Raw genomic sequence first — 72,089 nt, 5'->3', positions numbered from 1 at the left:
GGTGGGCCAAGAAAACCATAACTGTTCTCTGCTCACTATCATAGCATCTGCATGTCATTTGCCTCTCAAGATTGCCCATTCCCATCATTTATCTGATGTCATCACACATCTATGACAAAAGATGTGGAGAATGGTACAACCTAACCTTAAGAAATCCTGGAATGCCCCACCTACCTTACCTTATAAATAATCTTCTTCACCAAAAACTGTCCGTAAGATGCTATTTGAGAACCTGAGCATCTGCACTTACTGCTTGAATCTGGACTTTGACTTCATAACTCTTCCAACTCAGTACTTTGTTTTGTCTCTGACCTATGTCTTTGACAGTGACAAGAATCTGGAAAAAAATGGTTAGAGGTCTCAATCTGCTCTATGTCTTAAACCTCCTAGTTTTCCCTCAGGGAACAAGGTCACAAGTTAGTGGAGTCAGGAACCCATACTGCACTAAGATGAAATAATAGTGTTTCAAATGAGAGTACTGCAAAATCACAACCCCTATGTACAAAGAGGTGACATATAATAAATGGATAGACTAAGGACTAGGTACTAGGTCCTTAGAAAGCAGTAAAACTAGAAGCACAAAGAAATAATGCAAATCATTAAGCAATAAGTATCACAGAATCTTTTACATAGGTCATATTTCCACCTTAATTTTATTTTTCAAAATCTAGAGAAGAGCGCCTTTATCACACCATCATTTGTCCTCAATCCCATATACCAATGCTGAAGAATGCATTCAGATGACAACATCAAGAAACCAACTGTTAGGTTTAGAGGACAGGAGAGAGGGTGAGCTCAAAAGAAATGTGCCAAGATAAATTAGGGTAAGAGATTCATTAACACCATGGGTAATGTACTGCAGACCTCTATAGCAAAAGAATTGATACCCAGCCAAAGTGGAATTCCCTTATGCATGGGAATAATATAACAAATCATATATTTATATACATATCATTTATATATGTATACATATATACACATATATTCCCCTTTTTAAGCATTTCTGAGGAAGAGGGAAGACCCCCACACTGCGGAGATAATAAGTAGTCCATAGTAGATGCTTGTAATCAGGTTGCCACTGATTCTCAGATCATTTGAATATACAAACAGTTAAATAACCAGCTCAGATTAAGTGAAGAAAGTAATAAATGAATCTATAGAACCAACTGAAATAAAAGATGCTGAGTGTAGGAAGTAGTTACCCTAAAATGAATATATATATATACGTATATATATACATATATATATATATTAACGCTACTGAGTCAAATTGACAACAATCTTCCAATCAGAACGTTTTTGATGACAGAGAGCAGCATGATTCCTTACTGTGGGACTGGAATTAAGATCAAAATACTAAAGGATGAGTTAGGGGAAAAATAGAGGAGAGCAGGATAAGAGGGAGCCATTACAGGTTTGGGAGAGATCTGGCACTAGCAAGATTTTCAGAGATATACAAGGATGACACCAACAGGCATTGAGGCTACCTTTAATTCCCTTCCCCGATAATGAGATTAATGACTACCTTATGTGCCATCCTAGAGCCTTCATCCAGTGACAGATAGAAGCAGAGGCAGATACCCACAGCTAAACACTGAACTGAACTCCTGGAATCCAGTTGCAAAGAGGGAGGAGTGATGAGCAAAGAGGTCAACACCGGGCTGGTGAAGCCTGCAGAGGCAGCTGACCTGAACAAGGAGGAACTCATAGACCCCAGACTGGTAACTGAGAGGTCAGCATGGAACTGATCCAGACCCCCTGAACGTGGGTGTCAGTGAGGAGGCCTCGGCAATCTATGGGGCCTAGGAAAGTAGATCAGTATTTATCCCTGGCATTCCACATGCAGGGATGCTCTCTCAGTCTAGACACATGGGGGAGGGCCTAGGCCCTGCCGGGAATGATATGACAGACTTTGGAGATCTCCCATGGAAGGCCCTACCCTCCCTGAGGATTAGAGGGGGGATGGGATAGAAGGTTGGGGGAGTTGGGGAGGGAACAGGAAGAGGAGAGGGAGAGGGTGCTGGGATTGACATGTGAAATTAGCTTATTTCTAATTTAAATTTTAAAAATTAAAAAAAAGAATACTAAAGAAGAAGGCATTTTTGCTGGAGCACGACAAACAGCTCTCTTTTCTCTATACACCAGCACCTATTTCTTCAGAACGGCTGCTGCTGTCAGGGATAGAATGCTTTCAGTGCCAGAAGCACCCAACATGAATTACAAGTTCTTTTTTTGAGTCTTGTAGTTTCAATCTGTAATAGAAAATATTCGATTGACTGAAATGTTATCACTTCTGTCTGGGTAGCATTAAAAGCAGATGACTAGATGCATAGATTGCCTTTGGAACCAGGACACAAACTTTGTCCCTTCCATGACATTACATAAGCCAAGAGTAAACAAGTTCTGTTTTGTTGTTTTTGTTATTTAGTGTGAAGCAGGCAGGAGGACAAAGGGGTGTGGAAAAGCATTTTAATCTAGGAATGGAAGTTGAATATGGAAAGCACAATAATTACAGTATTGCAAGCAAGTATTTATCAGAGCTAGGAAATATGCATTTGTGTTGCATGTATGTGTGTTCATATACATTCATGTGTGCAGTCTAGAGGTCAGTGCTGGGTATCTTCCTTGATCAATCTTCACCTTATTTTTTGAGACAGGGTCTCTCACTTAAAATGGAGTTTATCCACTGAATCGACAATCATGGGCAGTAGATATCTCACTGAGACAGATGTCTTCCTAGACTATATATAACTATTTTAAAGTCACTGCAAAGCTCTAAGTAGCTTCTTTACATGTGAAAACAGTAGTGGGAGAGGTGTGGTCCATCCCTTTACATGTGAAAACAGTAGTGGGAGAGGTGTGATCCATCCCTTTACATATGAAAACAGTAGTGGGAGAGGTGTGGTCCATCCCTTTACATGTGAAAACAGTAGTGGGAGAGGTGTGATCCATCCCTTTACATGTGAAAACAGTAGTGGGAGAGGTGTGGTCCATCCCTTTACATGTGAAAACAGTAGTGGGAGAGGTGTGATCCATCCCTTTACATGTGAAAACAGTAGTGGGAGAGGTGTGGTCCATCCCTTTACATGTGAAAACAGTAGTGGGAGAGGTGTGGTCCATCCCTTTACATGTGAAAACAGTAGTGGGAGAAGTGTGATCCATCCATTTGAACATAGGTACACTGATTTGCGTTCAGCCTCTTTTCGTTCAGGAGTGACTGTCATTGGCACACTAAACAAGCAGAAGCCTTGGAGTGTGATACTAAAAACAGCTTTATTTCATTCTCCCTTTGTCCATTTGAATTTGGCAGCTGCCCTTCCCCTGACCCTGACTGGAAGTGTATCACCCTGCATGGTCTAGATGGTTACTCTTAACAATAAAATTTTTATGATGCCCTAACAAATAATAAGAACTTCAATCCTGTGATGGTGTTAAAAGTTCCACAGCCTAGAGGACTATAGACATGAAGCTTTAACTTTGTCCCCTCACCTGATCCTTCTGTCCCTGACCTCAAGGGCACTAGCCTTTCTGAAATGGCACAAAATAAGAAAAGAAAACAGCTACAAAACAAGGCTTCATGATCTTCGCCTCTGCCCACTGAAGCTGACCATCCCCTATGTTCTCTTCCAAGTACCTCCACGGGGACTTTCCAAGCTCATTGTCACTGTCATGTGGATTCCACATCTGCAGGCAAGCACTCCTGACCTCCTCTTTAATCTACTTATCCTTCACTATATCCCAAGCCTCTTCCAAGAAACTTTTTAGACAGGATCATCTATTAAGCAGCTATTTCTCAGACATGTGTTTCCCAGTGGAGGGGGGGGGTGGTTCCCACTAAGACCCTAGAATTCTGGAAACAGTGAGCCAATTATCAATCAGTTCAGCGCCATTGCAGGTCTATGTAGTCCTCTCTTTAAATCGCGGGATCTAGCTAGCTTCTTGACTTTTAGCTTCCTCAAGCGTAAGTGAGCCTCAGTTACTGCATGTTACAATTCTAGGAACCGTAGAGGATGCTCTGAAAGGCCTGGCTGCAGTTGCGTTTCTACGGGGGAACACACCTCTCTCTTGTTTCCTCAGCAGTGGGCTTTAGAGTGAGAATTCCTACAAGCTTGTTCAGAGTATGCCTTCCTCACAGCGTCCTCCGCCTCACCGGGGAGGTAGGTCCAGAATGTTCTGGTCAGCTAGCCTAGAATTTCAAAAGAATATCTATGTCAAGGTTTGTTTCATATATGAAATCAATAATACTAATTGACATAAAATACTATTATATCTTGAGACCTCTGTCTTTTTAACATCCTACAAATTCAACTAATCAAATGGGAAAAGAAACAAAACATTATGATTCCTATTTATCTTTATTTATTCATTTTTATTGGTGCCACAATTTTAGAACAAAGCACAGCTCCTCCCCAACTTATGTAGCCTTGATGGTTCAGAAGAAATGCAGACAGTGGGGAATAGCAGCCTCTGACACCGACAGGAAATGGCCTCTAGACAGACATGGGCCCTGTAAAATGAGGGCATCTCCTCTTCGGTGTTATTTCCCCGTCTCCTGAATTGCAGTTTCCCCCACCCGAGCACACAACATCACCTTCAGCATGTTGTCTCAGAATTTAATTTTCCTCTGGACAAAATGTTACATTCTCATTCAGCCTTGAGCATGCTCTGTGCCCCTTTTTATTTTCTTAAATAAAAGTGGAGACAAAGACAAATGAACAGAAGCTGCGCTGAAGCACAGGGACCACTGAGTGGAAAAGGAAGAGGACAAAAATGTAGTTTTGTGAACTGCCTTGGCTTGGGCTGCCACAATAAAATACCACAGACTGCCAGGCTTAAACAGGGGGCATTTGTTTTCTCATGGCTCTGGAACCTGCATGTCCAAAATGAAGGTGTCAGCTGAGACAGTTTCTGGTAAACACAACTTTCCTGGCTTGCTACCTTTTCATAGTGGCTCCACAGGGGAGGGACAAGTCAAAGGGTAGCTACTGGGGATTGTGGCTTCAAGATACTTGACTCTGGACACTGGAGTCTATGACTATATGCAGGTATTATGAAAAAAAGACTTCCTGCATGTGGCTAATGATAAGGACCTTGATAAGAAAGCAGGCTGAGGTAGTCTACTGAAGATTTACAGTGTGAGCATCTGAAACACCATCTGGAAGACTCAGGGCTACAGAGATGGCCTGGTGAGTAAGAACACTTGCTCTATAAGCATAGCAAGTCAGACTTGTATATTCAGGACCCATGTACAAAGCTGGGCATGCCCACACGTGAACCTGTAAACCCAGTTGGGGGAGGAATACAGTTAGAAGGATGACCAAGGCTTTCTGACCACCAGACTAGTTCCAATATCAGTGAGAAGTTCATATCAAAGGAATAATGTGAGCGTGACAGAGGAAGACAGCTTCCTTCTCTAGCCTGAGTGTCCACAGACATGAGCACATAAACCTGCATGTATGTATGCACCACACTGACATACAACTGTCTGTTGTCTATCATCCATCTGTCTGTCTGTCTCCGTCTCTGTTTCTCTCTCACACACACACAAACACACCCACATACACATAAGCTGAAAAAAAGAACTATAATTAAAGAGGCATGGCCTCTATAAGATTTGGGAAATTATATAAAATTGATTATCTTCCAAAGTCTCTAGAAAAGAAAAAGTTGACATTGTCTTAGTACAATAACTCTGTACTGGCTTTCTATTCTACAGAACAGGAATAATAAATATGAGTTGCTTTAAACCACCAAGTTTTTTAAACATTTATTTGAGTACCAACATAAGACTAATACTCCAACCAGAGATTGTCATCCTCTTCTCAAAAATAGGGACCTAGCTTTTCCAGTCCAGATCCATAGTCCAAACCTTCCTTGCATAGAATGTGTCTTCCACTGTGACCACCAGCTGGACTTCTTTCAGTTCTGCTGATGGACGTACAATTCTATAAAAATTCCAAAGAAAAAGTTGCTAAAACTTTCAGTACTGTAGACTGAATTCAGGCCCTTGATTATGCCTAAACAAGCATGCACCTCCCCAACTATAGTTCTACTCGCCAAGAGATAATGGGAAGTTTGTTTGTTCCTGATGATAAATTCCCTAAACTAAGTTCCCAGGAGAGCAAAAAGCTAGATTTTGTTTGTAATCTCATCTTTAGAATTTAGATCTTTGGTTATTTGTTTTGTTTTTTTCATACACTAAGTGTCCTAGAAATGCCTTTTGGGGATTTGATAAAGAAATTGTCACTGGCTGTAATAGAAAGTTGACAGGACTGTCTTTTTCACTCTTGACTTTGTTTTATTGTAAGTTTTGCAGTGGCATTTTTCAGGAATTTTTTTTATTCTTCTGTTAGGGGCAAGCATAGAAACTATAAAACAAATGAGAGAAGTCTATACATAATTAAAGAGAATCAGCATGGTGCCAGCTTCAAGTCCTCCTTCAAGTTCTCACACTATAGCCTCGGGATTTTTTCTCCCTTGTTTAAAAATTCATTTCACAACTACAATTGAAAACTAAAACTATGGATTAATAAGCTAAATAATCATAATGATTACTTCCCATTCTGATCTCTTTCTGCTTCCCAACACAGTATCAATTATTCTCCCAGAGAAAACAATATTCAGATGTGCTCCCACCCACATACCTAAAAGATCTCTCCAAGGATCAACCTACAGAATAGGATCTGTCGTATCTTCTCTTGCAGATACTCACTCCCCACACTCAAAGTCAGAAGACAGGGAAAACTGATTAAGGTGGGTCATTATAACACAAATTTGAGTATTGAGTGGATGGAATTATGTGTTTGTCCCAAGCCTCTAGGCTTTAACAACAGTAGAAAACATATAAATATTATACAAATGTTCTATTCTCTGGTGTCTTGTCATGTAACCAGGTAATTGACTAAGCATTTAACAGAATATAACCAATGTATCTTTCTGAACCAAAAGTTGATGAGACTTTAGTCATTTCTTTGATTCCAGTATGAAAGTCTCTTCAGTGCTCAGGAGTTAAAACAGAGGTCAAAGCCCTTGAAAATTATAAGACTTTTTTGCTGAACAGCTGTGGTAATTCCTCAAACATGATATCAAATTTGATGCATCCGACATAAGCAGCATTACGTTGGTATTCAAGAATCTGCCAGTGGGATTTTTAAGAAGCAGAACTGACCAGGAAAATAGTATTTATCAAGAGAAAGATTAGTATAGACTGATGGTAAAGAAGATGGGACATGAAACTTGGTCCTGATTTGTTAGAAGATTATGATGAATGACTGAAGAAATACAGTAATGAGTAAATAACACTAAAAATCAAAATAGACTCGAATGCTAAGTGTGTAGAATAGATTAGATGATACAACTACATAATGAAGAATGCCTTCCTCTGAAATACTTTGTGTTCACTTTTTTTTGAAGTTCTTGGTGATTCTTCTCAAAGTCATTCATCTGAAGATGTGGACCAGCTCAAGAGCGGATATTAAGCAGCAACGTCTGAACTTAGCCACCCTGTTTTCCTTGATAACCCTGGAGGATGGAGCTTTCATGCTACTCACTTGGAACAGTGATGCCCAAAAAGGGAATAAAAGGTTCAGCAGATCCAAAGGGAAGAAGGAAATGCAGTGGTGAAATACATCTTGATGACTGGAATATTCAGACACTGACTCTAGCAAGCAATGGTTTCATTGTGTAAGCACTGCTGGGGTTTTGTTTGTTTGTTTGTTTGTTTGTTTGTTTGTTTGTGGATGAGGTGTATGTGTGATGGTGAGCCCATTTAAAAATTACATTTAGAAAGTTTTAGAATCATCTGTGACAGGACAGGCAAATGAGCCATTGAAATTTTTGTGGGAAAGATAATTAAATGTGACAAGATGTAATTTGTGAAGTAAGGCCAGATGTGCAAGCGAGGATGTCTCAGCTCCTACAGAGACCAAATCAAATGAGCTCAACAATGTTAAACTAATCCACATGGCTAATCCACTTTTAGGTGAAAACAGTGTTTAAAATCCAGTCTCTATATTGAACTTTCAAAATCTCTGGATATTTTCTTCTGCCTACTACAGCTTTCTAAGTGAATGTTTCATCTGTTTCAAAATGTCAAATTTAGTCTTCCATGATCTTTTAATTCACACTAACAATTGACTTTCATAATCTCTGCTTACAAAATCTCCAAGTAATCTGAAAAAACAAGAAGTTGAAGGTATATAACCAACATATAGACATACTAAACTAGAAGTGGTATAAATAGTTGTACTGTAATAGAAAAACTGATTTGATGTTTGACACAGAAACATCCATTAAATAATAATTAAAGATATCTATTCCATATGAAAAAACGGCAAATGGACATTTAACCCCATGAGCATATGGACTTAAAAAATAGCAGGTTCACAGTTATAAATATCCCCTCTTAAATTGCAAATAGGTATTGGATAGCTACAATATACTAGAAACTATAGTATGGACTGTAAGAGACACTGAGAAATATAAGAAAGATCTTACCTTCAGGGAATTTATAATCTAATAATGGAACTGGTGAAATGAAATAATTTCTGATATAGACAGAGAAATAAAGATTCATTTCTCCCTGCTCTTCCTTGCTAAACACAAATATAGAGTCAGGAACTAAGATGTAAGCCAAAGGGAAAACTTCTGAAGGATGGGAGAAAGAAAGTTAAGTCAGGGATCCTGGGACTAGAGTGATGTGATGCTTGCATAGATCTTAGAACCCAGGCTTGTGCTATGTACTTCAAGCACTAGCAGGTTCATTCTTCCCTGTGATCCAACAAAGCTCCCTCTGACATTGACCAAGTCCAATGCTACCACCACATTGACTGGGATCATTTCTTTTCTCATCAACAAAAAGTGAAGACATGGATTTTGGAGGAGAACCCACAATCACCACTTCATTAAACAGCATAATCCCTAACTACATCCTAAGTGTCCTCAAACCCACAGATAAATTTAATCCTCACCCTCATCCAGGAAACTTCTCTTTGCAACAGAGACCATTACAGAAAACCACAAACAATTAAAATTCAGAATTGTGGAGTCCAGTCCCAATTGATGCATCTACAACACAACTCATACACCTAATACTCAAAACTGACCATTCTATTGACTAATGAGATGGCTGAACAGGTAAAGGGGCTTGTTACCAAAACTGACAACCTGAATTTGATCCACAGAGCCCAAAGGACACTTCATCCTACCACAAGAACTCTTGCTTAACCATGTTCATAGCACCTCTAATCATAATAGCAACTGGAAACAACCTTGATTTCCCTCACCAAAAGAATGAATAAAGAGGGGTGGGGGTGTAGGAGTGAACCCCACAAAGCTATCCGCCCAACAGGGTGGGGTCAAGGTAGAGATAAAAGGAAGTGAAAGGAAAAGGGGCTTACCTTTTCTCCTGGAAGCCAGCCACGCTTCTAACTCCTGGTCTGTGCGACTCTCTCTCTCTCTCTGGTAAATAAATATATTGTTTTCCCTATATAGCTTCGAGTATCGTTATGGGGGGGGGAAGAATGAATAAAGAAAATGTGTCATATCTACACAATAAAATACTGTTAAACTGTTTAAAAGAATTAAATCATAAAATTTGGAGACAGAAAACTGGATGGAACTAGAAACATAGCACAGACCCAGAAAGATAAACATGGTATGTATTCACGTATTTGTGGATAATGTCTATTAAATAAATTATAACCATGCTACAATTTGAAGACCCATAGAGGTTTGGTATAGAGTAAGGGTCTGGGGAGGAGGCACACATAGATCTCCCTGGGGGAGGGAAATAGAATAGCCTTTATGGGTGAACTGTGGTTAGCTATGGACAGGAACCAGAGAATCAACTAAGAAAGAAGAGGAGATATGGGGTTAAGGGAGTGAATACAAAAAGAAACGGCTTGAATTGAGGGGCATATGCGAGGTGGTATGGAAACCCAGTTCAGTGGAAATTTTCTAAAATATATGAAGATGGTCCTAATGAAGTCTCCAAATAATGAGGGAGACAGAGTCTCAACTGGCCATCTCTTGTCACCAACAAAGCATCCACTACTAGGCCTGGGTTAAATCTATTGAGTTGTTTGCCAAAGGGGTCCCATGGAAATCCCAAAACAATCCAGTCTGTTGACAGGAGAATAGGTTGCTCTCAAAAAAACTGAAAATAACATCCACACAACTCATTGAACAAGCTGTTACCTACATAGAAACTTCACTCCTACGTTCTTTGGTGCATGAAGGTACTCTGAAGGCTACCAAAAGGGAAACATAAATACTAACCCAGTCACAAAACCCTTGATCTACAATCTTTTCTGACTTTGAAATATGCTAGGGCAATGGTGGCACTGGTTTATGGGAGAAACCAGTCAATGTCAAATTTGACTTAAGGCCCACTCCAGAAGATGGAAGCCATACCCAACACTGCATGAGTGACCAGGAACCAGAAACTAGACAGTCCACAGATCTAGGTAAAACCAAATATTACTGGTCTAAAAAGCACCTAATGGCAGTCAGGTATACTCTGATTCAGCCAACATTAGAGAAGCTTCCTCCTACAGCAAACGGGAACAAATATAGAGATCCGCAGCTAGACATTACACACAGCTAGAGGGAGACTTGGGGACACACAGTTCTAAATGAGATGTCCTATCAAATTCCCACTCCTCAGAACTGAGGGAATCTCATGGAAGAAGAAGTAGAAAAACACATAAGAACCAGAGGGGAACAAGGCCTTCTAGAAAAGTTCATATGAACTCACAGAGACTGAAGTAGCAGCCACGAGGAGTGCAATGGTTTGCACCAGGTCCTCTGCATATATGTTATAGTCATTAGCTTAGTACTTTCACGGGACTCTTGAGTGTGTGAGCAAGTGTGTCTCTGATTCTTTTCCTCCTGTTGAGCTGCCATGTCCAACTTTGATGTAATAGTTTTTGCTTCATCTTACCATAATTTTTTATGTTTTGTTATTAACCTCTTAGAAACCTGTTATTTTCTAATAAGAGGCAGACAAGGAGTGGATCTGAATGGGAGGAGACATGAGGAGGAACTGGGAGAAATAGAGTGAGGGGAAACCATAATCAGGATATATTCTGTGAGGAAAGAATTTTTTTTGGCTTTTTTGTGTAGCTTTGGATCCTATCCTGGCACTCGCTCTGTAGCCCAGGCTGGCCTCAAACTCACAGAGATCCACCTGCCTCTGCCTCCCAAGTGCAAGAAAATCTATCTTTAATGAAAGGAAAAAATAAAAACCAGCCAAATTAATAAAAAGCAAAAAAAGAAAAGAAAAATGTATAGATAAATTTATATATCAGCTATCATAACATTAAAAAGTTATCTCCTGAGAAGAAAATGTTAAAAGGAAGAGGAGATATGTATCAATAGAAAGCAAGTATCTGACAAAGAACTTATATCTAAACTATGTAAATGATGCTCAAATCTCAACAAAAAAATAATACAGACTGAGCATGTCCAGGGATGTTTAAATTCATTAGGTAGTGAGGATACGCATGCTGACACTAGAATGAGCTGTCATCATGTTTATAGGTATGCATCTACCAGAATGGCTAAAATAAAATGATGACAAAGCTAAGTGCTGGCAAGCATGTGGTGACTCATTCACACATTGTTAGTGGGAGTATAAAATGGTATAGATACTCTGACAAACTGTTGGGCAGTTCTTACAATAGTAAACATGCAATTAGCACATTGTACAACAGTTCCAATGGTGGGCCTCTATGCCAGGGAAATAAAAACTTATTTTTACATACAACCCTAAACACAAATGCTCAAAGCAGCTTTCATATAAGCCAGAAGATCTTCAACCAATGATTATAAAAATACTGGGAACATGGAGGGCAGACATACTACACAGTCCACCTATGCAAACTGAGTAGGTTGTGTGTGTGTGTGTGTGTGTGTGTGTGTGTGTGTGTGTGTGTGTGTAAAGGTCATGAATTTGAGGGAAAAAGAGCAAAAAAGTTACATGGGAGTGATGGAGGGGAGGAAAGAGAAAGGGGAAATGATATAACTATATTTTAATTTAAAAAATAAAATTTTAAAAGAAAAAACATTCATAAATCAACAACTTAGATAGTTTCTCAGTGATTTATACTAAATGAAAAGTAATCACTTTAACAGGTCATATACTATGTAAATATCATTTTGAGATGACAAGTTTTTTGAAATGGAAAATGCACTAGCTGGAAAGGTAAGAGTTGCAGAAGGGGCTTAGTCATTGCCATAAAAGCCAATAGGATAGCTCTTTGTGGCAGGTTTTTACTGTATCTTTTTTTTACCTGTATCTTTTTACCCTACAGTTTACCTATGGAAAAGTCTGTAGGGCATTTTCTTAACTGATGATTGATGTCTAGCCCACTGTGGGTAATGCCATGCCTGGGCATCTGCTTCTAGATGGGAGAAAAAAACAGGCTGAGCAAGTCATGGAAAGCAAGTAAGAAAGCATCACTCATCCACGGCTTGTCATCAGTTCTTACCTATGGGTTCCTGCCTTGGTTGTTTCTCTGACTTCTCTTCATGATGGCTTGCAATTGGGAGCTATAAACTAAAGTTTTCTTCTGGGCCATGGTATTTTACCACAGCAACAGAAACCTTAAGACAGAAATTGATACCACATTCATGGGATATTACTATGATAGACCTGACTGTTTTGAAGAAGAGTATCATGGCATTTGAACTTAGTCCTGAAAAGCCATTGAGTACTCTGAGCTCAAGTGGGTCATTCTTTGGGAACATGGAAACTAAGAGTGTTGAGAGAAATGTAGATGATGGAGGCCTGCCTTGTGATGTTAGAGGGGAGAGTTTGAGAGTCTCTTAAAGATGCTATGTTTAATAATTTGACACCAGCACTACTAAAGTGAAACTTTTGTTTCATTGGTAGAATCAATGCTAGTTAGCTGGAGCTGAGAAATCACTGGTGGTTAATAAGAGCAGCATTACTAAAATGAAGTCTCCTGGGAAGCATTTCCTTAAGAGCAACACAGAAACTGTAGACAAGAGGTAGGCTTAAGACTTTCCCAGTTGGCACAAGTTTTGAAGGCATGAAGGGGTCATGAAGAGCAACTAAGGCTTGGCACTGTGAGAAGCCAGAAGAGGGCATTGGTAAAGGCACAGCCTCTGCCATAGTAGAAGTCCCAGGAGTGAAGGGGTCGTAGAGAGAAAGTGAGACTTGCACCATGTGACAGGGTCAAAGCTCTTGAAGAGAGCCTAGGAGAGAACACTGGTAAAGGTGCAGCCCATTGCAGTGGAGACCCCAGCATTTTAGAAATGTCAATGCCATGAAAAGCAGCCTCTGTCAGGAGGAGCCTTTCTGAGCCCATGGCACATGCTATGTGTGTTGTGGTGAACCCTTGAGGGCGTAGCACTGGTCCCAGAGTCTGCACTAAACTTTCCTCTCTTGGACTTCAGGTTCTTTGGTCTGGTTGTGACTATGCCCTGGTTCTTCTCTCTTGATGTAAGGAAGCATATAACTTACTTTTTTATTTTACAGGAGGCCACATTTAAGAGACCTTGGATATTTTAGGGAGATTTTGAATATTTTTGAGAGTCTTTGAGTATTTTAGAGCAGCTTAGACTTTAAAGAACTTAGAACTTTGGATGTTTTAAAGAGAACTTTCAAATGTTTGCATTTTTAAAGACTATGGGACTTAAAGTGTGGACTGTGCTTTATAGTGAGACCTTGATATTAATATGAGATAGGGAGGTGAGCAAGAAAATAAAGATTATACTTGAATAGTGATGTGTTTTTGTGTTGACAAGAATCAATTTTGCTGGCTAGTTTCATGTCAGCTTGATATAAGCTAGTATCATGAAGGAATAAGGAATCAGTTATTTTTTGTATGTGTAAACTTCATGGGGTTTTTCATTATTTTTATTACATTTTTTTTAGAAAAGAGCTTGCTTCACATGTCAATCCCAGTTCCCTCTCCCTCCCCTCCTCCCACACACCCTCACCATCCCCCATAGCCTCCCACCCTATCCCCACTTCCTTCCACATGGGGGATATCCAGAATCTGTCATTTTGCTCAGGGCAGAGTCCAGGCCCTCCCCCCAAGAGTCCAGGCTGAAAGAGCATCCCTCTTTGTGTTATAGACACATGAAATCCATTTTATGCCAGGGATAAATACTGATCTACTACCCAGGGCCCCATAGGTTGCCCAGGCCTCCTCACTGACTCTCAAACTCAGGGGGTCTGGATCAGTCCCATGCTGGCCACCCAGCTGTCAGTCTGGGGTCTAAGAGCTCCTACTTGTTCAGGGCAGTTGTCTCTGCTGGTTTTGCCAGCCCATTCTTTGCCCATTTGCTCATCACTCCTCTCTCTGTGTCACTGAGTTCCAGGGGTTAAGTTCAGTGTGTAGCTGTGGGTGTTTGCCTCTGCTTCCATCAGTCACTGGATGAAGGTTCTAGGATGGCATATAAGGTAGTCGCCAAGTTCATTATCAGGAATGGACATTTAAGATAGTCTCTCCACTATTGCTTAGCTTGCCAGTTGGTGTCATCCTGGTAGATTGCTAGAGGTCTCACTGGTGCCAGATCTGTCTTCACACCTATGACTCCCTCTATTATGGTATTTCTCATCCTGCTCTCCCCCTACCCACAACTCAACCTTCCTGTTCCCCCCATGACCTACTCTCGCCTCCACTTCTCCCCCTCTCTTCTTCCTAGCTCCTACTCCCCACCCCTACCCCCACCCCTCACTGTGTTCCCAATCTGTTCAGGAGATCTTGCCTCATTCCTCTTCTCTGGGGTACCATGCATATCTCTCTTAGGTTCTTTCCTGTTTCCCAGACTCTCTGTCAGTAGAATTGCAGATTGGCACTCCCCTGATCCATGTCTAAAATCCATATATGAATGAGTACATACCATATTTGTCTTTTTGAGGTTGGGTTACCTCGCTCAGGATGGGTTCTTCTAGTGCCATCCATTTGCCTGCAAATTTCAAGATTCCATTGTTTTTTTTTCCACTGAGTAGTACTCCATTTTCTCTATCCACTCTTCAGTTGAGGGGCATCTAGGTTACTTCCAGGTTCTGGCTATTACAAATAATGCTGATATGAATATAGTGGAACAGATGTCCTTATATGAATTTGCATCTTTTGGATATATGCCTAAGAGTGGAATTGCTGGGTCTTGTGGTAGATTGGTTCCCATTTTCCTGAGGAATCTCCATACTCATTTCCAAAGTGGGTGTATGAGTCTGCACTCCTACCAGCAGTGGAGGAGTTTCTCCCCTCTCTCCACATCCTCTCCAGCATAAACTGTCATTGGTGTTTTTGATTTTAGCCATTCTGATGAGAGTGAGATGGTATCTCAGAGTTGTTTTGATTTGCATTTCCTGGATGGCTAGTGATGTTGAGCACTTTCTCAAGTGTCTCTCAGCCATTTTAGACTCCATTATTGAGAATTCTCTATTTAGTTCTGTACCCCACTTTTTAATTGGATCCTTTGGTGTTTTAGAGACTGGCTTCTTGAGTTCTTTGTAAATTTTGGAGATTGGCCCTCTGTCAGATATGGGGTTAGTAAATATCTTTTCCGATTCTGCCTTTTTGTCTTGTTGACTGTGTCCTTTGCCTTACAGAAGTTTCTCAGTTTCAGGAGGTCCCATTTGTTAATTGTCGATCTCAGTGTCTGTGCTACTGGTGTTATGTTCAGGAAGAGGTCTCCCGTACCAATTCATTCTCTTCTAAGAGGTTCAGTGTGGCTGGATTTATGTTGAGGTCTTTGATCCATTTGGACTTAAGTTTTGTGCATAGTGATAGACATGGATCTGTCTTCAGTCTTCTGCATGCCAATATCCAGTTATGCCAGCACCATTTGTTGAAGATGCTTTCTTTTTTCCATTGTATAAGTTTAGCTTCTTTGTCAAAAATCAAGGGTTCATAGGTGTGTGGGTTAAAATCAGGGTTTTCAATTCTAATCCATTGGTCTACCTGTCTATTTTTGTGCCAATACCAAGACACAAAGGAAAAAACACATGATCATCTCACTAGATGCTGAAAAAGCCTTTGACAAAATTCAACACCCCTTCATGATAGAGGTCCTAGAGAGATCAATGATAACAGGGACATACCTGAATATAATAAAAGCAATATACAGTAAACCAACAGCTAACATCAAACTAAATGGAGAGAAACACAACGCAATTCCTCTAAAATCAGGAACAAGACAAGGCTGTCTACTCTCTCCATATCTCTTCAATATTGTACTTGAAGTTCTAGCTAGAGCAATAAGACAACAAAAGGAGATCAAGGGAATACAAATAGGAAAAGAAGTTAAACTTTCACTATTTGCAGATGATATGATAATTTACATAAGTGACCCGAAAAACTCCACAAGGGAACTCCTAGAGCTGATTAAACACCTTTAACAAAGTGGCAGGATACAAGATTAACTCAAAAAAATCAGTAGCCCTATTATATACAGATGATAAAATGGCTGAGAAAGAAATCAGAGAAATATCACCCTTTACAATAGCCATAAACAGCATCAAATATCTGGGGATAACATTAACCAAAGAAGTGAAATACCTGTATATCAAGAACTTTGAGTCTCTAAAGAAAGAAATCAAAGAGGATACCAGATTATGGAAAGATCTCCCATGCTCTTGGATTGGTTGGATCACATAATAAAAATGTCAATCTTGCCAAAAGCAATCTACAGATTACATGCACTCCCTATCAAAATATTGGCATCATTCTTCACAGACCTTGAAAGAACAATAATCAACTTTATATGGAAAAACAAAAGACCGAGGAAACCCAAAACAATCCCATAAAAGAACTTCAGGAGGCATCACCATCCCTGACTTCAAGCTCTATTACAGAGCTATAGTCCTGAAAACAGCTTGGTATTGGCATAAAAATAAACATGGAATAAGGAGTCTTAATTTAGAAAAAGCCTCCATAAGATTAGCCTGTAGGAAAGCCTGTGTTTTCTGAAATAGTGATAAATGTGGGAGGGCCTAGATTATTAGTGTGGTACCACCCCTGGGTACATGGTTCTCGGGTATATAAGATAAAAGGCTGAGCAAGCAAGCAATACTCCTTCATGGTCTCTGCTTCAGTTCCTACTTCAAGGTTCCTACCTTGAGTTCTTTCCCTGATTTACTTCATGGTGGACTACAGTTGAAACAGGAGAGCTTAAATTAACCCTTTTGTCACCAAGATGCTTTTGGAAACACAGTATTTTATCATCTCAACAGAATCCCCGACTAAGACAATTCTGCTACATCATTTCACATACCTGCATGTCCATCTATAATTATCTTAATAAAAATTTCTCCAAAAAACATCACTAATAAATATATACTACTAAAAACAATAAAAAGCACATACATAGAAAGATCATCAATTCTTGTTACAAATTATGTGTTTTCTTTGAGGCAAATGTTTCTCAATGCGCTTGAGAAGAATCTACTTATAGACTTGAAAGATACTTTCAATATCATCTATTGACCATATTAACTTTTATCAGCAATTGGGTTTCCCAGCTCTGAACTTAGGCTTGGCCATAAGACTAGCTTTGGTTATAGACATCAGGAAGTGGTACGTGTCATTCTGAAGAGAGGCTTCAAAACCTAACTCACATGTCCAGCCCTGCCTCACCATCACAGCCATCTGGTACTGGCTGTCAAGCAGGGACTTTTCAATCAGCTTAGGTCCCAGAATGGAGTTCCTTCCACTCTGAAGGAAGTGAACAGAGACCTTGGCTACCCAATAATGGTTGTATGATAAATGATATATAATTTGGGATTACTTCAAGCTGTGAAAGACAGGAGCTCTACAAGGCTATACTATAACTGAGCCTGCTGGTCAACATGTACAGTCCAACAAGTCCAAATGCCCCAGGTTACATCCCACACTACTTAGGAAGTTAATGACAGAGGCATCATGACCTGGATACCTAGATAGCAAGAGTCCCAGATCACTGCCTTCCGCTGAGGCACACACTATTAGTGTGCTTGAGCCTATTTTGTTAAGAAGAATAAAATTAAAACACAAATAAACAATTTGCACCAGATTTAATTGTGAAATTAATTTGTAGCTTAAAAAGTCAAAAATAAAAGGACAGATTTTTCTAAAGTAGGGTGAATGAAAAATATTGGCATTTCTAATTTTATCATTCAGTTCTGAATCAGCAACCCTCACTGAAGGGGGACTGTGCAGGCACTTGACTTAGATGAATCACTTTGGAGAAATCCTTGATATTTTGAAAATTCAAATGTCAACAAGCCACATAATCTGAGAAATGAGAGGCACAAGCTCCATTCCTTTAACATTTCTGCAAAATGAATCAAAATCAAACAGAACTCCAAAGATTTATGAATCTACAGTGAGGTGGTCTGGTGGTTCTGCAAAAAATGTGCCTCCCTGCCAATCATAAACGTTTGTAGAATTAAAATGGAGTTCGCACAAGTAAATAGCACATTTTCTTCTAAAAAACCAGTTGTTTTCTACAGTATAGTAGGTTTTGTGAATATTCTAGGAGCCAGAAAGATTTCCATAGCACGTGTTAAAATTCCAAATTTGATCTAAAGAAGAGTTAAAAGTTAAACCTATCCCAGAATAGTTTAAGAAAACAGCCTTCAATCCTCATTTGGTATGTGTCACACCAGGAGAGAGACAGAATCTTTTAAAATCTGCCAGTCACCCAGGAAGGCAAGCATTTACATTTTATTGCAGATACTCTACCAGGGACAGTTCAAGAGCATGTAAGGGGGTGATATATTCAAATTTCTCATAGAAAACCCTGTTTTCAATCAATTCTTTTTATTTACTTACTACTTATGGAAATCAGGAATTTTTCCTCTTTATTTTGTTGTTGATGATGGTGATGTCCTGGCTAGCCTCAAGCTTGCAGGCCTTCTGTCTGTCTCCTGAGGCCAGGATGTTAAGCCTGCACCACAATTACAGAGAAGGAGGAGAAAGCTAGAGTTAAGCCAGAACGGGTAGTGTAGACCTGTGATCCCAGTGTGATAGCTGGAAAGAAAATGCCCCCCAAAGGGACTGGCACTATTGGCACTATTAAAAACTATAGCTTTGTTGCAGTGGGTGTGGCCTTGTTGAAAGAAATGTGTCACTGTGAGGGTGGACTTTAAGGCCTCCTGTGCTCAAGCTACACCCGTAAGACAGACCAATTCCTGTTGCTGAGAGATAAGACGTAGGACACTAGGCTACTTCTCCAGCACCATGTCTGCCTGCATGCCACCATGTGGCACCATGATGATAACGGACTAAACCTCTGAAAATGTAAGCCACCCCAATTGTCTGTTTTTTTAAATAAGAATAGCATGGTGTCTCTTCACAGCAACAGAAACTCTAACTAAGACACCCAGCAAGTGAGAAAATATCAGACTATGTATAAGCTGAGTTGTGCCATCCAAAACTCGTGTTTAAACCATAGTCCCTCATACCTCAAAATATGACTATATTTGGAGACAAGCATTTTAAAGAAATAATTAACCTAAAACTAATTTATACAGGTGGGTTCTAACTCATTCTGATTGATGTTTGCATGACAATAAGAAATTCAGACACAAAGAAGTACCATGATATATCACTTACTTTTTTGTTGCTATGATAAAACACTGGGACCAAAAGAAATTTACAAAAATAAATGAATAAAATGATTTTTTAAGATTTTATTTTGGTTCCAGAAGGAGAGTCCATTATAGTAGGGCAGGCATGGCAACAGATGGCCACAGGAGGAAGCTGAGAGAATGCATTTCCAAATGCACACAAGATGCAGAAGATAGGGAACTGGAAGTGAGACAAAGTTATGAACTCCCAAAGCTCACCTTCAGCAGTGTTCTTCCTCCAACAAGGTTGCACTTCCTAAAAGTTTCATAACATCCCCCAAGCATCATTTTGGACACCAGGGGTTCGAATACTTAAGCCTATGGGAGGCATTTCTCATTTAAACCACCACACATGGGCCCATAGGAAAAAGAGTGGGAGGATATTCATCCACAAACCAAGGAACCAATGTCCAACCATCAAACCCACTAATAACTTGACCTTGCATTTCTGGCCTCCATCGTGCTCAGAAGGTAAACTTCTGCACTGTGAGCTACACGGAGGTTTGCTACAGCAGTCAAGGAAGGTCATTTTCTATGTCAGTGAGAGACTTGTACAGTGAGCAATCATCTTGACAGTCAAGAAGTAGGCTATTTACATGGAGATTTGGCACAAATTATCAAATGTCTCTATAAGTTGAAGACCACATGCTATTAAGTGCAAACAAGCAAATATAAATGTCTTGAAGGCAAAGACCTTAAACTATTTTACTGACTGCTATAGTACTCTTAAAAGTGTATTGTAGTAATACTTTCTCATCGGGACCATCAGCCTGCTTGTTTCCACCTAGCTCTCATAACTTAATTAACCCATGATTTTTAATCTATGTTCTGTCATGTGGCTTATTACTTCATCCCCGTATTACCCATCCTGTTTCCCCTGCTTCTTCCTGGCCAATCTGCCTTTCTTCTTCCCAGAAGTTCTGTCTATACTCTCCTGCCTAGCTATTGGCTGTTCAGCTTTTTATTAAACCAACCACAATAACACATCTTCACACAGTGTAAACAAATATTCCACAAAAGTGTATAATTCGATAAACCTTGAAAAATATGTAGTTTTGTAAAATAATAATTATGATATAAACATCTTCAAGACTGTAAAGTTCTCACATGTTCCCATGCAGTCAAATACCTGCTCTAGTCCTTGTCCTGAATAATCATTGATCTGTTTGCTATAGTTATGTTTATCTTTTGTAGAATACTGTGTGAATGGGGTTGTATAAAGTATACTCTTCTTTTTTTTGTTTGTTTTGTTTTTTGTTTTTGTTTTACGAGACAGGGTTTCTCTGTATTGTTTTGGAGGCTGTCGGTCCAGCCCGGCCTCGAACTCACAGAGATCCGCCTGCCTCTGCCTCCCAAGTGCTGGGATTAAGGGCGTGTGCCACCACCACCCGGCAAGTAAACTCTTCTTACTTAGCTTCTTTTCAGAGAACTTTTGATATTCCTTGTGCAAATCCATTGTAAGAATTCATGTCCCTAGCAGGGTGATGATGGCATATGCCTTTAATCCCAGAAATTGGGAGGCACAGGCAGGTAGATCTCTGTGAGTCAGAGGCCAGCCTGGTCTACAGAGAGAGTTCCAAGGTAGCCGAGGCTACATATCTATGGTTGAGTACTATTCCAATATCAGGTATCACAATTTGTTTATCATTTTACCAGCTGAACAATTGGATTCCAGTTCTGAATGTTCTAAGCAATGATACTATTAACATTTTTGTATAGTCTTTGTGTGAACTTTGATTTGTTTTAGATAAATGCCTAAATGACTAGGGGTTGCTTTTGGTTGGTTGGTTGGTTGGCTGGCTGGTTGGTTGGTTGGCTGGCTGGTTGGTTGATTGTTTTTTGTTTTGGTTTTGGAAGGCAGAGTTTCTCTGTGTAACGGCCCTGGCTGTGTCTCACTTCGTAGACCAGGCTGACCTCGAACTCTTCATCCATGGGAACCTGCACTAATGTGTGCATATTGCCCACACACACACATCCATACACATAATTATAATAAAAAGAAATCTTAAAAAATAAAAGAAATCCAGAGTACAGAGAGTACACGTCTTACTAAGGAAGCGACTACTGGAGAGTGTGAGAGGAGACACATGTGTAACAGATGCAACAGTGCTGACTCCCAGCTGATGCTTGTGGAGGCTGAGTGACAACTGCCTAAATGGTTGCATTAACCTCACACTGTATACTCTCACTTATTTTATAATGAAGTTTAAGATAACATTGACAACATGAGCTGAGGAATGTAACTAAGGATATTTATGTTTTAAATTTGCTCCTGGTGAGTCAGGCTTCGAATGAGTCATTTGATAAGAAAGAAGGGGAAAGGAATCCAAACACACCCAATGCATCATGAGTTCATAATCTTAAAATAAAGTCCAAATGTATTATTTACTAGGCCTCCTAAACCTATACAATTACATTCTTTGCCACTTGGTTGAAAAGAAATTTGCAGTTATGGAGTCTTAGTTTTGAAAACTAAAATTAAAACCTTGTAGTGAGTATCTGCACACAGAGATGAGATCCCTTTCTCCACTCCCTCACCATACAAACACCTCACTAGCTAGTAGGGCATGTTTCCCATTTGGAAACTTCTTTGGATAGAATTTCACACCACAGTGCTCTGATGGATCATTTCAGATGAGTAGAAAATGGGTCAAAACAGTCCCCTTTTCGAGAAAACGGAACTCTTTTAATTTGATGATTTCATTCATTACACTGTATTTGCATCATCCCCATCCCTTTCCCCTCCAACTCCTCCTGTGTCTTCCTCAACCCAACCCATCCCCTCTTGAATCCAGGACCTCTCTATATTTATTTTGTTATATAAATACACATAAACACATGTATGTACACACACACACACCTACAACCTTCTGAGTACAATTATGTTACCCCTATTATATGTGTTTAGAGGTAACCACTTAGAATTGGGTCTCCTCACCCACAGCCAAACATTGGGCAGAGCTCAGAGAACTCCACAGAAGAGGTGGAAGGAAGAATTGTAGGAGCCAGAGAGGTCAAGGAGACCAGGAGAATATGGCCCACAGGATCAACTAAGCAGGGCTCGTAGGGGCTCACAGAGACTGAAGTAGCAAGCATGGGGCCTGCAGAGGTTTCACCAGATCCTCTGCTTATATGTTATGGTTGTTAGCTGGGTATTTTGGGGACTCCTAACAGTGGGGCCTTTTTCCTTCTACTGGGTTGCTTCATCCAACCTTGATATGAGGGTGCCGAGTCTTCCTGCATCTTGCTATGCCAAGTTCGGTTGGTATCACTGGGAGGCCTGCTCCTCTCTGAAGGGAAATGGAGGAGGAGTGGATCTGAGGGAGAGGGGAGGTGGTCAGGGCCTGAGAGGGGAGGATGGAGGAGAGACTGGGCTTGAGATGTATTGTTTGAGACAAGAATAAAAATAAGATAAATTTTACCCCATGTTGTATATATTAAACACATTCATCTTTCTACCTGCCAATCATAACTTCAATAGAAAGGTTTAAAAATGGAAAAAAAAGAATTGGGTCTCCTCCTTGAAAAAAAATAATATCAAAAACTTTTCCTTCAGTTGACAGTCATTGACTGCCTGGAGCTTTTCATCTAGGGATGAGTCCTTGTGAGATTTCTTCCATTCATTTTGGGATGTCAGTTAGTGTGGTCTCTGCAGGTCTTGTGCAAGCAGCCATACTGTGAGTTCCTAGGAGCAGCAGCCCTGCCTTTTCCAGGACAGACTATCACTCACCAATCTTCCTGGTTCTCGGACTCTTACAGTCTCTCTGCCTCTTCTCATGAAATGTTCCCTGAGCCTTAGATGGCCTTGTTGTGTTAGAGATGCACCCTGTTTGGTGATGTGAAGAACATTTGCCCAGTAACTACCATGTTCCATAAACGACTGTAAAAGCCCCAGGCTGGTAGTTATATAACACTCCTAGTAATAGGCTTACTAGCTGGCGGAACCACAATGTAAGTGGGTCAGGTGTGGAGCATACAGTCCAAATCACTGTATTAAATACCTGAATGATAGAATGGCCCCTTCTATTTTCCATAAGCTTTATTGGGACATGATTTACATAAAATGCACCCATTTACTAGTTTGCAAAAGTTCAAAGTTGTTCACAATGTTGCCTTAGTATTCTTTGAAAATTCCAATTTTAGTTATTGGTAATTTATATTGACTTTCTTACCTCTGATCATCCTAACTAGATGTTTATAAATTTTGTTGTTCATTACTGCCTGTCTCCCCACAACAAGCCTTCACTAACTGGTTTTTCTCTGGTTACTTTGTCATTAATAATTTTACTGCTTTCTGTTCATAGTTTAGTTATTTGCATCTGTCTGCTTACCTTGTATTTAATTTGTTCTTTCTCCAACTTTTTCTTACAACTAAATTCCTATGATAGATAGATTATTAATTTAAACATTTTGTCTTTTCTAATTTAAGCCATTAGAGATAGCTAAAAATTTCCCAGTAAAACTATTCTAGATGCAGCTAATTTTATTGTGTTTTCAGTAATGTTCTATACATAACATTTTAAATTGTCCTTATAATTTTATGGGTGTTTTGTTTTTTCTTACCTCTCTCATCACTCTTGAATCCTGGTTTGGCCTTTAAGTAGTGTAGGCAATGGTTCTATCAAGCAGTGAATCTATTTATAGGTAATTTTGATCTTTTAAAAGCTTCTTTTTCGGTCTTGTTATAGAAGTTCTAGAGTGGCTGCCTTTGAGGGCTTGTTAGCCATTTCTGGGTGCTGGAGAGAATGTCAGGGATGCTGCAGACGAGCTCTATCCAGCTTGCCAGAATATTCACATCTCCCGACTGTGTGTGAGCTTGTGGGGTTCTTACTGTGTGATTTCCTATCGTTATTGCTCTGTGTAGTTCTCCTTTACTCTGTCCTACAAATTCCTGCTGCTTCATCTCTTCTACACAATTAACCACTGTCTTTTTGTTGTTGTTGTTGTTTTTTTTTTTTTCGAGACAGGGTTTCTCTGTATTGTTTTGAAGGCTGTCCTGGAACTGGATCTGTAGACCAGGCTGGCCTTGAACTCACAGAGATCTGCTGCCTCTGCCTCCCAAGTGCTGGGATTAAAGGCGTGTGCCACCAACGCCCTGCTTAACCTTTGTCTTAGAGATTCTACTGCTATAATAAAACACCATGACTAAAAGCAATGTGAAAAGGGTATGTTTCCATTTGCCTGTCTCAATCACAGTTTCCTATGAAAGAATTCCAGGAAGAAACTCAAGGAAGGAGGCTGGAGGCAGGAATTGAAGGAGAGATCACAGTAATGCTGCTTACTGGCTTACTTGTTCCTCATGACTTTCTCAGCCTCGTTTCTTACAGATACCACGACCATCTGCCCAGCAGTGGCACCACCCAAACCAGGTTGGGCCCTCCTGTACCAATCACTAATAAAGAAAATGCCCTGGGACTGGAGAGATGGCTCAGAGGTTTAAAAGAAAATGCCCCACAGGCCTTCCTACAGACCAATCTTATGGGAGCATTTTCTCAATGGTTGTTCCCTCTCTTCAGAAATATCTGTCTGTATCAAGTTGACAAAAACTAAGCAGCACAACTGACCTTGGCAACTTGACATGAACATGTCACTATTCAACTACAAACTTTCCTTTCTCATTTGTTCCCAAAATAGCACTTTAATATTAATATAACAACACAAAACATTTATGCTTCTCTTAAACATTAAAATCCTGTAACATTTATCACACAGTTAAACCTTAGTAATAATCCAACAGAGCCCTGCTGATGGACATTCAAATATCAAAAATCAGGACCATATGACTACCGTCCTTCACATGCACCCAAATACCCAAGCCAGCAAACTGACCTTGTCAACCTGACACACAAACATATCGCTAGTCAAATACCAAAGAGAATAGGCTTAGGTACTTGTACGGTAACACTCACAGCTCAGTTATCTCCAGGGAATACCTGGTCGCTTTGATGAGGTCATTTCCCTGTTTGCAGTACAGCATAGCTGTAGCTGTACCCTGTCATATAAAGACCTGCACAGACTGAAAATGTTCCAACTTTTAAAAGTCCCATGGCCTTTAAAGATTCACTTTAGAAGTCCATTCTCTTGAAAACATCCAAAGTCTCTTGTGAAATTCAAAGCTATTCTAAAATATCTAAAACCTCTAAAATGTGTAACGTCTCTCTAAAATTACAAAATCTTGTAGCAATGGAATGGGCTCCTGTAGAATAAAAAGCTAGGTATGCTCTTATTTCAAGAGGGAAGACTCAGGACACATTCACAAATCAAATTAAAGCAAAACCAAAAGTCAATAGTATAAAAATTTTGGTGCTTGATATCTGGGATCCAGGCTTGATCCTGAGGGCTCCAAAGATCCTGGGCAACTTCTATGGTTCAACACTATACAGCACACACAGTTTGTCTCTTAGGGTCAGGCTGAGTCTATCCCAAGGCTATGACATTCCTTGGCAGTCATTCCATGGTATGGGCATTTCTAAAATGCAGAGGTCTCAACAGCAACTGGGCTACATCTTCACCAATAGCCTCGCCTGGACATTCTTCAAGAACTCTAACCTTACCACTTGGTGTCAAGCCTCACAACACTCCATGACCCCCTTCAACCCTGAAGCTTCTACCACAACTGAGGCTGCCCCTTTATCAATGGCCTCTTCTGGCCTCTCACAGTACCAAGCTGCAGCTGCTCTCCATGGCCCCTTCAATCTTCAAAACCAGTACCACCTGGGAGTCTCTTGCACATGACCAAGTTTAGCTCCTAGGAGGTGGCACAGCCTTAGCCACCTCTGGGCACAGCTTCAGTATGCTAACCCTGAAGAAACACTTACTGTATTTTCCTCAATGATGCTGGGCTCTTTTTAGTTGATTCTTTTGCCCCAGCTGATCAGAATCCATTGGCTTACTAAAGCAAAGATTTCATATTAGTGGTTCTGGTCTCTTGTTAATGACAGCTGATTCCTTAGCCCCAGTTAACCAGAACCACATATTCTTAATAAAATTATCATACAAATGGTCCCAAGAGAGTCTTTGCCACCTTCTGAATCTTCACAAGCCAGGCCTCCAACATCTGCATTTCTCTCAACATGCTCACCTTCCAGTCTTTTGCAGAACAGCCCTCTTATCTCTGAGCACTCAATGGCTTTTCTAGCCCAAAGTTCAAATGTCACCATAACAGCAATACCCAACTCCTGATACCAATTTCTGTCTCAGGCTTCCTATTGCTGTAAAAAACACCATGACCAAATGTGATGTAGGAAGGAAAGGGTTGATTTCAGCTTGCATGCTCCAAACACATAATGAAGGGAAACCGGGATAAGAACTGAAAGCAGGAGGCTGGGAGCAGAGACTGTGGAGGAACGCTGCATGCTGGCTTTCTCTTCATTGCTCAGCCTGTTTCTTATACATCCCTGGACCACCTTCCCAGGGGCAGCACAACCCACAATAAGCTGGGCCTTCCGACCTCAATCACTGATTAAGCAATATCTCACAAGCTTTCCTACAGGTCAATCTGAAGGAGACTTTTTTGTTAGGTTCTTTTATTTCTTTTTTCTTAAGACAGGGTTTCACTATGTAGCCTTGGCTGTCCTGGAACTTATTCTGTAGACCAGGCTGGCCTCAAACTCAGAGATCTGCCTGCCTCTGCTTCCTGAGTGCTGGGATTAAAGGTGTGTGCACCAGGAAGGAGACATTGTTCTAATTATAGTTCCTTCTTCTTAGATATGGCTAGGTTTGTATCAAGTTGACAAAAGTAACCAGCAACACCTCTCTCTCCTTAACCAGGTAGACTATCTACTTATCCTGGGAGCTCCATTTCTGTTCCTGTACCAGGAAAACCAACTGTTATTAGGCTGAACCTCCATACCCTTCCCAGGGACCAGAGGACTAGGGTGCTTATCATCCCAAGTCTTACAGAAAACAATGACAATTTCCTCCATATGTTGTGCATCTTTCTAACTGCTTAAAACCTTAGTCCTAATGACTCTGCCAAGTCTGAAAGTCAACCTCCATATCAGTTTCTTTTTTATTGAAAGAAAAGAAAAGCATAATCTCCAGCTTTCAGCTCCCTCAAGGGAAATTTCTCAAGAAAGTCGCAGGTATTGTGTTCTTGGCATTTGAATTCAGGCACCGATGCTGTAAAAGCATGAGACAAACAGCCTTTCAGAAAAACTTTGGGAGCACAGTTATTTTGGAGTTCTCTGCTAGCTGCTAAAAATCACAGGTGATTGATTTTTTTTCTCCTGCCTACCACTATTTTTAGTGCAGGTCACTGAATCCAGCTCCTTCTTGTCAGTGTCTCATTCTGAGTGAGTGAAGGGAGATTTGACAGCTAGAGTCAGCTGACAGGTCCTTTCATTGATTTGTAACTTTGGGGATGGCACAGAGGATTTGTAACTTTGTATTTTTTTAACCACCATCTAGAGTAAGCAGATGGAATATTCAAAGGCAGGAGAAACACAGAAGATACACGGAACTAAAGATGGATTCCTCTCCTGATTCTGTGTGTCGTGGTGAAGAAATGCCATAAGAGGAGTTGGCAGCAGTCTAATGTGTAAGAGCTGAGTGTAAGCATTTCTTCACGCTTGGCACAGGGTGCAGCGGTTGGCTGATCTCAAAAAGAGGAGATAAATTTAAGAGTGGAGCAACTAAAATAATAAGGCAATGAAAGGAGTGAACCAGTGGAAACAAGAGTTTGTGCATATATATATATAAACATACAAAGAACACAAATGCACCTTCACATATAAACTAGCTTGTGATTGTGAAGCACATAGAAGCTATTTTGTAAAACACCTCCAGATCATCTGACTTCATCTTCACAACCACCTGTGAGTGTAGAGTTTAATTTAGATTTTGTAGAGAATTAGATAGAGCAGAATTTTAGAGATTTGCCTCCAATCCCAAAATAAACTGATAGCAAAGACAAATTAAAGCAGGCTTCTTCTGGTCCACTACAGAAGGATTTTCTAGCCAGTGGTTCTTCATTCTCTTATGGGTACCACAAAAGAACACAACATGAATAAATGAAATAAGGCACACAGCAACATCATAAAAACCCTCCAAGTAGTTTCCTTTTGTAATTTTTTGTAGTATTGAACAAAGACAAGGAATTAATACACATCAATTTTCACTAAAGTATTCTTGTACTATTGCCACAAAAATACCTGACAAAAACAATCTAAGAAAAGCAAGATTTATTTTTAGCTCACAGGATCAGAGAGTTGCACTCCTTCATAGCCAGGAAGCTAGGGCAGAGTTCCTCAGTCCACAGCAGAGGGAACATATGGCAGGAGATATTCATATCATGGTGGGCCAGGAAAAGAGGAAAACAGGCAGGGACCAGAAGTGGCTATAACCTTCATAGCATCTCCTACCCACAGTGACCTACCTTTGCAGACAGAGTCACTTCCTAAAGGCTTCACAGCCTTCAGAATAGCACTTACAATCTATGGACCAAGATTTCAAAACACAAGCAAGTGGGAGATATCTCAATTTCAAATCATACAGTCATGTATCAAAAACCCACCAAAATAGTAGACTGACACAACCCCAAAAGATCATGGAGAATATGACAAGAAACAAAAACAAACTTAGGAAGGACATAAAACAGAAGGAATTCACATGAAAACTAAATCCTTAGCAGGTAAATAAGCCCTAGATGGCCCCAAAAGATTCAGAAACTGGCACCATTATCAGCCAGTGAGAGTGTGAAATGAAGGGAAAGGCTAACCGGGAAATCACCTGAAAGTCCACTAAACCTCAGATTTCTGAACCAATATGGATAGCTAAGGAACTAACAGTAGTGTGCACCAGCAAAGGGAGAGAAGGCATTTCTTTCAAGAAGACAAAATAAGGATGCCTCCCTTCTCATCTGAGGTCCAGAAAAAATCTAACCTGGAGAAATATCTTAGAAAGTGTATAAGAAGTCACTGGTCCGTGAGCTCACAGAATGCCATTGGCTAGCTGTGGAAAGAGACTGAATCCCCACTGCAGATCCAGACAGCCCCAGAGAATACAAACGGAATGTACTTATCCATGGAATGTGTCAGAGCAACCCTGAAGGTAACAACCATCAGTGAGCTGAATTCATGCTCTCATATGTTCTGTTAGACATCAGTCCTCCACAGCATTAAATGGATATCCACAAATTAACAAATACCCCATCTAAGGAAAGCTTCTAATATAAAAAATTCAGACAAACCAGGCAGTGGTGGCACACACCTTTAATCCCAGCACTCAAAAGGCAGAGACAGGCCAGTCTGGTCTACAGAGCAAGTTCTAGGACAGCTAGGAATACACGGAGAAACCCTGTCTCCAAAAAAAAAAAAAAAAAAAAAAAGCACACATCAACAGAAGATTCAGACAAAACAGGAAGAAAGGATGAGAGAGAGAGATTATGTAGAGAAAAGAACTATACATATATACATACACACACACAAAGAGAGAGAGAGAGAGAGAGAGAGAGAGAGAGAGAGAGAGATTGTATAACTTCAGAATACTGAGACAAAGAGAAGATCACCCAAGCTGCCAGAAAGGAAAAACTGAACACAAATGGATTCAGTTGCTCAATACCTCATACTAAATAACAGTGCAGCAACAAAATCTTTTTGAAGTTTCAAATGAAACTTTTCAAGTTAGAATTCCTTATCAAGCTGAACTACCATTTTATAATGAAAGAATGCATTCTCCATCATGCAGAAATGTCAAAAGAAAAATACCTTCTATGAGAATCAAACAGGAAAAACAAGAACAATCAGAAACAAGCTATTCAACAGAGAGGAGACTAATGTGTCAGCTCCCTAGGAATGGCTATGAAAGGAGGGGGATATCTTCAGCAAGACAGACTGGAAACCTGACTGGAAATGAACATTCTCTGACTCTGTTGAGAGAGTCATGGAGTCTGCAGTTGGATTAATACCACGTACACAAAATCCTCAGTAAGGGGAAGACCATTCTAAAATGGTGTCTCTGGATTAGGGAAGAGACCTCAAATAAATCATCACTTTATAGGGAATATAAGAAAGAAAGGAGGTTGCATATGTTCAGGGAAACACCAGAATGAGAGTTTATAAGCTTGCATTTCACAGGGAAAAGCTGTAACTTGTGAAGATGAAACTATATTATTACTACATATATAATAATATATGAAAATATATATTTTAGAAAATACTCAGGAAAATTTGGAGTAGAGGTGGAACTGGTGGACTATATGCCTCTTCGGTGATTAATTATAACTGTCAACTTGACACAAGTTACAGTCACCTGGCAAGGAAGTAGGGGCCATGTCTTTGTGTATTCTTTTAGTTGTCTTGTATAAAACTAGAGAAACCAAGCAGCATATGAAGCATGCATGCATCATTTATCTCTATTCTTGGCTGTGAATGTCACATGACTCACTCCTTTAAGCACCTACTGCTGCGCACCCCCTGCAATGATTATAACCTGGGATTGTAAGCTAATCTAAAACCCTTTCTGCTTTTTGCCAGGGTGTTTTATCAGATGCACAGAAATTAAAGTAAGAAAGACACCAGTTTGGGACAACACAGAGCCAAGCAACCCTGCATACTGTCAGAAAAGCACCATGGCATGGCTATGTGTGAGTATAAGCTAGAAAAGCAGACAAATCTAACTCCACCACCAACTGACTAGGAAACCATAACAAGTGCCCACACCTTTACAAGCAGCTGTTTCCATAAGGCAGAAGTGAAGATAATATATGTCACTGTAACGATAAACGGCATACTTATTGAGGGTATAGATAACTGTTTATTGTAGAAATTACTTACAAGAGAATACAGGCCACCAAGGTGAATCAGTAGCTTTTGCCACAAAACCAGAACCTGAAAAGAGAGCGTATAACTCTCCTGCACAGTCTTTTATTAGCATCTCCCTACTCGCCTTTAGCCACGCCCAATGTGGCCATGGCTAGCAGTGTAGAGCCCTTTCATTACCACATCCGTATGTGCCTCTAGCGCCTCATGGCTAGTGGCGCAGTCCTAAAGTCTCCTCCTACAATTCCCCTTTTAATCTAAAGAAGATATTTAAACTTAAAGCAAAACTAACTTGTGTCAATGAGCAAAATGTCTCAAACATCTATGCCATCTAAACCTAAGCTTATCTGAAAGAGATACCTAAGTCTGAACACCTCCTTCCAATCCCAACTCTAAAATAATTGAAAACTAACACTAACAGGTATAAACGATCCTACAATATCAATAGTAGGGAGAGTGTGCATGGAATTCTCAAAACTACTTCTTACTGAGATGGCACAATGACAATCTCATGGGGACCGTGAGAAGAAAAATGTTAGTGTAACAAAAATCTTAAGTAAATCAGACAGTCTCCGTTTGGCAGGAGATGCTTGATTGAAGTTCTTGACTGGAGTTCTAGTGTTGATAGAGGCTCTCGTCTGAAGCTCTGGCCAGATTGTGGAAGGTGCACTGTATCAGTTCCTCGGTCTGGAGTTGTGTCAAGTGATGTAGTTCCAAGCCTGTTTCAGGATGGTGGTTATCAGATGGAGTCGATGATATGGGGCAGTTCAGAGGCATCAAGTCGAATCAGGTGGAGTCAATAAAGTGGAGCCCCGATCTCTTTCCAAAACAGTTGAAGATTGCTGTCAGGAAATCCCTTGTTCTCTGGAAAACTCAAACATTAATGTTAACAAAGAAATTTTTAACGTTTATATGTATGCATACTAGGAAAGGCGACAATAGGGAAAATGGTAAACATGAAGGAGATTAGACTTTTCAGAAAAAGAAATCCACAGATGACAGTCCCTAATTTTGTTTTCTTATGTCTTATGTCAATGGCTCTTTGATATAATACAGAAATTCTGAATTTTATTTAAACAATATGCTTGAATTTAGAGTAGGAGAGCCAATCCAACTCCAAAGCCAGCTTCAGTTAAATGAATGGGGACTAAAGCATATTTAGAAGCAAAGAGAAAGGGTATTATAAAAACAATATAGAGAAATTTAGACTTAGATATTACACAGTGAGTTATTGTTTATTTGATGGTCCTCAGGGTTGCTAGTAAATACATAGTGCATAGAATAGGCTCAACCCATGATAGAATAAACACACAAATACAATTGGTTTTTTGTTAGAACTGGCCTGTTTCTAACCATTGTGGTAATTTGAGTCTAACTGGCCACCATAATCTCATAGGGATTGGAACTATTGGGTGTGGCTTTGTTGGAGTGGGCATGGCCTTGTTGAAGGAAGTGTGTCACTGTGGGGGCAGACTGTGAGGTTTCCTATGCTCTGGATACTGCCCACTATGACAGTTGACTTCCTGATGCCTTCTGGCATGCTGTCATGCTCCCCATAATGATAATAAGGGCCTGAACCTCTGGAACAGTAAGTGATCCATGCTAATTAAATTCTCTCCTTTATAAGAGTTGCTGTGGTCATGGTGTCTCTTCACAGAAACAGAAACCTAAGACAGACAACCATTTTCTTTAAAAAAAAAACAGTATATTTTCTCATCAAGTTAATGGTGAGAATTAGTTGCTAGGCAAACTATGAATGTATATTTAACCCCTGGATTTTTTTCATTATTTTTGAGAATATCATGTTTATATACAATGAAGAATGATCAGATCTAATGTACTGGAATATGGTAAAGTTACCACTGGTCACATCCTTAAAAAAAGGAATGATTCATTCTCCCTGCAAAACTATCCACTACAAATAGCTCCTCCATAAGAAGTATTCCCTAGAGATCTTCTACCCCATGTTTGCTGGAATTTAGACTGACTAAAACTCATGCATGTCTTCTGCAAGTGAGTTCATGAGTGTAGTAGCCATGCCATGTCCACAGGAAAGAAATTCCCAACACTCCTCCCCATCCTCTGGCTCTTAGAATTCTTTCTGTCTCTATTTCCACAATGTTCCCTTTAGTGAGAGTAAAGGGTTGATATAGATGCCATGCTTAAAGATGAGAACCCAAGCTCTTATTCTCAGTACTTTGACCACTTATATAGCTCTACACTGACTGCTGTCTGCTGTAAAATGAAGTTTCTCTGACCCAGGCCTAGAGATATAAGCATAAAACTTCAAAAGTTAATTTGACAGCATGACCATTTAGCCAAATAACGATAGAAGGTTCTACCCTAAGGCCTACAACATCCCCAGCCATTGGCTTCTAACCCGGATCACAGCAACAGGCAAGAAATTCCCTCCTCTGGAGCAGGTCTCAAACATAATCAGAAAGTGGCCGATGGCCCCATAACAGTCATAGCACTATTGTACCAGTGTGCACATCTTGTTGGCAGATCAGCATTGCTGAATGAAGGGTCCAGCTGTGAGTAAGACCACTGATGTCCTTTATGCCCCCGAAGCCTATATAGCACCTTCCAACAATCTGAAAGCTAGTCAACAGGAAGGATGTTTCCAAGTCAGTTTGAAATTTATTTCTGTGTCCTACAGATGAAGCATACAATGTTTTCAACAATAGAACTTTTCTGTGCAGTTATGGTGGGTAACCAAGGATAACAGCAATAGCCTGTGTTATTTTAGAGACCTCTGGGGTCTCCCTGACCTATAATTTGTAGAAAGGTATCCCATAACTTATGTTTCAGTCTCCTGGGAGTGACACTGTTCACCCATGCAGAATAATTTCATTCAAACATTTTAAAAAAACATTTCAAAGCTGTCTTTTGAAATTATCTTAGTAACTACCAGGTTTTTATAAGGATCTTTTACACATTCTTAGTTTTGGTTAACCTGCCCACTGCCCATCCTCTCCCCATATCTGATTAGCCTCTTAACCACTTCCCTTCCTCCATCATTCCACATGGTTTTTTGTTTTGTTTTGTTTTGTTTTTTTGTTTTCTGCTTTGTTGTTGTTGTTGTTGGGTTTTTTTTTTTTTTGGTTTTTTGAGACAAGGTTTCTCTGTATTGTTTTGGAGGCTGTCCTGGAACTCGTTTTGTAGACCAGGCTGGCCTTGAACTCACAGGTATCCGCCTGCCTCTGCCTGATGAGTGCTGGGATTAAAGGCATGTGCCACCAATGCCTGGCTCACATGTTTTCTAATATCCATACAGTTATTTTTTCAAGATGGATTGTAAGACCATAGCATTTCACGTGCCTTTTACATACTCCCTCCTTTTGGGTTAGGACTCCCTTCATCCCCTGACTGCCTGAAAATTCATTCCCACAGCCTTTCCTCTTTAAGTCTTTTCTCTTTTATTCTATTTCTCTACTTTTATTTTAGTTGTAATGTAATAATCCTCTTCTTTACCCTGGTAATAATGTGATCAGTTATATTCTTTTCACGTTCCTTCTTCAAGAGAAGTGATCAGATTTTCAGGTTAACTTATTAAATGTTCAATGTGTAAGATTTATTGAATACAATGGAATCTAATTCACTGCTGTTCTGTACCTGGAGAAAAGCTTCTACTGTACCTTATTTCTGTCTCCTCTAAAAACAATTATTCAAAGAAACGTCTGTTTTGAAAACCATGAGATTTTTAGGTCAGTATATTTTGCTTTGTTTTCCTCTCTTTCTTTGTACTCACGCCACTTGTTAGGAGGCATGGAGGCCTTTGTGCTCACAGATAGGCCATAGAAAAATGGGAAGCCCACAGTGTGTGCAAGGGAAGGAATGCAAAATCTGTTTTCCACCCAAAAGACTGGAGCTAATGTGATTTCTAGTCTCGTGACCTTTCCTCTATCTGTGTGACCAAAGACTTTTCTGGCACTGGGCCCTCCCCAGACCCTTATCTATCAGTCAGTCTATAGAATCTATGTTTACATATTTACAAAGAGTTTCAATGTAGTCAAATCTAATCTGTATATAGCTTATTTGTTCCTCAAGGGATTTAGGTATGTTTTGTTGTGCATGTAGGATTTAGTTAATTATCACCAGAATAGTTTTCACCAAATTATGCTGTGCTTAAATATACCTAAAATAAACAACATGGGGTCAGACTCCCGATGTTTGAGACAACTCTGGTTATGGGGTTGCGTTGAGCTGCACTGCCTTCTTGCCTCCTGTGGCTCCTCACTCTGCTGACTGTGAAGGTCACAGAGACCACACACACACACACACACACACACACACACACACACACACACACACAGGCAAACATGTTAGCAACCAGCATATTTGCATCAAAAACTATGTCTCTAAATATTGACACGAATGGGCACAATCTCATATCAGATGTCTGTGTATAGGAAAAAAACAAACAAACAAACCTCTTCTGCTTCCACTATCTTGCCATTCCTACTCAGAGAAATCTATGACATGTCAACATATCTGAGATAATACTAATTCACGTTGCATTGTACACATACTATGCCAAGTCTTTATACAAATTTTGCCACCCTCTCATTAAAGCTATTTTCTAACCAGTGAGAAAGAAGCTTGGTGAACCTTCCTTACCAACCAACTGAAAGGAAATCTATCACTCAAAATGATTGGCAACTTCAGCTTTCTGTCACAATTGAGAAGAAAAGCCTAAACAAACAAAATCTTAGCTGAATATAATCAACCATGAAAGTCGAGTCAAAGATTTATATACAAATGCTGCAGGGAGCATTTTTAAACTGTCTTAGGAATATGCAGCTCAATTCATTTATATTCTCTACAACAAACACAGCACTACAATTTATAAGGGGCCTCCAGGCATTTCATTTGTTAGACTGATTTACAGTAAATTGGCTTATTCCAGCATAATAAAGAATACTCTGCTATATGCCACCAAAATAAATTAATCAAGCAATTTAAAATTGAATTTTCACACACGTCCTATTTTGTTTCTTCCAAGATACAAAATAACAGCATATCTCATCATTTAAAACCAATAATGTGATTTGTGTTTTTGCAGAAACCAACAACAAATTAAAAACCAAAACTTTGCATTAGCAGCAACATAAACAGTCAACTGTGTTGAAAAATGGGTCTGATCTTTCCTCTACCGTTATCCTAGAACATGAAGTCTCGGGGCAAATGGAGCCTGGTGCAATCAGGGGATCGGTTTAGAGGCTGTAACTCTTCAGGACAATGCAAATTGCTTCTCACATTAAAAACACATTAAGTTGCTCAGCAATACAGAGAAAAGCATACAACTGCTCTCAAATTTTAAAATACATTTAGGTGAAAAATTACTCCAAGTTGTAAGAAAGCCTGAGGCTACTGTGATGTACCTTTTCATGTGTGCAGTAAGGGATGGTAGCCTTCTCTGTAGTTTCCCGGGCTGAGGAAAAAGTAGTCCTGTTATTGCAAATGTTTAAAGACAGTGATTAATAATGAGCAGTGGAAGTCCATGAAGCAAGGAAGATAGGAAAACTGCAAATGTGAGCAGCTTTGGGAAGGAGACATAATCAACCTTGATTGATTCTACTAATGGAAAGAAGCACTGTGAATTATACAAACACCACTAAATGCCCACAGAAAATCAAGACCAAGCTGCCCAAAAACTATAGGGTGAAACTGTGGGATATGAACACACCTTCCCTTCACACACACTGATGTGTGGGAGTGGGGCCATAAAGTAACCTGAGCACCATTTTTAAAAGAAAAATGCTCTACAGTATTAAAGAGGTTATGGTGACATTAGACAAGGGAAAATCGTTCTGGATGCTGCCTTCCAGCTTAGAAATGTATCTCTTTGGACTGTATTTGAGGCCCATCCTGGCCCTAACAGAGAACTAAAAACTGAAAACACACACAAAAATTATCAGCTGGAAAATCACACTTCTTCCATTTCCCAAAGTCATTGAGAATAGAAGGATGCTAGAAAACAGATTCAAAGTAACTTCGGGTACATTAAGGTTTTGTTTTCATAGGTATAAAGACATGACTCAAATAACAGCATGCATACACATGCATACACATAAACACACACACACACACACACACACACACACACACTACACACACCAAGACAAGAACATACACCCTATTTATCAGTCACTTTACAAATTCCTATAGCATGAATGTTCATTCAAGCTTTTGACAAGTAATATTTAAAGGTATTATGTTTTAGATATCACACTAAACACTGACATTAAATTATTAAACAAGGCAAATGAGTTGCTATCAAGTAATGCACCCGGAGCACATAGTAAATACACAATAAATATATGGGCATGTGCTGTTTAACTACAACTTGAGAGATGTGTTGTCAGACAACTTTATCATTATGCAAACATTATGTAGGATTCTCACCTAGGTGTTATATTAGCCTAGATGAACAAGCCTAATACACACCCAAATAAAAGGGTGTGCAAGCACACACACACACACACACACAACTCTGGTGAGCCAATAGCCCAAGGTTAATTCAAAACTATAGAGAAAGCAATGCAACATGATATCCACACAGTTGTAGCCAGTGTGAATATAACACACAACTTTAGATAAGACACTTTGTGAGCATAAGAACAATCTAGAATAATAAGAAAGTATAGCGAGTATATAAGCTGGTAATAGAGACATATATTATCACTATCAAGCATTAAGTACTGTACATCGTTATAGGTGTTAAATTCCATAGATCCATCTGTGTGGTTCACCCACAATTCATAAGCACATGAGCATCACATTGCACCATCCAACCATCCAACATGCCAGCTCTCACACACAGTAGCAGTGACATGAATTCTCCAGTTACGTTATAATAATGAGGCCATCCTCTTAGGAAGTCACATGACTTACATCATTTTTTAAAATTTCCTTTCCTCTTGTTTTAGGTTGTATACTCTTGTGTTAGATAAGATTTCATATGTGCGTGTGTGTGTAAAGAGGGAGAGAGACGAAATGATTACTGAGATAAAGAATTAGGGGAAAGAAAACTGTAATCTGAATACAATGTTTGAAAAAAAACTATTTTTGATAAAAAAGAAAAAGAAGAATTCTAAGAGTTCTAAAATTTGAAACTTAATTCCAAAATTTCCCTAGACTGAGCAAGTAGCTGCTAAAAGACCAGCATATATATGTATATATGATTAATAATAATATATAATTTATATATGTTAATGGAAGTTGTGATCCAAAAAATATCATTTAGGTCAGCATGCATGCATTAGTTCCCTCCAAAATGGAAAGTACAAATGAAGAATTAAACCAAATCCAAGGGGAAAGCAACAATTTTAGGAGTTTCTCTCTGGTTGTCAATATTTAAGAATAATAAAGAATTTACTGAAAGGGCATCAGATTCCCAAGGAAACTTCATGGTTTAGCGCCCCAGCAGAAAGAGTACAAAAAGGGGGAGGAAAAGGTCAAGTGGAAAATGTAATAATGATAGTTGATAATGCCCAGTGAACTTTGGGAGATGGGAAAGAAGGCAAGAATATGTCTAGTCAGTAATCGGGGATAACTTATCTAGTGCAGCGTGGGGTCATAAGTGCACTTTCACTGAGTAGCTGTGGAAATGCAGACAAATAGCTAAAACTTCTGTGCTCCAGTTTCCTTCTAAGTGACTCATCTGACACTGAGACAAATTACGTAGCTACAGCCAAATACAAGGCAAACTCTTCTGACTAGGAAATGCAAGAATCCCCTCACTGGGCTCTTCTTTTGTGTTCTTGACTTATGTTGGGGTTAATTTTATATTGTCTTGACTCGGCCATGGGGTAAGCAGATCCTTGTGTGTTTGTGAGGCTGCTTCTCAGGATCAGGAGGTGTCATCTGAATCAGTAGGCTGCGTAAGGTAGATTCCTCCCCATGGTATGGCCAAGGTTCATCAAATCACTCTGACTAGAAGAAAATAGCAAACTTGAATATGAGAGATCTACTTTGTCTGCTAGCCTTGAGTTGGGATGTGGGATTCTTCTGCCTTAGAACTTGAACTGAAATGTCAGCCCCTCATTAGTACTAAGCCTTCAACTTCCCAACTAATCCCAACTAATACAGCAAGACTGGCTCTCTCAGGCCTCTAGATTGTTGACTGTGGAGTTAAGGAATTTCTTTGTCTATAATGGCTGTGTTAATTTCTTATAGTAAATCTCTCTCTCTCCTTTTCTTGCTCTCTCTCTCTCTCTCTCTCTCTCCATCCCCATATGCACATACATGTAAGCATTCTGTTTATTCAGGTTCTGTACATATGTGTTCAATGCACAGGTTCCACTTTTCTGGAGAACCCTACCATACCCTGTAAATATAGTCCCTCAAAAACAACTAAGAGCCTTTAATCCCAGCACTCGGGAGGCAGAGGCAGGCGGGTCTGCCAGCCTGATCTACAAAGTGAGTTCCAGGATAGCCTCCAAAACAATACAGAGAAACCCTGTCTCAGAAAAAAAAAAATCCTTTGAGAAAGTAAATTTGACTACATCAGTTCTGTACCAAAAATACTATAGTGGCTTCTCCTCCTTCTTGGAGAAATTTTTTTGATATTTTAAGAAAAGGGAAGGGAAGAAAGATGAAAAGGAAAATCCCAGCTATGCTTGTTTCTCCTCCACCCCGGGTCAGATGAGAATATAGACTAGAGCATGCAGTGTGGCTGGATGTAAATTTGAGTCCATCTTGTTAAGTAGGTGAGCTATCCTGAGCTCCAGAGGATTAACTCACACTATTTACATGTTAAATCACATGGTTTTCTTAGATATAGAAAGGTACGGTAGACTAATCCCAGCACTTGGGAGGCAGAGGCAGGTGGATCTCTGTGAGTTCGAGACCAGCCTGGTCTATAAAATGTAGCCCCAGGACAGCCTCCAAAGCCACAGAGAAGCCCTGTCTCGAAAATAAACAAAAAGAAAAAAAGAAAGGTACAGTAGGAATGGCTTACAACATCTATGGCAAAAATAAGGTGTTTCATGGTGTGCATAACTAGATTCTGTAGAACTGTTCTGATTGACTCCTAGTCCCCCTAGACCTACACACTTAGTGTCTGTGCTTCCCCTTAAATAGTAATAAAAGAGCATATATATAAAGATTATTATCAAGGAGCACAGACTATACATTAATCTGCACTTAAATTCACAACTCAGTAGCAGCATGAGTCTGGCATTTTACAGCCGTTCCAAGTGGCCCTCCTGCCATCATGGGATACATGGTATTCTATAATCTGGACATATCCTATTTGGTGGAATAATAAATGTGATGCCACAACCATTTTGGGATTTCCATTTTTGCTACAGTGAACACTGTGTGCAGGTATCATGTTGAACTTTTTTTTTTTTTTTGGTTTTTTCGAGACAGGGTTTCTCTGTGGCTTTGGAGGCTGTCCTGGAACTTGCTTGGTAGTCCAGGCTGGCCTCAAACTCACAGAGATCTGCCTGCCTCTGCCTCCCGAGTGCTGGGATTAAAGGCGTGCGCCACCAACGCCCGGCTCTCATGTTGAACTTTTAAGAGTGAGGACACAAGTAAAATCCTTGCAGTGTACTGTTTGGTCAATTGTCCATGCAGTTCAAATACTGAAAAATAAGATCAAATGCCTTCAAAATATACAGGTATGTGTTTCTGCCAATAACATTGGTCCTGGTCATTATTAAATTTAAAAATTTAAAAATAAATGTAACTAACATCTTGCTTTGTATGTTTTTAATTATAATTTTTCAAGCCTGTTGACACTTTAAAATATTTTCCTACATGTTATATATTCATGTCCTATGTCTTTTTATTACTCTATTGTCATAATGTTAATTACTATAACTTTTGTGTGTGTTAAAATCATTTTCTCCTTCCTAATAAGTCATTATAATATTTCTCCAATCATGGTGATGGTTTTCATGCAATTTTCTTATATAATCTGTGGCTTCTCAACTGTATTTGGCTTATAATAGTCTCTCCTGCTCTTTGATTTTTAGGGAAGTCACTGATCTTCTATCTTTTGGGGTTTTAGAAACAATGTCTTACTATGTAGCTCTTGTTAGCCTGGAATTCACAGAGATCTGCCTGCATCTTCCTACTAAGTGCTGGGATTAAAGGCATGTGCTACCACTACCAGCCTCTATTTTTAAGGAAAAATTATTTGTGCATGCATATGCATGACTGAGTGTGTATGTGTATGTGTAGGCCAGAGACTAACTTAAATTTGTTTGTCTCTTTATAGCCTGTGGGCCTCAGGACTCAAGCTCAAGTATCAAGCATGGCAGCTACCATCCTTACTAAATCATCTTGATGACCCAGCTTCACTCACAGGCCTTTTACTGTCCACATTTCCAATTTATTCATACACCCTGCTGTAGATCTTTTATTTATTCATTTCTGAGTGAGGTTAGCAGTTCTGCTGGGTAGAGAATGCAAAGCTAAGCCAAGTGCTCTTAATTGATTAAGAATGCTAGATGTCCACCCCCTTGCTTCAACTGCTACTATAGGGGCCTAGGCTTCTGTCCATGAGAATTACTGCAATGGGTTCCTAATCAATACCTTCTCACAATGCTTCCCCAAGGCAGCAACCAGACTGATCTCTTTTAAATATGAAGCAAATCCAAATAAAATAATTTTCATTCTCCTTTACAAAACTGTCCAATACATCTCAATTTTATACACTAAGGATCCAGATGGCACGCGATGTCATAAAAATCAATACATAACTCACATCCCACAACTTCCTCTGGTCAGTCTCCAGCTCTCTTCTTATTCCACCCTAGAGGTATTGGTATCTCTGATGTTCCTCATTTGGGCCAGATGTAAGGACACCTTGGATGTTTACATTGATTGTTCTCTAACTAGAAAGCTTATCTCAGATGGTCACATGCTCTCTCCCCATTTCCTCCAAGTCTTTTATCAAAAGAAATCTCAATCACACTATCTATGGATAAGGTTAAAAATACTCTTTCTCCTTTTTCACAAACTTGACCTTGGGTTTTCATTTTAACATTGTTCCCCTGGCAACTTGGTAAAGGGAGAAGAGTATCCCCGTTACCAAGCAACAGCACTTTAGGAGTCGAAAAGCCTTGATCCATATACAGAAGCATCTGGATTGTAAGACTGAGTGTGAGCTATAAATATGTAGACAGCACCCATATCTCCAGACTACTCTACAGTGATAGCTCTTAAACTGAGCGTGGGGGCTTGGAGACAGTTTGGATGTGGCACCTGTGAGCAAAACATGAAATCCTAAATCAAATTTGAGTTTCTAAGCCAGGTTGAATGTTACAATTGTCCAAATGGTTCTGCTTTCCTCATAACTGAACAAAATTTGGAGTTAGAGAGCCACAACAGAAAATATGGGTGGCATTGTGACATGATCTTGTCATGTACAAAGTTCAGCTGGTGAACTACACAATCAAGTTGCCTAGAAAAACTCTCCAAAAATGTTTCATAATATTTTAAGTAAGCTTACAATTTTGTGTTAGACCACATATATAACCATCCTAAGCCTCATGAGGCACACTGGCCACAGACTGACCTAGATGGCTACATAGATGGTTGCAAGGTCTACTCCCACTGAAGAGGAACATTGGGCTTCCATCGAAGCTGGAATGCTTTTTTTTTTCATGTCATTCTACATGAAGTCTATTCTTAATGTGGTCAATGGTGATTTTGTTGAACCAACTTCCACAGTAGTAATCATGCTCTTGATTATTCTCTTAATATAGAGTAAATGTTTTTTTTCTGGATGTAGCAGACAAGCACAATGTGGGAGACCTAGAAAGTACTGAGTGAGATAGCTAGGTTCACTGTAAATGGTCCAAAAAATACAGGCCAGAGCTGATTATAGGAGCTGAGGTATGCAGGCACCAACAGGAACAACTGCAGGGTAACTCATCTACACATCTACCCTGCTGTTATCCACTCCTGTCTAGGTACCTGTGCCCAGCTTCCTATCCTTCAGATAGATCCTGTGGAGCAAAGTAATAAAGCCCCAACCACTGTTCTTACACTTACTAATAGAGTGACAATTGGCTGCACCTGGCTGGAATGGATAGCACAGCTGATCAACGGCATCCTCTGGGAAGCCCACCTAGAAAAGGGCAAGACTGAGTCAAAGCCTTAATCCAGTCCAAGAATTCCTGTTCAGGAGCCTGTTTTCAGTGTGGTTGTTTGAGGATTGCTCTCTAGTCCAGGAACAGACTCAGGAACTCATGAACCATCTCTTGCTCTTTTACTGCCCCCTTTAGGCAGATCTTGTGTTGCCTGCTCTCAGCCTGGCTATTCCTATAATACCAGCAAGGGCTTGCTTCTTCATACATACTTTTGACTGTTTGCTCCAACAAATGTGGAGGGAGTATCTGAAATGGAACTGGGAGATAGCACACCTTTGAGCCCTATGTTCAAGACAAAGAAGAAAGCTAAGCTGCAAAATTTCACAGCATCACCTATAGCTATATTTCCATTTCACTGGGAGAGGCTGTCAGCTTCCAGGAAGGTTATCAAGAGTTTGGGTTCCTAACCAGGCAATGGGTCGTGTCTACAGCAGAGGTCCCTGTTTGGAAAGACCCCTCACAATACACTTCCTCTCTGATTCTCAATCCTTCTCAACAGTACTCCACCCCAGAACCTCTGAGCCTTGCCCCCTCCTGGAATGGTCTTCTCTCCATGACTTAGCCACTGAGACATTCCTTCCTTGTATACTATTACTTGATCTGCCTGGCATAGATAAGATTCACATCTTGCTGTCTCTATCTGATTCAGGAAAAGTCTTCAGGCTGCTGAATCCCTTGAACTAAAGTCACCTTTGAGGCAGCTGGTCCTTTTTCCAGCAACTAATTCCTCCCTTTCCCTTTTGATCCTGCCCAAATTTTCATGAAATTCTACTTAAACTGTTCAATTTGTATGCATGGAAGCTCTTTCCTCCTGGGGCTTTGATTGATGGCACTTAGGGCATCACACTGAACTGTTCTACTTGTCTCTTCATTCTCTAGGCTTGTGCTCTCTCCCAGAGTGCAGACTAGTTTGTTTTATCTGTTTGCTCAGCACTTCAACAAATATTGACATTCTTCTTCACTATGTCAGATATCATATGGAAAGCATAAGAATCAAATGTCAAATGAGAAACCCAGGTCTCTATACCATTTACTGTCTGCTGGGAACCATTAAAAATTTTTCAGTGGATTATTTTTTTTAAGTTGAAGACATAGAAAGTGTTTTTCAGTGTACCTATAAAATTATGAAAGACGAAAAGAAGGGCATTCATGGGATCCCAGCCCTCCCTGAGAACTTACATGTAGATAACAGTTGATGAAGGATGTAATGGCATAGCTATTTATAAGTGCATATGTTTCCTGTAAACAAGCTCCCATAATGCTTCTGTGAAAAACCCTAATGAAATGCTGGGTCACATACAGCAAAAAAAAAAAAAAAACTTAACAAAGGTAGAAGGGAGGCTAGTCATGGAAGAAAGTTGAATGAAAGAGGTAGACAAGAAGCTAAATATGATCAAAATATGTTATGTACATGTACAAAATATAATAAACTCATTATCTATAACTAATAGGTGATAGTAAAAGTATTACTTTAAAAGTTATAAAGAGTATTGTAACTGTGTTTGATGTTATTGGATACATTCACACCTACAATCCATGAATTTTGTGATTTTATAGCAATTATGAGGCTTTGAAATTAAGAAACAACCTTTTCCAGAGATGTCACCCTTAGGCATATATTTGAAAGAATCTAGGTCAGAATATCATAGAGATACCACCTTATCTATGTTTAATGCTTCACCATCTACAATAATCAGGTTATGGGATCAGCCTAGATGTCAAACAACACATAATGACCATGAAATATTGGTGCATGTGGCAACTTGGATTAGAATGCTCCCCAAACTCTTATGTTTGAATAATTGGTACCCAGTTGGTAGAGCTGTTTAAGACAGATTAAGAGGTATGGCTTTGTTGGAGACGTGTCACTAGGGTGAAAAAGTGGCTTTGAAGTTTCAAAAAACGTATTTCATTCCTCTCTCTCTCTCTCTTTCTCCCTCCCTCCCTCTCTCTCTCTCTCTCTCTCTCTCTCTCTCTCTCTCTCTCTCTCTCTCTCTCTCTCTCTCTCTCTCTCTCTCTCTGTCTCTCTCTCTGTCTCTCTCTGTCTCCTGCTTGTGCCTCTGTGCTGGCATGCTCTCTGCAGCGATGGCCATGGACTCACACTCTGAAACTGTAAGTTCCGAATAAATGCTTTCTTTTATAAGTTGCCTTGGTCACAATTTTTTGTATCACACCAACAAAGTAACTAAGACAGTACATATATACAGTGGACTTTTATTCAGCCATAAGGAATGAAATCTTTTCATTTGAAAGAAAGCAGACATAGAATCTGAGGCAGCAATCACAGGACCTGCAAGAGTCCACACCAGGTCCTCAGAATATATTTTTTTCAGTACTTTTCATACTTTTATGGACTTCTGGATATGTGTATGAGTGCGTCTCTCTGGTTCTTGTACTTTACCTTGGGGCTCTTTTGTTTTTCTGTTGACTTGAATTGTCCAACTTCAGTATAATTGTTTTTGTTTTATCTTAGCATATCTAATTTTATGTTTTGTTGTTATCTCTTAGAAGCCTGTTGTTTTCTAATGGAAGACAGAAAGAAGTGGATCCAGATGGGAGAGGAGGTGGGGAGGAACTGGGAAAAGTAGATAGAGGGAGGGGAAACTGTATTCAAATTATATTGTATTAGAAAAGAATCTTATTTTTATAAAAGGGAAAATATAAAAGCATTTCAAAGAAAGAAAGTGGATGAAATTGGAAATCTTTGTGCCAAGCAAAATGTATAACACTCAAAAATATAAACATGTCATGATTTCTTTGTCTCTCATCTATAATCTGTGTGTGTGTGTGTGTGTGTGTATGTATGTGTGTGTGTGTGTGTGTTAGAGAGACTACTTGGGAAGGGGAAAGGAACCACCAGGAAGTGGCAGACAGAAGAAGGGAAAGGGACAGGAGACTGATATGACCAAGGCATGGAATACATGTATGGCAATGCCACAATGAAGTCAACTGTTTTGTAGGTGAAAGGAAAGAAATTTAAATTAGGGAAACTTTCTGAGAGTACTCTAACTATACAAGCCATGGGTTTTGAAGGCAAAGAAATACTTATTAATACCTAAATTAATAATAAAATATTTGACTGCGCATATATTAATTTATATTTTCTCTATTTTTAATTTTGAATTATTTATTAATTTGGATTTCCAGCTTAACTTACATGTTTTTAAAGAGCATGAATAAAAATATCCACCAATGTGTGGACTTCTTCCCCAGAGAAAGTTACACATCTTGAGAAAAGCCATCCAATTGGTTCTGTTCAGTACAGGTGGGAGGTGAGGCAATGACAGCCACACCTTTCTCCACCTTCCTTGCCCTCCCCTGGCAAAACAGAAGGTTCTTTCCCAGATGGTTCCACTCAAAGTGGTGGAGGGTCTTTCAGCATGGCTTCTGGAACAACTTTACAGAGCCCAGAACTTCGGGATCTCATTAACCTGTAGTGGATGTCACCTAAATCAGTCATAAACACTGTGGGATTAAGCCAGTGGGGCCAGAAAATGATGATAATGAGGCAGTTTATCCACTAATGAGATATTGTTTCACAGTGTTTGATTTTGTTCCCTTTGTGGAGCTCCTGTATCATGAGGGGTCCTTTAAGTAGCCCCTTGAATACTGAATCCATAGGTCTCTAAAGCATAAAACAAGCAAAGGACATTCAAAATATCCATTCAAAATGGATTGCATGCATGTGTGAAATTCTTGAACAATGAAAAAATATACTTCCTGAGACTTAAGGGAGTTAAAGTAAGAAGTTGAAATGAAGTTTAAAGTGGAATAAATCAGTGATCAGTGATTATTCATTGAGATCGTACTATAGAGAAAGAAAACGAAGTCATCGTCTCAGAGTTCCAATTCTTCTTTTATCCTGCCCACCACTTTCCCTTCCTAATTTCATGTTTTGTTTGTTTGTTTTGTTTTTTTCCTACTCAGTCAACTTGGTAGAACCACCTACTGGTGTAAGAGTAGCCTCTTATAACCTAAATTCCTGAAGCAGGAGGAGGAGGAGGAGGAGGAAGAAGAAGAAGAGGAGGAGGAGGAGGAGGAGGAAGAAGAAGAAGAAGAAGAAGAAGAAGAAGAAGAAGAAGAAGAAGAAGAAGAGGAGGAGGAGGAGGAGGAGGAGGAGGAGGAGGAAGAAGAAGAAGAAGAAGAAGAGGAGGAGGAGGAGGAGGAGGGGAGGAGGAAGAAGAAGAAGAAGAAGAGGAGGAGGAGGAGGAGGAAGAGGAAGAGGAAGAGGGAAGAGGAAGGAGAAGAAGAAGAAGAAGAAGAAGAAGAAGAAGAAGAAGAAGAAGAAGAAGAAGAAGAAGAAGACTTTCCTCCCTCCCCTAGGAGCCATTAAATGCCCTTAGCTCCTCAGTTAGGTGTGGGCCTTTATTAGGCCTTTCACCATGCATGCTGGATCCCAGGAGTTCAGCTCAGTGTTTAGCTGTGGGTGTCTGCATCTGCTTCCACCAGTTACTAGAAAAGTGAGGAATCCTGAGTGAAGAACTGACATTATTCCATAAATAAATTTTACAGCTCATGCAAACTTACTATAAATAATAGGTACAATTGTAAGAGTAATATACAAATCCTACATAAAAATAAATCTATTTCTGTATGTTAACAAGATAATTTTTAAAATTAACAAATGTGAATTATGTAGGAGACAGTAATATGGTCTGTCCAGCAACCATAAAACAGTGCAGAGAGGAAGGAAAGGAGATCTGTGCAAAATACCATGCTTATTTAGACATCTATAAGATGGAGATTCTCAGGGACTGGAGAGATGGCTCAGAGATTAAGAGTACTGACTGCTCTTCCAGAGGTTCTGAGTTCAACTTCCAACAACCACATGGTGGCTCACAGCCATCTGTAATGAGATCTGGTGCCCTCTTCTGGCATGCAGGCCTACATGCAGGCAGAACACTGTATACATAATCAATAAATGAATCTTTAAAAAAAAAGAAAAATTATCTTCAGGTGTTTTTTAAAAAACAGAGATTCTCTATAGGTCTACAGATTCAATGATATGTTGATCAAAGTTGCAGCAAGATTTTTGATGAAACTAACAACTTGAGATTCAAAATGATGAAACTAGATAGAAAATTATTTAATTTTTAATATAAAAGTTTTGCAGCACCTACAGTGGTTGATGATAAGACTCATTCTAAAGCTACATGAATAACAACAATCTCTGAAATACAGCTCAGTGGTACAAAATGAAGAAGATGGAAATAGAATCACACATTCATGAATGTATCATTGGGTTTTTTTTCTTTAAAGTTTATTCAACACTGTTGGACCCCAGTCCCCATGGGTCTCTGTGAGTTGCTGGTCAGCCAACAGGTGCATTCTGTTTTCCAGTCAAGTGCATCCTGTTTTCTAGTCCTGGCTTAATGCCCTGGCCTTGCCCCACTGACATCAACATCAGCACAAGGAAAACACCATCTCTTCCACCTGGGTTTTTTCCACTGTGCTGTAAGCCTGTATATAAGGCTTCTCCCTCTTTACAATAGAGACGTCTTAGCAAAAACGACTGGATGTCTTGTCTTTCAGTTAGATCTCCGGGCTTTCACCCAATGTATTAGACTTGCTTGTGGTGTGGACACCACAAGTGGAGGTCCCACCGAGATTTGGAGAGACTTGGAAAGATTGGAAAAGAAAGGAGATTGGAAAAGCAAGGAGATTTGGAAAAGGAGGGAGAAACTTGGAAAAGAAAAGAATTGAAAACAGGTACCTCAACTTCTAACAGCTAGTAAAATTGAAAGGTTAAATCTCCAGGCTTTTGCCTGAGGGATCGCCCTCAGTTGGAGGGTGGGTTGATTTAAATCTCCAGGCTTTCGCCCAATCCACCAAAATCAGGAAAGAAAGGGGAACCTGAGAGATCGCCCTCAGAGATTAAGAGGGTGGATTGGATTAAATCTCCAGGCTTTCACCCAAAACCAAGATAAGGAAAGAAAGGGGACCCTGAGAGATTGCCCTCAGAGGCTGGCCAGCAGGTAAGGATTTGTGAGGGTATATTGGAAAATGGGTACCTCAACTTCTAAGGCTGTATTGATAAAACAGTTAGTAGAATTGTTAAAGACACAAGGTACCAGCATTGAATGAAAGACAGCTAAAGATTTTATTTTAACTTTGGAAAAGACAAGAAGTCCACAATTTTTATACGGGGGGGGGGGGTGTTGAGTGAAGCCTTTTCCTTGTCAGCCACTTTGGTTTTTCCCCATCAGTCACCTGGGCTCTGTCACGTTGTAATCCCCAAATAACACACAAGATGCTGTATTACTTATGAAGCTGTTGGCCTTGCTTGTTTCTTACTGGCTAGCTCTGACTTAAGTATTTACTCCATAATTGTTAATCTAAGTATTTCTCTTACCGGAGAATAGGGTCAGGACTTCTTACCCCTATGGCAGCTACATGATAACTCTTTAAGTTTCTCCTTCCCAGAGTCCTCCTGGACTCCTAGTCTCACCTATCTTGCTTCCCTATTGGCCAACAGTGCTTTACTGGCATATACACAGGACTGCCCCATGGTGGGGGGGGCTTAAAATCCCTGATTGGGAACACGAGCAAGTCTAATATATCAGGCAAAAGTCTGGAGATTGAACTAAAAGACAAGATAGATGTCCAGTCATTTGGGCTAAGACGTCTCTTTATTGTAAAGAGGGAGAAGCCTTATATACAGGCTTACAGCACAGTGGAAAACCCCCAGGTGGAAGAGACCATGTTTTCCTCATGCTAGATGTTGATGTCCGTAAGGCAAGGCTGGGGCAGTAAGCCAGGACTAGAAAACAGGATGCACTTGGTCTGGAAAACAGGATGAACCTGTTGGTTGACCAGTGACTCATAGAGACTCCATGGGGTTTGGGGCACAACACAACATAGCACAATGTCCAGCTTCACTGAAGTGGCTGACCTTGTCCTCAATCAAAACTGTTTCTAAATTAGGCTTCAGTTGCTGAGCCAGCCCCAACTTCAGCTTTCTAATCATCATCGGGAAACAGACATCTCTGTCTGCCTCCCCTCTTGTGAATCTTGCTGGTTGCGGACCTATGGGCCATGGCCTGCAAGTCTCAGGACTGCTGTGACACAGTGTGGCATGCATGCTCTCCAGACCTAGGTCAGAGTAATGTCATCCATACTGCTCACCCTCATTAGTAAGGTACCAATAGAAATGTCTCCAGACATAGCATCTGCCAGCTAAGGGTGTTTGTGCATACAGAACATCTTTCTTGACAGCCATCACTTCTTCCTTAAAAATGAGTTCCTTAAAAATGGTAACCTGCTTCTTCTTCAGCAACAACATCATGGTGACTGCAGGGTCCAAGGCAGAGGTGGGACAGCTATCTCATTGTTTTAAACAATGTTGAGATAATGCATTGAAAAAGATTGATCTTTTCAACAAATAACATGGCAACAATTGAAGATTCACAAACAAAAATAAATAACCTGTCCTACATGGCACCAAATACAAAAATAAGTTAACATGTACCTGACTTGGAAAGATTTGTACACAAACACTTCTCATGTTTTACTTATAGCAGCCAAAACCTAAACACAGACTGAATGGCCACCAGCAAGTGAATGGATTGACAAATTTTAGGATTTTCATACAATGTCATATTACTAAACTGTAAAAAAGTTAATGAAATGTTGATATATATAACATCTTAGAATTTTAGTAACATTATGCTAAATGAAGAAAGACTGTCCAAAAAAGCCATACTGTATTATCCCATTCATAAGAAATGTGGCTGCATGTAAACCTAACAGATAATGATAAGTATCCCATCAGGTTTCAAACTGGGTGGGAGGTTGCCTGAAAAAGACCTCCAAGGAATTGTGTCAGTGATGGGGATGTTTTATGTTCCAGATGGGGAGGATAATTACAAATATGGAAGTTCATTGAGCTTGGAAAAAATACATAAAATGTATTCCATGTAAATTACTCCTTTACAAAGTTGTTTTTGAAGATCTGCTAAGATATATCTTTAAGGAAATTTTGAATTACACTCTTCTAAGACTCGAGGCTTGACAATAAATTTAAACATGATTAAAACCATAAACCTAACATGGTTCTTGCCAAGGAAAGGGGCTATAAAATTTCCTGTGTGGATCAAGATTGGAAAATGTAAGCCTTTCTTCTGAGAATATATTCTCATTTTTGAGTTCTGAATTGCTTAATTCCCTAGGGTTCAAAAGGAATTTTTCCTTCATCCCCAGCTTATGCATTTCTTTCTTTCTGTTACCCCTTTTTCCCCTCCACCTCAATGGGCACTAACATTTCCCACTACATGCTGGAATAGAATGGACGACAACCTAAAAATTTTAATTCATGTGTTATATTTATACAGCTCATAAAATGGCTTGCTATTATTTATATATATGTGTGTATATATATGCATATTTCATTTGTACTTTCTCCAATTTATCAATACATATAAGTATACACAAGGAAATTATATACATATATGCATATGCATAGTGTTTTGTGGGGGGTTTTTTTGGGTTTTTTTTTTTTTTTTTGGTTTTTCGAGACAGGGTTTCTCTGTATTGTTTTGGAGGCTGTCCTGGAACTCGCTCTGTAGACCAGGCTGGCCTCAAACTCACAGAGATCCACCTGTCTCTTCCTCCCGAGTGCTGGAATTAAAGGTGCATGCCACCAACGCCCAACGTGTTTTGTGTTTTCTATACTGATTATCTGCTCTAGTGTAGACATTTGTAGCTGTGTCATCTTTCACTGTAGTGAAGACAATCTTAAGTTTCCCCTGAACACTGACAACTGTCCTTCTGGTTGCACAAAGAGGACATTCTCTAGGTATTACTGGAAATAGAACTCGCTTATTCAGTGAAGTTGTATTTGTATTACTTGCTTAATTTCCAAAAGTACTACACCAGTTTCCATTCCCACAAGCAGTTCATCATGTATTTAAACTTAGCCTTATTGAAACATATTCTATCAATATTGAAATAAAAATTGTTTGGTCTCTGGATACTCCACTCTCACAAGAAAGGAAACAAGGATGCAATTCATTTCCATCACTCTAGGCAGAGGACATAACAGGCTCTTCAGGAGATTTAAGAGTAAACAGATGGGCTGCCTTTCAGAGTTGGGAGGAGCTACCTGGCAGTAACCCACCATCAATGACTGTAACATGAGGTTTTTTTGTGCCGAATAGGTTCTGCCACCACTCAGTCCCAAATGAACACTCAGAGACTTATATTAATTCTAATATTGTTGGATGCTGACTAGGATTTCTTACTGGCTAGCTCTGCCTTAATTATTTGCTATGGTTACCAGACCAAAGTAATCTCCATTCCAAGATGGTTATGGGGTGATTATGCTGTGCCCAGGGAAAGAAGCCGTGCTGCAATGGGCTCGCAGCCTTCTATGTTTTCTTGTGAAGATTTTAGTGCTTAAGCTTTATATGTGTGATTCTTTGTTGCATTCAGTATTTGTTCATTCAGAACAGATCTAACTTTGCCTTTTTCCATGTTAGTCAATAATGCTTTTCACTTTGATTTTTAATGCCCATCTTTTTTATAGTACCACGTCATACAACAAACCCAGTCTGTCTGTGTGTCTGTCTGTCTATATGACGGCAGTACCATTTATATTCATTAATTATTTCCACATGGTCTTATCTTACCAGGGAACGCCAGACTTGCAACTCCTTTGCCTGCTACATGATGACTGCTCCGCGTCTCCACAGAGAAGAGAGCGATTTCCTGTTTGTCCCTGCTTACATCCTGATTCTGCCCAGCTATGTCACTTCCTGTCTGGCCAATAAGCTAATCAGTGTTTTATTCATTACCAATAAGAGAAGAACATTCTCCATTGAATGATGACAGTTCTAAGTATGTCTTCACACTTCATATTCTATATTCATTCAGAAAGCTAAGACCTAAACTACCTGTGAAGCCAAGGACAGCTGAAGCCATGATGGGAATGAAGTCCTAGGATCATAAGTGAATGCTCCTCTAGTTAAACTTAAGATGGTGCTGAGTCATATACTGGAGTGACTAATCTCAAATGCACAGTTGCATTTGTCTTCAGGAGCTTGATGGGAGTCCCCAAGTCAGAAAGGCTGTGAAATAAAATGTCTGATATAAACTTTCAAGCCTTCTTAGTAAGTAGAACCAAAATATTTTAGTGCAATTTCAATTTTTAAAAGAAAGTTTCACAGAGCATGGTCCAAATGCTTCTCACAGTTTTATGGTGGTCAGTTTCGATTGTCAACTGGACCTAATGTAGAATCACCTGGCAAACAGGTTTCAATGTTGGAGTGCATGATCAGGATGACCTATGAACATGTTTATAAGGGATTATTGTTATATGTTTATTGGGGGGAAGACCTGTCCATTGTGGAGCTACCATTCCCTGGTCAGGGTATCCTGAACAGTGTAGAAGAGACATCAGGCTGAGAACAATAATCATGTTAAAAACAAGCAAATACCATTGATGCAAAGACATAACCCTCACCTCTAAAGGAATATTAGTTCATTCTGGAACCAGGTATGAGTGACAGCAGTCAGAGAACACAAATTCAGACGGCCCCAAACACCTTGTTTGGATTGTAGTAACAGGACAATTGTAACCAAGGCCTTTTCAAATACATCAGTGGGCAGGTTATACCTAAGAGGCAAAATCTTTACTATAGACCTTGGACACTCCCTGAAAAAAATTTTTTTGGTTATTCGAGACAGGGTTTCTCTGTGGCTTTGGAAGCTGTCCTGGAACTAGCTCTTGTAGACCAGACTGGTGTTGAACTCACAGAGATCCGCCTGCCTCTGCCTCCTGAGTGCTGGGACTAAAGGTGTGAGTCACTACTGCCTGGCTCCCTGACAATATTCTTCATTTTATGACTGGTGGAAGCTGGGGGTCAATTAGTACATTCCAAAACGTTTCACCTGATATCCACAAGAATGTTAGATCAGACACATAGACAGGTGAGAAATAGCTATTGAGAACATAAAGATAGGTCAAGATAAATTATAATTAGGCTCTGGAACTGTAGCATTCCAACATCTCTACAATTACTGATATCCTAATCAGTTAATCAACCTTATAAAAAGTTTAGTTGTAAGGTATGGTTTATTTCTGGAAATTTTCATTCACAGTACATAGTGATGAGTTCAATGAATGGGAATGAAATGTGTCTTTCCAGGAAACAGGTATAGTGCTTGTGTGTATGTACTAGCTGCATGCCAAAATACAAGTTATCTGAGTGCTGGTATATTTAAAGACATAAAAATCTATGACATCAGCAATGGAAAGAGAGGAGAAATGTGTTTAGTCTTGTTTCTGTTGCTTGGATTATCTGACCAAAGCAACTTCAGGGAGAAAGGGTTAATTTTAGCTCATCATTCCAAGTTATAGTTTATCATGGTGAGGAGGTCGAGGAATCAGGAACATGAAACAGTTAATCAAATTATATCCACAGTCAAGGGCAGAGAACAATGAAATAATGCATGTAAACTAATTAAGAAAAAAGGTTCCCCAAACAGATGAAAGACCTGTATAAAAAAACTTTGAGTCTTTAAAGAAAGAAATTAAAGAAGATACCAGAAAATGGAAAGAAGCTCTTTAATTGGTCGGATCAACATAGTAAAAATGGCAATCTTGCCAAAAGAAATCTACAGATTCAATGCAATCCCCAGTAAAATACCAGCACAATTCTTCACAGACCTTGAAAGAACAATTACCAACTTTATATGGAAAAACAAAAGCCCCAAAACAATCAAACCAACCCTATTCAACAAAGCAATGTCTGGAGGCATCACCATCCCTGATTTGAAGCACTATTATAGAGCTGTAGTCCTGAAAACAGCTTAGTATTGGCACAAAAATAGATAGGTAGACCAATGGAAATGATTTGAACACCCCGATATTAACCCATACACATATGATCTTCAACAAAGAAGCTAAAAATATACAATGGAAAAAAGAAAGCATCTTCAACAAATGGTGCTGGCATAACTGGAGGCTGGCACATAGAAGAATGCAGATAGATACATATCTATTGCCATGCACAAAACTTAAGTCCAAATGGATCAAAGATGTCAACATCAATCCAGCCACACTGTACCTCTTAGAAGAGAAAGAAAGTGGGAAGTACCCTTGAATGAATTGGGACAGGAGACCGCTTTCTGAAAATAACACCAGTAGCACAGACAGTGAGATCAACAATTAATAAATGGGACCTCCTGAAACTGAGAAGCTTCTGCAAGGCAAAAGACACAATCAACAAGACAAAACAACAGCCCACAAAATGGGAAAAGATATTCACAAGCCCCACATCTGACAGAGGACCGATCTCCAAAATTTATAAAGAACTCAAGAAGCAAGTCTCCAAAACACCAAAGGATCCAATTAAAAAGTGGGGTACAGAACTAAATAGAGAATTCTCAATAGAGGAGCCTAAAATGGCCGAGAGACACTTGAGAAAGTGCTCAACATCCTTAGCCATCAGGGAAATGCAAGTCAAAACAACTCTGAGATACCATCTCACTCCCATCAGAATGGCTAAAATCTAAAATACTAATGACAGTTTATGCTGGAGAGGATTGGAGAAAGGGGAACACTCCTCCACTGCTAGTGGGAATACCAACTTGTGAAGCCACTTTGGAGGTCGATATGGATATTCCTCAGGAAAATGGAGATCAGTCTACCACAAGATTCAACAATTCCACTCTTAGGCATATACCCAAAAGATGTACACTCATAAAACAAGGACATCTGCTCAGCTATGTTCATAGCAGCATTATTTGTAACAGCCAGAACCTGGAAGCAACCTAGATGCCCCTCAACTGAAGAGTGGATAGAGAAAATGTGGTACATTTACACAATGGAGTATTGCTCAGCAGAAAAAACAATGGAATCTTGAAATTCGCAGGCAAATGAATGGCAGTAGAAGAAACCATCCTGAGTGAGGTAACCCAGTCACAAAAAGACAAACATGGAATGTACTCACTCACATATGGATTTTAGACATGGAGCAAGGGGTTGCTAGCCTACAATCCCACCACCAGAGCGTCTGGGAGCAGGGAGGACCTTAAGAGAGATATGCATGGTAACCCGGAGAAGGATTATGGGAGGAGATCTCCTAATTGTATTGGGATCTGGGGGGGGGGGGATGGAAGAAAAAGAGGGGGAAAAGAGGAGGGGAGAGGAGGGCACGGGGGGGGGGGGGGAGCAGGAAGGTTGAGCCAGGGTAAGAATAGAGGAGAGAAGGATAAGAGATAGCATAATAGAGTGAGCCATTATAAGTTGGAGGAGAGATCTGGCACTAGTGAGATCTTCACAGATCTACAAGAATGGCACCAACTGGCATTAAGGCTACATTTAATACCCTTCCCTGATAATGAGATTGATGACTACCTTATATGCCATCCTAGAACCCTCATCCAATGGCTGACAGAAGCAGAGATAGACACCCACAGCTAAAAACCGAACTAAACTCCTGGAACCCAGTTGCAAAAAGGAGTGTTGAGCAAAAGAATCAAGACCAGACTGGTGAAACCCACAGAGGCAGCTTATCTAAACAAGGGGGAATGCATGGACCCCACACTGATGTCTGAGAGGCCTGCATAGGACTGATCCAGACACTCCCCTCTCCCGAACCTGGGTGTCAGAGAAGAGGCCTCAGCAATCTATGGGACCTTATAGAGTAGATCAGTATTTATTCCTGGCACACAAATAGACTCTGGGAGCCCATTCCACATGGAGGGATGCTCTCACAGCATGGACACGTCAGGGAGGACCTAGGCCCTGCCCGGGATGATATGACAGACTCTGAAAATCCCTCATGGAAGCCCTTACCCTCCCTGGGGAGTGGAGTGGGATTGGAGTGGGATGGGAGGTTTGGAGGATTGGGGAACCAGGGGAGGAGGGGAGGGAGAGGGAACTGAGAGTAACATGTGTAAAAACGTTTTAAAAAAAAAAGAAGAAAGAAAAAAGGTTCCCACCTTAGCTAATTTATCAAATTATACCTATTTCTTCCAAGTCATCCCTAATGTTAAAGCACATGATTTTTAAAAAAATCATTGAATGAATAAAAAAATGAAGTAGCTAATTCTTTACATTTGACTAGAGAAATAAATATTTGTGAAAATTTTTATTCACTACATCAAACGGAGAAAACATTTCTGCTGTTGGAGCCTTCCCTTGGGAGACATGAACAAGCATCAATACCCCCCTCCAAAGACTGAGCACTGAGAATAGACCAAAGCAATAATTCCACCCAGGTCTGGCTTAGGGAGTTAGTGAATTTACTGGGTTTACTTAATAAAGAATGAGCAAGGGGGTTCCTTACAGAAGCATAAGTGACCTTAAACAAAGGTCACTATATCACCAAATATTCCCACTCTAGCACAGATGAGGGCTTCCCTATTTCTTCATAGAACTCCATCCTCAATACACTGTGCCACCTTCCCAGACAAACATGTAACCAGCACAAATTTAACCAGGGTGTTCAGACACAGCCAATGACTAGAATCTTGGGTGAGGGTCTTGTGGTTTTCCCCTACTCAGCCTTTCTTTGAAGGAATGTCAACAGGCCTGATCTTATCTTGCTGAGGGTGTCTGGCAGACAAGTATAGCTGCTCTGATTAAGACAGCATTGGCTTCTGTGCTCTGAGAAGAAAGTTCCATGCCATCTTCCTTCATTAGAGTCCTGGAGCTCAGGGGCTTCTGCCTCCTTTACCATGTCGTGGTCATGGTCCATTCTCATCCCTCAGTCAGTGCCATTTTCTTTCAATAGAATCCTAGAGTGCAGAGGCTTCTGCCTCATTTGCTGCATCATGGTCCATTCTCATTTCTCAAGCACACAGGGCTTTCCCAGTAAAAATGCAACCATATTGATGTGCTTCTATGAACAAGAAAAATGAATCTTCCCTAAAAAGCAGTCAATTAAGAACATAAGAATACTGCTGTTGAGAGTCTAGGAAACAGAACCTTCATCCAGCAACTGATGAAAGCAGAGGCAGATACCCACAGACAAACACTGAACTTAACTCCTGGAATCCAGTGTCAGAAAGAGAGAACTGATGGGAAAAGGAATTAAGAGTGGGCTGGTTTAACCCACAGAAACAGTTGACCTGAACAAGGGGGAGCTCTTGGACTCCACATTGATGGCTATGTGGAAAGTATGGGACTGACCCAGAGCTCCTGAATGTAGGTGTCAGTGAGGAGGCCTAGGTAATCTATGGGGCCTTGGGTAGACATTGAGTGCCCATGCCACAATATGGGAGGCTCTCTTAGCTGGGACTCTTGTGGGAGGGCCTAGGCCCTGGATGAAATCACAGTTATTGGAGATCCACCATGGAGGGCCTCACCCTCCCTGGGGATCGGAGTGGAGACTGGGTGGGGGACTGGGGGACCTGGTGGGGAGGGTGGGAGAGGAGAGGAGGGAGAGGGAGCTGGGATTGGCATGTGAAACAAGATTATTTCTAACCTAAAAAAAATAATAATAATTTTTTAAAAAAGGATCACTGCTTTTGTCCAATGATCCACACTCCAGAATGAGTTTCCTATGACAGGAAAATTGGTCCAAACTCAAAAGGAGTGGAGAAGATGGAGGAGATAGAGGCAATCAAAAAGACTGAGGAGACCTAAAATGAAGATGTGTGTGACGGGTACTGTGGTAGGCTTATGATAAACCAATATCAAAAGATGCTCTGCATTCTTAGTGCTGTGAACTATTTATATACTTGTAGCAAGTTATTCAGAGATTCTTTCTTGGAATATATGAATTCACACTTCCCAATGTTTCTAGACATAATTAGCATCCAAAACAACTTCAGAGCTCAAATTCCCAGTGAAACAGAGTCAACCCTCAACTGCACTAACAGTTGACTTGGACCCTGAAAGGTGTCTGTAGCTATAATTCACTTTTTCATCATTCTATTTCACATTAGAACAAAGCTTCACAATGAAAGGTCCCAGGGAATATGATAAATATTTGGAGGACTGTGGGGACCATGGAGTAAAAAGAAAGCAGTGATGGGGATCGCAGAGTCTGGAGTTAATCAAGGAACTTAGAAAAGAGCAATTTTCAAGTCTTGTCTGCTTCTCATAGCTGGGATCCTAGAATTTCCATCCAAGTCAGAAAGTAAAAGAAAAGATTGCACCCAACGTCTTCAGCTTTGCTCTGCATAGTACTGGAAGTTAAAAATAGCTGCTAGAGATAATTAATGTTGTGACATTGCTAATTTATTTAAATGAGAAGATTCTCATCTGTGGTGTTTTCATCCTTGCTCAGCCAACTAAACTTTGCCTGGAGGAGAGAACACTAGGGGTCACGAGACTATTACTAATACTAGGGGCTTCACTCATTAAAATGATTTCTGAGCTCTTCAGTGCAATAATCACATGTGCTGTCATTGTTTCTGTCCTTTGGGGTATCACCACCAAAAGCTGGAATGGACTATAGCAAGGAACCTGCACTTGGTCTTTAGAGAATGTGAAGGATGGTGTCTCTGGAAACTTCTGGTACATTCTCATGAACTGGAAATGACTATCAATACTGTTAAGTCCATCAAACCTGGACTCTCCAAAGAGAAGTTATTAATGACTCTTAAACCCTGGCTTTCCTAACAGCAAAATTAAAGCAATGATACATGTTTTAGATGATTATAGTTAATTACAGGAGGCAATTTGATAGGTGGTTGGTAAGTGGTATTGTTAGTGTTACCCTCAGAAATTTGTGAAGAAAAACAATCCATGAAATAGGCTTTGTTAAGTCCCCCATCATCAGAAATTAGAATGAGAGCATACGTTCATGTCCATAATGGCCTTTATTTTTTCTTTTTCTTTTCTTTTTTTTTTTTCGTTTGTTTTATACAGAGGAAACCCCTAGAAGTATGTCAGTTTCTCTTTTCTTATTTTAAATTTTTTATTAATTTTACCTACCAACCACAGTTCCCCTCACTTTCCACCACCCCCTACCCCATCTCCCATCCACTCCTCAGAAAGGGTAAGGCCTCCCATGGGAAGTCCACAAAGCCTGGCATATTAAGTTGAGGAAGGACCAAGCCCTTCTCCTCTGCAACAAGGCTGAGCAGGACTCCAAAAAGCCAGCTCATGCACCAGGGATAGATCCTGGTTCCACTGCCATGTTTTCCACAAACAGACCAAGCTATACAATTGTCGCCCACATGCAGAGGGCTCATATAAACTCTCCTCCCTCTCTTTGACTGGACTCCTGGAGCTTGGCCTGGCACATAGCAGTGGATCTCTGCATCTCCTTCCATCAGTTACCTAAGAGGAACACATGAATTGCCTTGGGAAGGGGAAATAGATCAAATTTCCTAGGTAAACTAGAGAAGGGGGAGTGAGGGGAAGAGCATGGGGGATGAAAACATGAGAGAATGGGATGATTGTTCAGTCCAACCAACTAGTCTGAGAAGGGGGATACAGATTGAGGAAAGAAACAGGATAGAGAATGCCCATTCCTGATAGTGAACTAGATGTCTATAACCATCTGGGAGCCTTCATCCAGTGGCTGATGGAAGCAGAGGCAAACACACAGTTAAACACTGAACTGAACCCAAGGAACCCAGTGGCAGAGAGAGAGGAGTGATGAGCACATTGGCAAAGAATGGGCTGGCAAAACCAGCAGAGACAGCTGATCTGAACAGGGGAGAGCTCTTGGACCCCAGACTGACAGCAGGGAGGCTAACATGGGACTGATCTGGACCCCCCCAAATGTGAGTGTCAGTGAGAAGGCCTGGGCAACCTATGGGGTCTTGAGCAGTGGATCAGTGTCTATCCCTGGAATATAAACAGTCATTGTGTGCCCATAGCACAAAGAGGGATGCTCTCTCAGCCTGGACTCTTAGGGGAATGCCTAGACCCTACCCTACCCGGAGTGAAATGACAGACTCTAGATATCCCCTATGTGGAAGGAATTGGCAATACGGTGGGAGGCTGGGTGGGAAGGGGAGTGCGGGAGGAGGGGAGGGAGAGGGAACTGGGATTGACATGTAAAACAAGCTATTTAAAATTAAAATAAAAAATGATATAAAAAAAGAAACAGGATAGAGACAGAAGATAGAGTTGGGAGGGCATCCAGTGAATACTGGGATTCACCCTAAGTTTATTGCTCTAAGTGCTTATATACCCCAACCAAGGTTTGGGGGACAGCAAAAGGATTTCCTTACCAATGATACAAGTAACAAAAAATGCAATTACTTCCTTAAATCTCAAAGCATCCAGTAACCACGCCTGAGATCAAACCTCCTATTATCTGGCCTTGAGGATCAAGACATCTAATGACAACACCTTAGATCAAGTATTCTGTTGTTTAGGTAAGACATCCAGTGACCACACAGGTCAAACATCCCTCAGTAGCCTTACCTTAGACCTTTAGGTTTTAGACCTTCAACCTTGAAAGAGCAAAAGAGGTTTGAACTCTCTGACCTTAAGTCTATATGGAATGGAGCCACTTCTGTGGGCCCTGACACATGGTCAAATTGGGGGAGGGACAGAGTAGAAGAGCAATGAAAGAGATACCTTGATAGAGGGAGCCATTATGGGGTTAGGGAAAACCTGGTGCTAGGAAAATTCCTAGAAACCCATAAGGATGATCCCCAGCTAAGACTCCTAGCAATAGTGGAGCCTGAATTGTAATCAGATAGGGGACTACCCTAACTCATCATAGAACATGATTGTCTTTTTATCCAACCTAAGCACAGCCACACACAATGCTTTCTGAAAAGCTTGTATTCAGTACATTTGCATGTGTTTATTTTTTGGTTCTTTCATTGAGGAGTGCTCAATTATGAGACCCATAACAGAGGAGACAAGCTTTTTAGGTCCTACAAAGAGAAAAAAGAAATAAAACAAGTTGAGTGGTGGTTGCATATGCCCTCAATCCCAGCACTCAGGAGGCAGAGGCAGGCAGATCTCTGTGAGTTTCAGGCCAGCCTGATCCGCAGAGTAGGTTCCAGAATAGCCAAGACTACACAAAGCAAAAACAAAACAAAAATAAATAAATAAAACAAAAAATCTCAGATAATATAAACAGATCCTTGGACTATGTAAATTAGTTTATCTAACAGAACTTTATGCGATTATGGGAATATTCTATGTATTTATATTCTAATACAGTAATGACTGCAGTCACTAAATATATAACCCAATATAGTCGTGATGGCACATGTCTGTGTGTGTGTATATATATATATATATAATCCAATAAAGTAGTAAAATTTTCCTGCATATTTGTAACCAATACAATATGACTGCATATTTCTGCCTATTGAGTACTTGACGAACTGAATTTTTTCTTTTCTTTTATTTAGCATACATTCAATTGTAAATTTAAGAGACATAGTGTGTTGAACAGTTTTTGTCAACCTGACACAGTTTTTGTCATCTAATCAGAAGGACCCTCAAGTGAGAGTCTGTAGGCAAGTCTGTGGTTCATTTTTGTGATTAATGATTGATGTGGACAGGCAAACTCTACTGTGGGTGATGCCACATCTGGGCAGGTAGGTCTGGGTTTGTATAAAAAAGCAAGCTGAGCAAGCCATGGTAAGCAAACCAGTAAGCAGCATTTCCCTACAGCTTCTGCTTTAGCTCCTGCCTCCCTGTTCCTGTCTTAGCTTCTGTCAGTGGACTGGGATCCTGTGTATACAGGGCCAATAAACACTTTCCTCCCAAGTTGCTTTTGAATAGTGTTTTATCTCAGCAATAAGAAGCTGACTAATACACATGCACACCACCCAGTGGTGATTCTACTGGAAAGCACAGTTCAACCTCTAATAGAATGTATTATTATCATGCTGGTAATATTTAAAATAGTAAATGTAAACGTTACTAAAATATTTATAACTTTCTCAAAGATGGATAAGAAAAAAATAGACATTATGATACCCAAATCCATCAGTAATTGTGTTTATTACTGAAACATAATAGGAAAACAAGTTATCAGCCTGGAGAAGGAAACAAATTTCTATGCTGCGTGCACACCACACATTCAGCTACAGAATGTTCCTTAATGATTGCCTGTCCTCTATGCTCTCCTTCCCATCCTCTAAAGCTCCAATTATATTAGACATATGCTCAGCTACACAGTCTACCTCCTTGTTGGTACCTCTTTTCCTCCTATTTTTTTCCATTTCCACATTATATTTGCTAATTTTAGGTTTTTCTAACTCTGCCTTCCAATGCAGCAGTTCTTATTTTAGCTCTGACCTACCTATTCTTTGACCATTCTGTTGAATTTTAATTTCAATGACTTCATTTCAAAGAGTTTTTCCCATTTTTTTTCAGATTTGGATATTTAGCTGCATAACAAGCGACACTCTCCCAGAGGTTTTACCTACCTCTTCTCTTGAGGCTGTGAGGAGGCTATGCATGGCTACCCCACTGAGGAGGCTACACATGGCTGTCCTGCAGTATCTTCCAGGCTGTTCTCATTTCCCGAGCTCTGAAGGCTCCAACATTCCTCTTCATTGTGTCTCTTTATGCTCTGCTTGCTAAATTGCTTTCTTCTGCAATTTACACATTTAACGCCAAGCTTGCTTTGGGAGTGACTTATTATCCTGCCCAGCTGCATATGCAGTTATACCATATTTGCTTCTGCTAAAGATCTCGGGATGAAGCCGGGCATTGGTGGCCCACACCTTTAATCCCAGCACTCGGGAGGCAGAGGCAGGCGGATCTCTGTGAGTTCGAGGCCAGCCTGGTCTACAGAGCAAGTTCCAGGACAGCCTCCAAAACAATACAGAGAAAAAAAAATCCTAGGATGTCACTACATCGTGTTAGCATGCTAAAGAAGGATACTAACCTAAAACTGTGCATTTGAATACTAAAAAATCTTTGAGCTGGCCAGAGGTGAAACACACCTTTAATCCCAGCACTCGGGAGGCAGAAGCAGGTGGATCTCTGTGAGTTCGAGACCAGCCTGGTCTACAACAGCTAGTTCCAGGACAGCCTCCAAAGCCACAGAGAAACCCTGTCTCAAAAAACCCAAAAGAATAAAAAAAATAGATAAATAAAAACAAATAAGTAAATCTTAGATCTTTAATTTCACTAAAAATTAGTTTTCAGTTTTTAGATTTAGTGTTTTAGTTTTCTGATTCTCCTGTCAATTAGAGTCCAAGGTCCAGCCTTCATACAGGGCTGACTTTCTGCCTGCTACACCTCAAACCTTTGTCCTCTGTTCCTGAGAGAGCTTGAAAACTATAGACAGCAGTTCCTGGGGGCCTCTCTCCGGTCTAATACCCCACCCCACCCCAGACACTGAATCATCAGCAGGCAGGAGTAACACTCTGGCTTTTAGCTTTTATTTTTTGGCACACAATTTGTGATGGCTAGAGTTGAGTGTCATCTTGGGAGGACCCAGAATCATCTACCTAGGAAACAAGATTCTGGGCATATCTTGATGGTTTACCTAGATGGGGTTAGCCTCTGAGCATGCCTGTGAGGGATTTTCTAGACAAGGTTAACTGAAGTAGGAAGAGCCACATTACCTGTAGGTGGCACTGTTCTATAGGATGGTACCCGAACCTAACAAAAAGGAGAAGCAGGCTGAACACTACTAACCTCTCTGTGCCTGACTGCAGATGCAATGTCACTGACCAACTCAAGCTCCTGCCGCCGTATCCCCGCAGTAATGAACCGTATTCTACAACTGTGGTTCTAAATAAGTCCTTCCTCCCTTGAGCTGTTTTTGTCCCGGCAACGTGAAAAGTAACTAGTGCACGGAGGCTACCGTCTTATGCTTCTTATTTTCTGCCTGTAATTTCTGTTCCTGTAGGAGATAAGCAAGTCTCCCATGGGTTGCCCACCACAGTCAGAGAACTATGTTCTCCACTGTGCTTCCTCCGGCTGCTGCCTCTACCTCTAAGGCTGCTCGGGTCAGCTAACTCTTGGGCCACCTCGGCTCTAGAAACTTCGTTAGCTTCTGCTGATCACACTCAACACAGCTACATGTCCTCTGGCTATTCAGAAGTCCCATGAAGCCACAAAGGTAAAAGAGGTTAGTCACAGCATTCACAGCCTCCTGCGTCTCGTCTATTTCACAATTTTTCTTTTCTAAATGACCACCTGGACTCTGCATTCCCAGCAACTACCATGCTGGTACATGTCTCCTTCCTGAGCATGCCCGGCAAGGCAGTTTCCGAAACAGCTCTGTGTTCACCAACCTCACCAAAACATTTTAGGTGAATAGAGTTTTCAATAAATCTTTAGATCTTCATAAATCATGCACCAGAAGACAGGACAAGATGAAAGATTGCTAGCGATTTTTTTTTAATTAAGACGACCATAGTTAATCCATAAGCAGCAAAGAAATGAGCATCATCCACTTTAAAGATTGTAACATCCACACATACATGAATCCACAAGCACTGACACAGACAGTATAAAATGTGTCTATCTGTAAATATTTATTAAGCACTTGATAAGCAATGTGCTAGCTTCCAGAGATATAATTAAGAACAAAACTATTTAATTGCCTCCTCTTCCTGCTAAATTATAAATCTAGGGAAGGTAGAAGCTGTATTTTGTTTATTCATCATTGGACTATGCCCTAGACTGGCACTTACTATTTGATAAACAAATAACTGTCAGGTTATAATAATATGCAAACAAATTATAATGCAAAGATAAAAGCCTAGAGAAGACTAGGGATGTATCTCAATGGTAGAGGACCTGCTTAACATGTGAATGGCCTAAGTTGAAATCTTAGCACATGTGCACAGAAGCATACGTGTGAGCGCATGCGCATACACACACACACACACACAAGCATGCAAGGGTAATGGGGAACACTAACATATGAAATTGTTCCTTAATGTATCAACTATACATAGCTCACTATTGTCTCAGTTCACTCACATGGACAACTTTTCCTATGAGCAATGTCTCCTAGGCACTTCTCTTCCACTCTCTTTCTATAACTCTCTTCTGGCTTTCTTTGCCTGCAATCCTGGACTGCGACTACCTTTCTAAAAGTCGTGTGTGTGTGTGTGTATGTGTGTGTGTGTGTGTGTGTGTGTGTGTGTGTGTGTGTGTGTGTGTGTGATGATGATGGGTTTGTCCATATGCGTAGAGAAGCCAGAGGTCAACATTGGATATGTTTTTCTATTTTTTTGCTACAGTCTCTCACTGAGCCTAAAGTCCTCTGATTGTCTACACTGGCTGACCAACCAGCTAATCCCAGAAATCTTGCTCTCTCTGCCTCTCAGTTCTGGGATGGTTTTTTTTTTGTTTTTTTGTTTTTTTGGTTTTTTTTTTGGTGAGGTGGAGGGTTCAAGACAGGGTTTCTCTGTAACTTTGGAGGCTGCCCTGAAACTAACTCTTGTAGACCAGGCTGGTGTCAAACTGCCTCTGCCTCCCTGAGTGCTGGGATTAAAGGCATGTGCCACCACTGGGATGATTTTTATGATCCAGATTTTTATGTGGGTGTTGGCGTTCTGAACTCAAGTCCTTTTGTTTGTTCAGCAATCACTTTACCTACTGCGCCAATTTTCGTCCCCTCTAGAAGATGCTCCTGTCTGTGTATGCAGTACACCAGGAAATCGTGATTCACGGGCTCTGACTTGGGCCTTTTCTCTACCAGCTATTTAAATCTGTTCAGAGAACAATCTCTTTGTCACCAAAGACAACATTTCATAGGCCTTCTCACTCTCTCGGTTCAGGTAATATTAGGCCACACAGTCACTTAAGCTGTAAAGCATAGTCTCCATTCATTCAAAGGCTCTCTTCCAACTCTGCTAATGCAGAGGTCATGTGACCTTGGAGAATGTGTGTGTTCTTGTTTTCCTTCTTCCTTTAATAAGTGTTGTATTTTAAAAGTAAAATGTACATCAAGTAACATTTACTACTCACTTAAGTGTATAATTGACTTTTGGTAACTGTATGTATAAAATAATCACAATAATATAGAATTGATATTGTTGTGTAGCTTCTTTCTCTTGGCAGGCAATACCCAGTAGCCCCTGGCAGTCATTGGCCTGCTACCTATTCCTATGCTTATACCTTTCCTAAGACTTTGTATTAGTAAAATCATAGAATGAAATCTTGTATCTATAGTTTCTTTTATGTAGAATAACGCTTTGGAGGTTCAAATATGGTATTTCATGTCAGTAATTTTATCCTTTCTTCCTGAGTGGTACTCCACTATGTGGACATACTATTATGGATTCATTTACCACTCAATGGGATAATTTGATTCTTGCCTTATTTCATCTATTAAGAAGAAAGCTTTACTAATTGTTATGTGGATATCAGCTTAAATTTGTGTACCTAAGAGTTGGATTCTGAGCCAAGCTTACCTTGGAAGAATTTTCTAAGACTCTTGCCACTTGTATGTGTCCTTTGACAAAGTATTTTTTCAATTCATTTGTTCATTTTGCATAAATTCGTTGTATCTTATTATTATTCAGTTGTATGAGTTCTTGACAAAGTGTCAAAATGAGTATTTATCAGATACATGTCTGTACTTTATATAGCATATGATTTTCTTTTCCTTTAGTGTCTTTTGAAGAACATAAGTTTTGTTTTTGTTTCTTTTTTCTTTTCAATGAGATAAATATTTATTTATGATGCAGAGCACAATGGAAAATACAAAATAAGAGCTTGGACTCCTAATGTCATGTAACATGCTCTGCTGCTTAGAGTACTGATAACAGAGACAATAACGGAAACAATTTTTTTAATTATTTAAAAGTTCATACATGTATGCAATCTATCTTGATCATATCCACCACCCATTTCCTCCCTACAACAACTCGCACATCTCCTCCAACACATCTGCTTCCCAAATTCATGTTCTCTTTTTTATTTTTATTTTTTTTATTTTTATTTTTATTTTTTAATTTTTTTTTATTTTTTTATTTTTTGGTTTGCCGAGACAGGGTTTCTCTGTGGCTTTGGAGGCTGTCCTGGAACTCGCTCTGTAGACCAGGCTGGCCTCGAACTCACAGAGGTCCGCCTGCCTCTGCCTCCCGAGTGCTGGGATTAAAGGCATGCGCCACCACCGCCCGGCTCAGGTCTTACATTCTTATGCCCCTTTTCAGTGATGGTCCCTGAGCCCTGGGGATAAGGTGTTCATGCAAATGCTCCACCCATAGCTACACACAGCAAAGCATTCCTATCACTTTGAACAGTTACAAATCCCCAGAAACCTCCCTGACCAAGCTTTTGCTATTGATGAAACTCAATGTGTCTTTTTTTTTTAAGTTTCATGCTTGTTTTAGTTCTGTTTCCTGTTGCTATAATAAAATGCCTTAACAACTATTTAAGAAGAGAAGGGGCTAGAGGAGGTCTTCTCCTTGTTCCTGGTGGTCCCCCCTCCCTTTCATGAGGAGATTCAACTGCCATAGACACAACCAGAAGAAGAGCTAATCCCAGACAGGTTACTTGGCAGTACCAATCAGGAAGGAGTGGGAGTCTGGAGAGGAATGAGCACCTAGGCTCCTGTAATGATGGAGTCCTCTAACTGCTCTAACAAAGTTTGCAGTTTTGCTTCTGATTTTATAATTTCTTTCTCTCTTTTTTTTTTTTGTAGCTAGGATTAGGGTTAGGATGGGGGGGAGGGGTTAGGGTTAGGGTGGGGGGTTAGGGTTAGGGTCGGGGGTTAGGGTTAGGGTGAGGGGGTTAGGGTTAGGGTGGGGGGGGTTAAGGTTAGGCTTCATGGGGTTAGGGTTAGAGGATTTTTGGTTGTTGTTGTTTTTTCTGTTTCTCTAAGGCTGGTGTGCCTCTGTTCCCTCCATAACCTATAGCTTACTTTCAGTCTCTCAGCTGCCCTCAAGTCTGGAACTGGGATTGTCTAGGACCCTCAGGCTTTCGCTCTTCACAGGTGTAGCTACCACCTTGGCATTCCCCTTCTCATCTGTACCTGTTGCTGCCTAGAACCCTCGGGATTTCCATCTTAACTCTCCAACTGTCATGTTGGCATCCCAGTAAGTGTTGCAGCTCTGAGGGAAAGGCTTCCCTAATAGAAGTGTTACAACTCTGCTCTAGTGGGGGAAGGTTTCCCCAAAGCAGCTCTAAAAGGAAAGCTATCCCGAGAAATCTCACAAAGTCACTTGACACAACAAACTTCACACAAGATATTTATTGGGAGGAGAAAACCCAGGACGGGGCTGCTACCTCTGCTTGGGCAAAAATAGCAGGAACTGAGCAGAAGGGAGTTTATATAGAGTTTCTTGGGTGGCTGGGGGAGTGGGAGCTGGGCTTTCCAGGGTGACCTGGGACTGGTGGGATTTTTGTGATCTGATCTTGGAGTAATCTTAGGGCTTGGTGAGATTCTGTGGTCAGACTCTGGGGCAAGCTCAGGGATTGGCAGGATTCTATTTATTGGCCCTGGCCTTGGTCTTTGGGTCAAGTCAGGGTCAGGGTGTTCTTTCCCTACAATACCTACAATACCCACCTCAGATCTGTAACTGTTAACTTTCTTTTGGGAACCCTCCTTATCTCTACTATTTTCACTCTCAGGTGGCTTCCTGTTCTAAGGTCCCTACCTCAGATCTCCAGCTGTCATTCTCTCAATGGCTTCTTTCCCCAACTGTTCTTCACATTTCTGTCTAAGTAGGTCTTCTTTTTAGGGTGTACTTTTTGTTTGTTTGTTTGTGCCATGGCAACTTGGCAGTACTCCAGACAACCATCACTAAGAAGATCCATTGGGTTCACAATTCCATCATTGTTAGGAAGTCAAGACAGTGGCAACTTAAGCTGCTAGTCACATTACACGCAGTCAAGAGCAGCGAACAATAACTAATGCATGCTTGCTAGTGCTCAGCTAACTTTATCCACTCATACAAGTTAAGTTCCCTTGCCTAGGGAATTGTGTCACCCATATTGGGCAACTCTTCCATGTCATGATAAAGAAATTAAAAAGACCCTAACTAAGAAAGAAACTTCTGACCAAGCAGTTTCCAAAACAGAAAAGGGAAATTCAGCACATCGCCAACTGTGTAAACACCAGCCCCTAGCCCATTGTCTCTAAGAAAACTAGGAACTAGATGGCCCCTTGATCTGCCAGTCATAAAATCTCCCAGAACACAAGACATGTTAATCAGCCCCTACCTAAAACAAATGACAGTTATAGCTTCTTTGCTTAATACCTATTATCTTGTGAACCCTATATAAAAACTTTATAACTTTGTATAAAACTTTGTAACATGAGATCATGGGTCTCATGAACCCCTTCCCCTTTTTTTTAATTTCCCCTTTTGCTCTTTAAAAATATCTTGCATCTGTGGTTCGAGGCTTCAACTCTCCCGACAGGGTTGAGCCACAGCTAGCTAGTTTTCCTTGGAAATAAACAAACCTTCTGGTACTTGCATTCAGGTGTTGTTAATCTCCTTGAAACCTTGGGGTCAATTAAAGAATCAAGATAATATGGCATGGAACTGCACATAGACCAACCTAATCTAGACAATATCTGATTAATATTCCTTTGCCATGGGACAGATATATTAGCACACACCTTTAACTCTAACACTCTGGAGACACTCTGAGTGGATCTCTGTGAGTCTGAGACCAGCCTTGTCTATATAAGTAAGTCAACTACCAGCCAAGGCTACATAGTGAGACCCTATCTCAAAAAACAAAAAAATAAGACTTCTTTGTCAGGTGATTCTAGATTATGTAACATTGACAAACCAAAATTAATTATCACAATGTTTTGTGGTTCTATCTAAGAAATAAATGTCTAATTCAAAATCACAAAGAACATCTCACATACATAATTTTTTTAGTTTAAATCTCAGGTCGCAGTTGACTTTTACATATGGATATTTAACTGTTTTGATACCATTTTGTCAAAGTCTATCTATAATCCACCTTCATGACCAAGTCACCCCCATAAGGCCCCAACTCCTAGAGAAATCATGTGAAGCCTATGTTTCAATATGGGAATGAATCTGGGGAGGATATATCCAGTCAATAGCATTTTGACTCATTAACAATGCTAGCAGAGTTACTAAATGACAATTTCATGATCCAGGCCAGAATGCAGTCTTTTGAAGCTTCTCTCCCACCTCTGAAAAATGGGGAAAGTTATGCCACACACTCTTGACGAAGCAGTCTTCAGAAGATGCTGACAAACGCCAGTGAAGGTAACACATGCAAAGTGCTCATGCTCCTGTGTCACACAAAGGAGTGCTCAGTAAACACGCCTACTTACAAAAGCCATCCTTGGCTTGACTTTATCTACTCTTTCATCATCACCACGCATTGCTCATTTACTCACTCCACAAATTTCCACCGAGCAACCATATACTAAGATGGATGATAGGAGTTCACTGATGAAAGTAACTATGGTTCCTACTCCAATGACACGTTTAGATCAGAGGAGGAAAAGACCGCTGAGCAGCAATTAAAATGAAAGCAGCTAAACCTTAACCTTTGGTCTGAGTAGTGGGAGAATAAATTTTCCATGTCCCATCCGCTTTCTCGAGGGCCACATGATAAGCCTGGAGATACAAAAGAGCTGTTAAGGAAATATATGAGTGTCACTGGCTGTGTGAACACCCTAGGGATCTTCATTTACTTCATGGGAAACGCATGCAAATGGCATCCCCCATTCATCCCTCCACACCCCTTTTTCTCTATCCATGTTTCAACAGAATTGAACAAATTGCATTTATCTCTACATGCCACGATTTTTCTGTCTCGGCACCTTTTTCTCATGC

At 40.2% G+C, this 72,089-nt stretch overlaps 1 pseudogene; it reads right to left on the bottom strand.

Moving 5' to 3' along the window:
- Nucleotides 1-50,335: 50,335 nt before the first annotated feature.
- LOC121140298 lies at nucleotides 50,336-50,742 on the bottom strand (annotated as a pseudogene).
- Between the last annotated feature and the right edge of the window lie 21,347 nt (nucleotides 50,743-72,089).

The sequence above is a fragment of the Mesocricetus auratus genome, unplaced genomic scaffold, assembly GCF_017639785.1.
Source record: "Mesocricetus auratus isolate SY011 unplaced genomic scaffold, BCM_Maur_2.0 Super-Scaffold_100004, whole genome shotgun sequence".
Classification (NCBI taxonomy): Eukaryota; Metazoa; Chordata; class Mammalia; order Rodentia; family Cricetidae; genus Mesocricetus; species Mesocricetus auratus.
This window is presented reverse-complemented; position numbering and strand designations above follow the sequence as displayed.